Source organism: Chaetodon auriga, chromosome 19 (assembly GCF_051107435.1).
Source record: "Chaetodon auriga isolate fChaAug3 chromosome 19, fChaAug3.hap1, whole genome shotgun sequence".
Classification (NCBI taxonomy): domain Eukaryota; kingdom Metazoa; phylum Chordata; class Actinopteri; order Chaetodontiformes; family Chaetodontidae; genus Chaetodon; species Chaetodon auriga.
The window spans coordinates 12,608,888-12,660,354 of NC_135092.1; the positions used below are offsets into that span (position 1 = coordinate 12,608,888).

The 51,467-nt window shown below is 41.6% G+C and overlaps 3 protein-coding genes across 5 annotated transcripts; 1 reads left to right on the forward strand and 2 right to left on the reverse strand.

Moving 5' to 3' along the window:
• Window positions 1–1,191: 1,191 nt before the first annotated feature.
• On the reverse strand, window positions 1,192–17,728 carry cabp1b (calcium binding protein 1b). 3 transcript variants are annotated; one of them, XM_076758074.1, is made up of 8 exons: window positions 15,978–17,728; window positions 5,489–5,656; window positions 4,473–4,503; window positions 4,226–4,369; window positions 3,876–3,985; window positions 3,634–3,708; window positions 3,421–3,493; window positions 1,192–2,769 (listed from the first exon to the last, which is right to left on the reverse strand). In XM_076758074.1, the coding sequence occupies exons 1-8, from the start codon at window positions 16,644–16,646 to the stop codon at window positions 2,744–2,746; spliced, it is 1,296 nt and encodes a 431-aa protein (XP_076614189.1). In that variant the 5' UTR covers window positions 16,647–17,728; the 3' UTR covers window positions 1,192–2,743. The 3 variants fall into 3 exon arrangements, with proteins under 3 accessions (XP_076614189.1, XP_076614191.1, XP_076614190.1); XM_076758076.1 differs by lacking the exon at window positions 15,978–17,728 and adding an exon at window positions 8,751–9,233; XM_076758075.1 differs by lacking the exon at window positions 5,489–5,656.
• Window positions 17,729–30,214: 12,486 nt separating this feature from the next.
• Window positions 30,215–37,509, forward strand: ggt5b (gamma-glutamyltransferase 5b). The gene is made up of 12 exons (XM_076758784.1): window positions 30,215–30,568; window positions 32,506–32,633; window positions 32,735–32,830; window positions 33,148–33,343; window positions 33,598–33,758; window positions 33,913–34,059; window positions 34,200–34,330; window positions 35,135–35,319; window positions 35,436–35,527; window positions 35,633–35,742; window positions 35,819–35,929; window positions 36,126–37,509. Exons 1-12 carry the CDS (start codon window positions 30,396–30,398, stop codon window positions 36,270–36,272), a joined length of 1,677 nt encoding a protein of 558 aa, XP_076614899.1. The 5' UTR covers window positions 30,215–30,395; the 3' UTR covers window positions 36,273–37,509.
• A 3,098-nt stretch (window positions 37,510–40,607) lies between these two features.
• Window positions 40,608–47,061, reverse strand: ggt1b (gamma-glutamyltransferase 1b). The gene is made up of 12 exons (XM_076758785.1): window positions 46,913–47,061; window positions 46,527–46,657; window positions 46,352–46,441; window positions 45,911–46,103; window positions 45,653–45,813; window positions 45,034–45,183; window positions 43,416–43,552; window positions 42,462–42,649; window positions 42,249–42,376; window positions 41,716–41,828; window positions 41,473–41,586; window positions 40,608–40,754 (listed from the first exon to the last, which is right to left on the reverse strand). The coding sequence occupies exons 1-12, from the start codon at window positions 47,059–47,061 to the stop codon at window positions 40,608–40,610; spliced, it is 1,701 nt and encodes a 566-aa protein (XP_076614900.1).
• Window positions 47,062–51,467: the final 4,406 nt, after the last annotated feature.

Genomic DNA, 51,467 nt, shown 5'->3' on the forward strand with positions numbered 1-51,467 from the left:
TGACTAAGGTTATTGTTTTTTCCATTTAACTATATATCTGCTATAATCCATTGGTATATCTTTTATATCAAAAAATAACCTTACTAGGGATACCTAACTTGACCTGAAATTTAATACAAAGAAAGGACGACAACTCATCAATAGCACTTACACTAAACAATGAATTAATATAGAGAGAATGCAGAAAAACTTAATTCAAAAGTAAAAACGTCAAAAAGATTGGAGATTGTCCACAAAGACAATATTGATCACTTCCTAAAGTGACGACCAGGGACCAAGACTTTAAAGTTTCTACATAAACCTGGACTTGCACAGCTGGACTCTGATTCTTACTCGTTTTGACAAGTCTTGAAGCTTTTATGTTATCTATGTTGTCCTCTATAATGAACTCTTTATTCACCCTTTAAAATGCATTTTGATTTGCCGACAGGCTTTGCTGGATTTGAGGAGCTTAATTTTCTCCATCAGTCCAAATATTGTCGTAGCAGGTTCCAGTTTATTTTGATCTTCTTAAGCAGAGGTTTCTAAGTTTTTCTCGACTGTCCCGTATGCCTGCTGTGTTAAACCTAAGTAGTCTAAATTTTCATAGACTTCTCTTTTATTTATAGTCTTATTTCCAAATGATTTAATTTGGTTGCCTTGCTCAGGGTTTGATGGGTTTCTGGCTATACAGCATTAATTGTACTGTCTTCTTAGCTGGCTGGCTTGTCACTGGTAAGCCTACATTTAAGATTCACCTGTTGGAGTTGGAGGGTGTGTGAGCCCCACTGCTTCACTGTGATGATAAGACTTGTGGAGAGCAGCGTGGAGTCACCAGGTATGAGCAAACTATTGATGGTCAGTAATACCATCAAACCATAAGATCACTGGTTATTTTCTTTCGCTACATGTGTTGAATACAGAAGCCAGCAACCTTTGACAGAGCTGGGATGAGTAATGGAAAATACTGTAAAGAGTATTTTAATTAATTACTTTTTCTGTTGAGTGCAAGTAATTGATCACATTTTCAGTAACTTCAAAACCAATCTTCACCCCAAAATTTAAAGGATTTAGTTTCTGTTGTGAGGACCAGTTTTTCGTCCCCAAGTCCCCCCTACAGATTCATACATGGACACACACACACACACACACACACACACACACACACACACACACACACACACACAAAAGCTACACACATTGTTTCTGTGCTCAAGTTCCAAATAAAAACCTTTATTTTTATAGATTGTGCTACAAATGTCTGTTGTCTCTTGCATGCATAGTTTCACACAGTTAAGACAAGTAAGATCACAAAGTAAGATTTCCCTTTAGAAGAATATCTTAACTTTATAGCATGCATATACCCCCAAGTCCATCTATCAACAGTCAAACAATAATTTAGCTGCCCAGGGAACCAACCAGCATTTCAAGAAACCCTTATGAAAGTATAATCCAGTGGACTATATTTCTTAATCACACTGCATACATTTAGTACACTTAATAAGACTCAAATAATATTTTTGTAAACTTTCTTTGGCTTTTTGCATAAAGAAGCAAATGCTGCTTCTTTACAAATATAGATAAAGAAGGTACGAGGGTAAAGAAATTGGTATTAAGATTATGCTATAGGGGCAGTTTGTGGATGAGGTTGATTGTTCAATTCATTTTGAGGTATTAAAGTTCAAAGTGTAAATGTTGCACCAAAGTGAAAATCACTTCAGGTCTGTTCTGTAGACTCAGTAGACTCACAAAACCCCAATAAACAAGTACATTTATCAAAGCTCTCTGATAGAAATTAAAGCATTAACATGTATAGTTTTAACACTCTGATGATCATCTACCAGTGCGAGTTATGGTAGAGATGATCCGTCAAACTCTGCGTGTATTCATGCAGAGTAATATTCAGAATTAGTAAAACATACATGTAATTAAAAAGGCCTATCACAGTAGTCAAGATTAGCAACTCACTGTACCTAGAGAGGATTTCCTTCAAGTTTTTTTGCAGTTGAAGGAGCCTTATGCACACTGAAAATTACATATATATCACAGTAAGAGAGGCATAATGTTATTAAAGTCAGAAGAACTGCATCAGTGCTACATTACACATAATTACAAAACAAATACTGGCTTGCCTTCACCAGGGTTTGACAATAGTCTTAAGGGACATAATAAATCTACAGTATAAGGTGGAGAGAAACAACCGTATGCACGAAACACAAACACATAGCTTTGACAGGATCACATCAAATATTTCCATATTGCCATATTGTATTTGTGCTTAAGATGCCTTCAGCATTATAGAAATAATGTGCTGTATTGATTTGGGTGTTTGCTGGCATACTGCTGTCATCGAAAACATGTCTTCTTAATTGCTACAGTTATTATCGTATTATAGTCTGAGAAAAATAACTCTCATTACTTTCTACCCATTCAGTGAACAGCCACATCAGCATTAGAAATGTTATAGTTCCTAAAGGAAAATATGCTTTTCAAAATGTACTTTGTAAAAGTCAGAAATGCAGCTGTTGGTTTTGTTTATGCTCTCAGAAACAGCAGCTGCATGGAATCAACAGTGTTGCTCCTGGCTGTGGTCGTCAGCCTTTGTGCTTCAGCATGGCAGTTTCAGGGCAGGGCTGATATGTTTTTGTTTTTTGTTCACTGACAGTTCAGAAGTTCAAAATCCATCAGTAGTCTGTGCTGGTCTCTCTCCTCTTCCTCCCCAGGCCAACAGAGAATCCACGTCATGTTTTAACATGGCAGGAACTCATCGAGACATCATCCGCACAAATTCTGTGAATTAAGGAAAAGGAGAGATTCGTTTTACGAAGCTTTAGTTTACAAAAAAAGTGTTCAACAAATGATATATATGATGGCGCACAAATGAGGCTGTTCTGCTGTTCTTGCTGAGCAGCGACATGATGTCGTGAAAGTGGTAGCCTATTAGGCTGCCGAGTGCTAAATACAGATTCCCATCCTTTCCTTAAGGATGTTTAAGATCACCCTGGTGGGGTGTTTAGTCGCCAAAGAGCCAGATATTTCCCTCAAGAGACCAAACACAGAGGTATAATGGGAGTAGACACAAAAAATAAAATGTGTAAATTATGGTATGGTAAATGGTAAATGTGAAATTATGTGAGGGTAAGAATAGTTGTGCTCCTGAGAACAGCAGCACTTTCTGATATTTTCATCCTTGACACCACGTCTGCATCTTTTTCCTCTGTGGATAATCTATGAGGTGCCGTAATCCGTTCATATGGAGATAATCTGGCAGACAGACCTACTGCCTTCATCCCGTCACCTCACCATCAGCATGGTATTGGGATATCAGCCACAGACTCATGTTGGGATTTTTGCTTATTTGAAACGTCCGTGTAAGCGTTTGATTTGCAGTGAAAATGTGTTACGCTGTCTGTTCTGAAAAGTATGCATAAGATTCTCTACCTTCAAAGTCTACGTGCCCATCTCCGTTGAGGTCAATGTCTCGAAGGATGTCCTCCAGATCTCTGTGTCCAACCTGAAAGAGTGAGGTTGTGGGGAAGGTCTGAATGTTCGTGGCAAGACACACAAGTGGAGCAAACAGACAAGATTCAAACAGACACCGTGATTGATGGAAAGCCACAGAGGGAGGGACAGACTCTCCCAGCAGCTCTGTACCTGCTGTCCTAAAAGTTTTTTCATTGCCTCTCTAAGTTCTGCTGTGCTGATCTGGCCGTCACCGTTCGTGTCAAACTGAGAATGAGAGAAAAAGAGACAGGTTGATGTAACAGTGCTTTTCCCCTTTTCTTACATATATCTCTAAGTTTGTACCAACTGCTGTGAGCATCACCTAATTATCCAAATAATCTCTACACATATTAACTCATCAATTTTAGTGTGATGTTTCAACTCAACCTCACCTCCTTGAAGGCATCCCTCAGCTCTTTCACCCCGATCATGTCTGCAGTTTCAGCCAGAAGTTTGGGCCCCATGAGCTCAACAAAGTCCTCAAAGTCAACATGTCCTCCCACTGTCGGGCAGATTGAAAAGAGGAAGCTGCGTTAACCTTCAGGGGATTCTCAGAGACAAAAAGTCTTATTGCTTTATTTGTATTCCATCTGATGAGTAGTGATGCTAAAGCCTGAGCCCTGTTTTTAAAGTGGCTGTATAAGTACTGAAATCATGAATTCAGTCTGAATGTTTGCCAGAAGAATGAAAAGAAATGAGGAAAATAATTCATAGACATGTAAACAGAGACAGGTTTACATACAATTCATGTTGATCTGCTGGCTCAGTTCTATCAGCTCCATCTCTGTCGGCATGTAGCCCATTGTTCTCATGCAGTTCCCCAAGTCTTTACAGCCAATAAACCCATCTTTGTCTTTGTCAAACTCCTTGAACGCCTCACGGAGCTCTGAGAGTGACAGAGAGAGGGTACAAATGTAAGACAGATGGGACATTGAGATATATTGTGAAAATTACAGTTTTAACTTCCCATTTCCTAAAATGCAACTTACCATCCATTTCTTCGGGCCTCAGCTCTCGGTCCTGTGAAGGATCACAGTGCACGGTTAGGATCCAAACACTGCAGATATTTTTAAAATCATGCCAATACGCAGCATCCCTCACACAATATGATGCTGTAAAAAAATAAAAAAATAAAAAAAAATAGGCAACTGCAGATATGCACCACAGAGTGCCAAGAGTCTGCAGGATTCTTTCCATCCAGACAGGAAGAGCTCATCGGTGAGATCATCTGCTGAAGAAAACATGCGCACTATTGGCACTCTGTGGGAAATAACACAGTGGGTATTGGGATTAAAGTAAAATGGAAGAAACAAGATAAGAGAGGAAGCCGAACCATTTACTGTGTCTGTAGCGTAGGAGTGTGTGTGTGGAATTAAATTCTGCTTATCTAGGTAAGAATCTGAGAGTTTGGAGACAGAAAGACAATGGAAAGTATACACCAGTCCCCTTATGTGCCAGTCCATTGAATTAAAACGACTTGTTTTCAACACCTGCATCCATTACAAACACCCCTGTGAGAGCCTGTTATCAGAACAGTCAGTAAAACAGCAGTCGTTGACTCTGAGGATTTCAGCGTCACTCTTTTCTTTAATAACAAGACCTCGACTCACGCTGCCGCTGCTGGAAGTGACGAAGAGGAATAATCGCCATGTAAAGAGATTTCTGTCATCACCACAACCCTGTTTTATTAATCTTCCAACCGTCTACAAATGTCCACCATGTTTATGAGTGATGCAGCCTCATGCATAAATGTACACACAGACTCACACACCCTTGCGTTCAGCATTCTTGCTATCAACAAGACTTCACACTAAACAAGATTTCACATTCTGAAAATACCATCTCCTCCGTTCCACCACGCTTATTTACATGCTGTCAGTGCTGACGTTACAGTGAGAGGTGATTACTGCACACATTCATCACACGTTTCTGTTATTGTGCGTGTACTGTATTGCGTGCTAATCTCTTGGCATGCATGCACATGATATTTTCTGGACTTACGTACAGCCTGCCGGCTCTCAGCGAAGCCCTTGCGTAGAAAGATGCATGCAGGCCCCAGCACGTTGTGCATGTTGGCTCCGTTCTGGGCCAGGGCCACTAGCGGCTCAAGATAGGCCCCCCCAGAGCCCCCCTCCTCACAGGACTGCACTGCTTTGTAGTTCTTCTTCTGGTCCTGGGGCAGCATCCGGGGCAGGGGGGCCAGACATGGGAGCAGGGGCAAAGACAGGGGTAGAGACCGTGACTCAGATTTGTGGCGGCATGGAGTCAACAAGGAGGTGGGATGGGGGGGGGGGGGGGGGGTTTAAAAGCAGGATCAGAGGTGACAGACATATGCCTGCCAGTCATAAAGAGGTGTGGAGTCAGGTCAGTCACGATGGAGGAAAGCACTTTAGTCTGAGTTAAGAGCTTGTAATTTATTATGACAAGAGCAACTGATGCCATCCATGAATCAGTCCTGTCAGTCACAATCCTGCACAACAGAACGCAACCAAACCTCCATTTCATGTGCTATAGATAATGTTAATGCTGGATTTTGCTGCATAGCAATAATGCTAAATGGTCTTTATTCATTTTCTTCAGCTTCGTATTCTCTTGCCTTTAAAGGTAATTGCAGTTTATTGCAAAATTTGGTCTTAGATTTTTTGTTTTTAGCATCGTTTCCAACAACGGCTGTGATCTAACAGCAACGTCAGATGGAGCAAAGAGACACAAACAGTCAGATGACAATTTTAAAGAAGCCATGAAGACAATGACTAATCATTAACCAAACTGTATGTTGTAAACACTGATCACGGACCAATTTCCTGGTTAAATTTAACATAGCTACCATATTTGTGCCCACACAGTTTTCCCGCGCAGTGAGGGGTTATTACCAACATTTCGGTGTTATCTCAAAATGAAGTGGTTTAGATTATTTGACTAAATGATTGACCTGTTCACAACATGTCTACATGTCTGATCATCTGACTGCTTGTGTTTCTTGCCCCATCAGACTTTGTTGTAGCGATGATGCCGTGCTCCCATATCAGGATAAGAATACGTATACTGTATAGTACATATACAGATACAAGGAATTTGACTCTGGTTTTTCATTGCTCTCAATGTCCGAACACGGGAATCAACATAAAGCTGAGAACAAGGACAACAAATACTGAACAAATAAATTTAAAGGATGGATAATCTACACTATTACACACAGTGTAATAATATACTGATCATAACCGATGGCCTGAACTACAAAAATAAGACCAAAGTTGAAACAGAGTAGAATAATCCCCTAATACCGAATTTGTTGTTGGTAAGAAACAACAGAATCCACAGGAGTAAACTTTTGACTGACAGCTTTATGATTGTAAATAATGATCCAGTCTGCATGTGTTATCTGTAGTGGTAGTCATGGCGCACACAGAATATTTACAATCAACAGGACTCATGCTGGGATAGTTACTTAAATTTCTGTGACAAGCGACAAGCTTTTTTGTGCGCATTGCAAAATAATTGTGTTGTCCAGAAGATGAGGCTAAAGATCAGCCAGCCATTTAATTATAATCACCAATTAGCCAATCAACCAGGGGGCAAAAGTTGTTCTCACAGCAGTGATCCCAATTACAGGGAGAGCCGCAGGTTAATTAAAAATCACTGCCTGCCAGTGGGGAAAAAAAGCTTCCTCTAAATAAAGTCAAATGGGGTCCAACCATTGCTCTGACTAATATCTGAATTAGACAGAGAAGCAGACTAATCTGAGGCTAAACACAGAACACAAGACTCAGTTTTCATGCTCTGTGACTATCTTCTGCACATTTCAGTCAAGCGGAGATTCAAGCAGTAACATCTCTGCTTGCTTATAAAACATGATAATGTTGGTCAAGTCGTCAATTACCGCAGTGTAACATCCAACTCAGTGGAGGAAAAATCCAGCCAGAAGCAAGTGGAGTGGACTCACTGTCACAGCGAATTACCAAGGGATCGTTTTTGCTGCTGCTTTAAATCTGTCAGACATGAGCTAGCTCCTGTCTTCAGACACTTTGTACAGTAAAAATAAGACATCTGCATGCATACATTATGAAAAATGAATATGCAGACTTAGACTACATTAAAATATCCAGTATTATACCCTCTACAAATGACCTTCACACTCCATCTGTTGCCATGCCAGTCCTAATGCCAGTTCATGCATTCCTACAGTCCCCTCCACAGGAACGGATGCCCACTGGGTAATCTGACTTAGTGATGCATGGAGCAGGGCTGTCTGTGGGTATATCGTGCCAGAAAAAGTACTATGAAGCCACGCACTCGCAGTTATATAACCAAAAGAAAAAAGAAAAAAAAAATCCTCAAAACAGTGTCAGAGAAAAGCTGAAGTGAAGCAAGAACTTCTCCGGCACTCCAACCCATTATGCACAGATGGCATCAACAGTTGCTTGTCATATTGTGCTTCCTCAAGGATGTGCAGCTGCTATGGCTTGTATGAAGAAAAATCTATTTGTGGGAATGTCTGTCTGCTACACTGAGAGTCTATCCAAGCATGCAATGTGATGAGGACAGCAGATGCAAGAGATGTATTGTACGAACGAAGGTCGTCTTCTTGAGCCTTTACAAAAACCGTTCTTTGTGCTCATGTTGTCATCTGCTTCGTCTAACAGAATCTGACTTGGTTGAGAAAGCACACCTGTTTGCACATTTCCACTCACTGGTCACGTCCCGCAGATGCAGGTTCAACAGGGTAGCATCTTCCACAGGCTTGTGAATTGTCATTGCTGCACAACTTGACTGACTAAAGTTTGGTGACATGATACAAATCAAACACCAGCAGCACCAAAAAAACTCTTCTGACCACTACCTAAGAGGTTTCTAGGGAATGCAACCACGCACTAAAGAGCACTGGGAGAACTTGTATCTAAAAAGGATAAGATGTAGATGTCACATTTGCGCTGTGCTAAGCTCAGTACAATACAGAATGACTTTTAGAGGAGGTCACGAAAGTGCCAATCAATAATCAAGACTATGAGCTCCCGTGTTGGCGAACATTGACTGAAACTACAGCATGAGACACGAGCTTGATCTTCAAATGACTCCAGCAACACAAACCACAGGGAAACAGTTCAAGACAGCCTGTTAATGAACACCCAGTCAGACAGCTCGCAGGGCTCAGTCAGTACAGGTCCAGTCAGATAGCCTTCAGTCAGGTTGGGGACATAAACATGCACCAACAGTCAGGGGGTTCAAGGAGACCACAGCAGAGTGAAAAACCTGAGAGCGGACCTTACCTTCTTGGTGAAAATTTTAAGCGACTTTACAGAGTTGCCCATTGCAAGAAAAAGAAAATCCTTCTTGTTTTATGTTTTCTCTCTAACTCTGTCTGTGTTGCTGTGGCCGTTTGTAGGTGTACATGTATGCATGTGTGTTTGCATATGTTTCCAGGCATGCATGGGAATAGGAGTGATTAGAAAGGGAAAGAGGGTTCAGTGGGTCATTGACTAATATAAGAGGACGTTGGGGAAAAGGCAGGGAGAGGAGCAGCGATATCATAGGAGGTAGAGGAGATAGGAAGGAGAGGACGCAGGAGTGTACAGGGAAGACCTAGAGGCAAGGACACTGGGAGGTACGAGGGGAGGGACACTGAGACAAAGGAGAAAATATGTAAACAAGCACAAAGGACAGATTGGAAAGACACAAAGATAAGCAAGGGAGAGGAAGCATGCATGTGATCAGAGCGAGATGCAAGCGCCAGGAGTAGAAAAAGCAAGATTGCTTATTCATTCCATCCTCTCTCCTACAGTGTCTCTACTCCCTCCCTCCCCTCTACCCTCTCTCTCTCTCTCTCTCTCTCCCTCTCTCTCCCTCTCTCTCTCTCTGTCCGTCTGTCTGTCTCTTGCTCTTTTTCCCTCACTCTCTCTACCACTCTCGCTCACACCACAGTTTTAAACCATCTATGCGAATGTGACAGACGAAGCTCGTTCGGACAAGCATATTACCTTCCCCTGAGCGAGACGCTGGAAACACTAATCCAAACATGCACACGCACACAAACGCACAGACACACACACACACTTGATTGAACACACATGGATGTGGGGCTATGGAGCTAAAAATATAACGCACGCTCTCTCTTTTCACCCCCTCTCACAGCTCTCCCCACTCTTCCCCCAGCACCCATCCACCTCCCCACTCTCTCTCTCTCTCTCTCATACACACACACACACACACACACACACACACACACACACACACACACACACAACACAACACACATGTAGATGCATCACAAAGTCATGTTAAGCTTGAAGGGTGTGAATTCAGATCAAAGGCAAAATGTGAAAGAAATGACACAGATTCTGAACTGCAGAGGATGCACAACAGCACGTGAAAACACACACACACACACACACACACACACACACACACACAGAGTCAGGCAAATAAATGCTTTTTCTCAGCCTCTCTCATCAACATGCTCACACATGTTGTTTTTCCATCATTTCAGAGGACATTACATAGATTTCCAGTCATTTCTTGGAGACTTATCTGAACCATATCCATATCTACTTGCCCTAACCTAACCTTGACCTTAACCCAAGTGTTCATTGTAAAATTCAATGATTCTCATTAAAGGACTTGCGTTTCACACACACATTTATTGTAAAGTACTATAAATGAAAAAGTGAGTATTTCTAAAACAGTGGTGAGAAATAACAATCTACAGGTATTTGTGTATAATATGAAGGCAAATACTTAAGTATTTCCATTTTATGCAACTTTATACTTCTACATCTGAGAAAGAAATATTGTACTTTATTTACAGCTATATTTACCTTGTAGATATAGGTTTTACATGCAAACATCTGATCTTGATATAAAAAAAAATGCTATATCTTAATGTACCAGATGGAATATAAAAGTGGTGATGTTAATACATTAGTATTAATAATCCAATAGAAACAATGATATAAACTAAAAGAGGCTTTTGTGCATAATGAGTACTTTTACATTGCAGTATTGCTGCTTTTACATAACCTAAAGATCCCTTCCAGACATGTTCAAAGACATATACAAAATCCAACTACCTTGTTAAACATTCTTAAAATTACATCCACTCCTTCTCCCACATAAAAACAAGCCAGAATCCACGCAAATATTGTTCATTTAAGTCTAATCCTGGACACAAGAGGTCTCCTCTGAAAGTCCACTCTTAGTGAATGAATGGATGCTTCAAGTTTCCGCATCACACCTGTCAGCTGCATGTTTAACCACAGCTTGTTTCCAAACTATACTTGTACGCACACGGTTTGAGGTTTAAGGTGAGCACAGAGGAACTTTCTCCGCTCAGCAGATTTTCAAACTCTGTGCATGCATCATTCTGCACAGTGAAGGTCAAATGAAATCCAAATGAAGCAACAACACGCAAAACCCCTCTTCCACCGCAACGCGCTCATTTCAGCTTTTAGCAGCAGCACTCACTCCTGAGGTAACTCTAGTGGCTGCGGCTATTGCAACACTAATGAATATCCTTATTTCCCTCTCCTGTTCGACCTTGTCTGTTCTCTGCTATTTTAATAAACACATTCACGCCGAAGTCGTCTCACGTCTCGCTCCCATTCAACATCTCTGCAGCTCGTCTGTGTTGTTGTGCGGATGATTCATGCAGCCTCTCACCGGAGGCTCATTGTGAACTTCAGAACACATCAGACGTCAGACACAAGAGCCGTCAGCTCTCATAATGTCAGCTCATAGTGCGCACGGGCACGAGACCCATCCCCAGCACCCCCCTCTCTGTATCCTCATTCACACACACACACACACACACACACACACACACACACACACACACACACACACACACACACTTTACACGTTTACACAGCATATTAGGAGAACATTTATCTGAATACCCCGGGATAACTGGGGTACCATTTTGCAGTGGAGTAACGCAAAGATTCATGAGATTGAGACATAATCTGTCAATACAATGTCCAAAATGTTAATTGTGCACACAGTGCAAATGGATCTATATGCAGCCACTACACAGGAAGCTCATTCCAAGAGGAAAATAATAATTGCATTTGCTTTTTAATGAAGAGTTTGAGGTCAAACATAATCCTGTTTCATCCACTGTCATCAGGAGAGATGTAGGTGGGAGAAGGAAGGGACTGATGTAATAGCAAGTCCGCATGCATCATCAACCTTGTCTTTACCAAAACGAGAATTTTTTTTCTTTTCTTTTTTTTTCTTTTTGGTCTTTATTTGCAAAGTGGGATTAAACATAATCATGTCATGGAAACGTGGTTATTTCTCTAAAGCTTCTGAGTTTTATTAGCATCATTCAAAGCGGTTAATACTGTACAGAGATTTTGTTTTTTTGTTTTTTTGACGACATTTTTGTCGTCATCATGGACGTCCAGGCAGGGAAAGAAAAAATGAAATAAATAAAATGCGCACTTTGCGTCATCATCTTGAGCTTCGACTGAGACGTCACACTTTTATTAACTCGGTCAAATGAGAATAGCTAACAGAGATTACTCTGGTACTGCAGTGTTATTTCGGTTGTTTGTCTAGTCTAACGCGCAGTGCGTCAACAGGCCGGGGACAAACTATTGACATGTCTCATCTCAGTCAGCTAAACCTCTGCTGTTTTTCCTCTGACTCATTTATCCCCTGTCTTCTGTCTCTCACTGATTTTCAGCCGCAGGTCTCCATGAATATTTAGCATCAGCGCGCACACGCGTGTACTTGCGGCGCGCAGCTGTGCGCACAGGCTCTTACATTTCACCGCCTAATCCTCATCTCAAAAAAGGGATTTAACCGAAGAGTGAATTTTCTACCTCCTTCTTCGCCAGCACAGTTACAAAAATATCCATCTGTGTCTAAAAATAGCCCGTTATACTCTAGACATACTGGAGGCATATGCTGTGATGAATATGATGCTGCTGCTCCCTTTCCTCTCATTCCCATCCAAACCTGTTTCCTTACTTTACGCGTTTTGGCTCCTTTTCCCCCCATTCTTTGTTATTATTATCATATTATTATTATTATTATTATTATTATTATTATTATTATTATTATTATTGTAAAGCATGCCTCCTCTCTATGCCCACCCCTCTCAGACGTCACCAAGGTCAGTGTGACCCCGACAGAGGAGGAAGGGAGATTGTGCAGGAGCAAAGAAAAAGGCAGGAAACGTCGGCGATTAGCAGAGAAACCAGGCGAGGAAGTGAGGGTCTAATCTGTGTGTTAAGACCTTTCCTCACATTGTCTTCTGAGCTGTCAGGTGGGAGCAGGGAGGTGAGAGTTGGTGAGTGTTTGTCTTATATAACAATCATCGGGTCAGCCTCACTCTCTTCTCATTTTATCCTTTGTCCTCTTCCCGATTTATCCGATTGCTTCGCCTCCGTCACTTTCTTTCCCTGCCCTTTCACTTCTCCTGTCTCACTGATGTGACACACACTGGACTGTTAATCTCTCCCCCATTATCACACACACACACACACACACACACACACACACACACACACACACACACACACACACACTCACTTTGAGTTCAGATCCATTAGTGCAAACGGTGCTTGCTCCCTCTGCTGGTTAACACACACACACATCCTTTCATCTACATTTGATTTGAAAAGAAAATAGTTATGTCCTCAATAACAGTTTCCCAGCAGCAGATAACAGACATCTTTCGATAGCAAACCCACCAGATCTCTGTCCGTGGTTCGTCGAACGAGGTCACTGAAGGTCACAAACACTCTGGGATGTGGTGATTGTTCAGAATCTCTCAAAATAGACTCTAAATTTCTACGGGGACAAACAAAAGCACTCATGCTCTGTCCTGGAACAAGGTGTCCGGTGTAACCTGCACAGTTTAAAGGCCTGAATGTGCAGAAATGATGGGAGTTTTGCTTACTCCACCTGCTTTAAATACGTGAAATTTTACAAAGTGCTTTATCTAATGAATCATTGTTGTCACAACCTTTCTGTAACCATTGAGCTGCAAAACACATTCAAACAGCTAAACGCATTTCACGTCCTTATTCTAACCCCCACACCAGCCTTTTTGGTAATCATGAATCATCTTATGAATATGAAAGTGCCATGAATATGAAATATGAAATATGAAATTAAATTTTGCTCTGTCTGATAACATGTTTGCCAAAGACTGAAAAAAAAAGAGCCTACACTGCCCTCTTCCAGTCTCTCATAATCAGGTCTTGATGGGCTGGGATATTTTTAGCTTCTTCCACTGGCAGCCAATGAGTCCTGTTGGGGTTGTATGCAAATCTTGATGTTACATAAGAAAATATGACAAGAAAGACTGTGTGGTGTGTAATTTCTCACCCTGCATTCTGCGCTGGCTGCAACATCTATTCGAGGAGCATTAAAGGCGTACACAATGTAGTTAATACAACTGCGCGGTCACTAGAATGAAACAGCTTGGGTAAGATGCTGAGCAGGTGCAAAAACATGCATGCACAAACTGCATCGGTCCCATTCGCTCAGTGCTTTGTCGCTCCTTCTCTCACACAGACCCTGATGTGCTCTGCTGTCCACCCACAAAACTACTTTGACTATTGACAGCTGCGTCTGATGGGACTAAACTCCCCAGTGACAACATCACAGAAAACAGACAAACTTTCAAGTAGCTGAACTTTTGATGGGATGTCTTTAATGTGAGTTGATAACTGAGAAATCCTGTTACTTGTTTCATCTGGAGTTCACATTCCTCTTACCAAAAAAGAAAACAAAAAACAAAAAAACACCCCGACAGCATATGCTTTGCACAATGGAAAATGTCAGAATTCATCATCTGCTATAGATTTAACGCCAATGCCAAAATATCTGATATTTCCACCCACGTCAGCAGCAGCTCTAGAGACTTTATATAGCACACCGCTGCATGGATTTTTGCCTCGCTGGAACCCCTAAGACTGATTGAAGCTCTGGCCTGGATTGAGAGGAGTTATTTCTGGAGCACATTAGCGTTCGGGGAGGTAATTGTCTCCTCTTGAGCTTTTTATCACAGACAGAAGGATTTCAGTGGAACAGAAAAAAAAAGATGGGAGGGAAAAGACAACTGACTGTACGGTACAAGTACACGGAGTGTCTCAGGAGGAGAGCAGTACACCTGGCAGAAAAGTGATTATTTGTATTAGTAGGTGAACAGGTGATGCAGGGAAGAAGCGATACACCCTTGATTTGACGGTGACCCTCACTCAGTATCAGTAAAAGTGTTTGAGGCAAATGATATCTGAATTTTATCACCTCATAGTGTATTGGTATATAAATGGTTTACTTACCTGCGTGTGTATGTGTGTGTGTGAGTGAGTGAGTGAGTGAGTGAGTGAGTGAGTGAGTGAGTGACAAGCTCTCATCATTGAGAAGTTTCCACTCAGCAGGAAAGTCGATCCCTCTGCTCTTGCTCAGGTGACAGACACAATGAATGCTGCTGTATTCATATTAGGATGCATCACACACACACACACACACACACACACACACACACACACACACACACACCATCATGAAACTGATGGATACCAGATACATACAGGAGCCAGATTCAGAGTGAATACATGCATCCATTTTTAATCTGCTCAACATGGGGTCACACACACCGGCTCTGATAGGTCCCAGCTTCACCTGCATCTCACCTGTGAACCTCCACCTGCTGTCGACTAATCAGCTCTGCAGCTGCGATACAGGATCCACGCTACAGTGAATTTGGCACTAAAGGAATATGAATCTTTCCCTGTATTCAAAAGAGGGACATAATGTCGAGTAAAGTGGCACCTGCTCCCTCTTATACTGCGTTAAGACTGAATATTGGATTCATTATTATAGTCCTATCATATTGATATTGGATTTACTCTGATTGATTGACTTGGGGAAAAGCAATTTTAGTTGCTTTTCCCCATGTGCACAGAGGGGGACCCCTCTTTGAACCAGGCCTTTCAAAATTTTCAAAGTTCATTATGACAGTGCATGATATAAATGTGACTTAACTGAAAAATATGGTTAAGTGCTTTTGGATTGAAGCAAAATCATTGGCATCACTGTGCCTGGAGCAGTTTTGTTTCCACATATGTTTAACTTTTTTCAATTCAGTGTCTTTTTCCTCGAACAAGAAGACAATCTAAGACTACTTAAATTAACCTATACTCAAATCTGACATTTTATGCCTGTTCCCAGCTAATGCGCTGAGCCTGGAGTCTTGATTCAGGCTGCTGCTGATGATGATTTATTTACTTTACAGCTTGAAATTTGCCCTTTGCATTGTGTTACACGACAAAACACCCACACATCTAACAGTGCATTAGAGAGCTTTTAGCAAAAGGACACTGTTATATTGACTTTTTTGTTGCATTTAAATCCAAAGGTACAGAGAATCAAATGCTGTAATTTGGTGAACTATAAGATTAAAAAGTATTCTGTGCACGTTCGATTGTGTTTTGAATCTACTTTTTTTCTGAAGTTTTATTTCCCTCTTCATGTTGACTTACCTGCCCAAACACTGACTTCACTATGGGATGAAGGCTAGAGTCATTTTCAGACGCAGTTGCGCTCAGTCTTTTGGATGTGCGGCTGGCTGCGGGCTGGACCGGTGCGCTGGCCGCAGGTGGATCAGAGCTAAGACTGGAGGAAGACCCGGTGATGACTCTTTCCCTGGTCTCGAAGAAGAAAGCAGCGTCGTCCGGCTGTTTTGGATAAGATGGGGTCGGAGAGGTCCTCCTGTCCAGCCGGGAGCCGCCCTTGTGCTGCGCTGCAGGAGGCGGCTCACCTCGGGAGGAGTCGGTCTGATGATGAGAGTGTTTGGACCTGGTGGACTTGCTGCGCTCTTTCTGATGCCGACTCGTTCTGTGCCTCACATCCTCCTGAGCGTAACCGTCATCCAGGAGGCTCGCCTGCCGGTGAGAGTGGCTTTTCTGCACCCTGTGATCACCTACATTTCGAGAGTCGGCATGTCTTGGTTGGCAGAGCGGTCTCCGCGCGCTCGTCTCGCGGTCCTCAGTCCAGGCTGCATCATCGCCGCCTCCAGCTCCGGTGGGATGATGGTGAGCGCGGTGGCTCCGGTGATCTCGTGGAGCGTTAGCGTGCTGGGACCTGCGGTTGAGCCCCGAAGATCTCAACAGAGAGGTGGTGGACTCGCTTTTGGGGAGAGAAGAACTCATCGTTCGCTTCCTCTCGCTTGACAGACGAAGTGATGGAGCTGCTGGAGGCTGGAGGTCGAGTCAAGGAAAAGAAGGCAGTCCTCCGCCACGTGCAGGTGTTGAACCTCAGCCAGTCGGACCCTCGCTCCCTAATCTGCATCCACACACTCGACCATCACTGTCACAGTCCACGGCGATGAAGCAGCAGCCACCTGACTGAGCACAGAAGTGCAGCCTGATCTGGCAGCCAGGCGGTCAGTCTGACGCTTCACGGGGGGCTCCGCTAAGTTTGGAATGGCAGCACCGTGTTGCGCTGCCGCGTGTCACACGCAGTCCACGCGCAAAGTTCATTAAGACCCACGTCACTGCAGATCATGTCTCGCATAATGAGCTTGCATGATCACTGTTCCCGTTTTCTTAATTACTGCAGAGCTCCTGTCTGAGCGTCTCAGCTAATTAACGTGCTTCAAACGCATCTTAAACACAAACAGCAATGGACACATGATGTTGGACCAACAGACAGATTCACTCAAAACTCAACAAGTGGCTGCTGTGACATTTATACCAGTGGAGAGAGTCTTTTTCAAGTGTGTCAGAGAGGAGCCTTACTGTGTGGACCAATCCAAGTGTCCCTGAAGGAAGCACAATTAATGAAAAAGTGAAATATAAAGCTAAAAAATGCAAAAGGATTACACAAACAGGACGACAAAGTGGATGCACTGTACACCCTTCAGTAGTTTATTGATCTTTTAAGCCATAGAAACACAACCTTTTTATGATTAACACCCAGACACCATTAATTCAACACTCAGCAGGTTGATTTGTGTGTGTGTGACAGTGAAATGAGCAATGGTGGATGGTAACTAAGTACTCAAGCACTGTACAAGTAAAGTGTCTCTCTGTTAACACTGGACTACATCCTGTTAAAAAGATTTAGTCCCCTGTTTAATTGTTAATGCCATTTGATTTATACATTGTTGATTATGGGAATATTGTTTTATATAATTTAGATAACAGGCCCTTCCCTCTCCCCCTGCACATTCATTTCTATTGTTCTTTTATTTGAATTGAACTTGTGTAAATAAATTAAAATTCACACTCAGCTTTCCAACTTCTTGCATGAGTCAAAAACATTTTTATCCAACCCGTACAAACAGCACAATTGCATAATCTTGGTATCACAATGGTGCCAAGGCATAAACATAACAGAATTTCTGACTCTGGGTTACTCAAAATAATAACAGCGTAGTTCAAAAGGAGAAAAACTAACACTGGAAATAAAAGCGTGACAATCTTTCAGTCTCATCCCATCTGCACACCCAGGGTCATAATTCTCACAGCAGATGTCCAGGGATGCAGGGCAAAAAGTACGCAATGATGTTAATATACGGAGCCAATTAGACACTCAAGCTCTCACGAACTGTTTCACAGCGCAAAGCTGAGAAATGAGCAGATTTTGCCCTCCTCTCTCTGGGGAATTTTTGTTCTCTGACATCTGTGTCTCTGCCTCTTCTGCTCCAGGGAGAGGCAAAGTATCTTCACTCCATCGCTCCCAAACCCCCCTCATTGCACCATAGGCCTGCCCTGCCTCCTCTGCTACCTTTTTCATCCTCCGTGCAGCTCATCAAGTGCAGGCAAGTGTCAACGATGCTGAGCCACTGTTACTCTGTGCTGTCATCATCAGGTGTAAGCCTGGCAGTCATTGGCCTCATTGTGTTACCAACATCTTCTCTTTTTTTAGGATCATCAGTAGAAATCCTGATGTTTGGAGCTGAACTTTGGAACATGTGATTCCTGTCAGATGTGTGAATCTTGTTTATGAAAAAAACAAAAAAAACACAGCACTTTCTTTATATGTAGCTCTTCATCTGCCCCTCCCTCTCCATTTCGCTCTCCCCTTCTGTAGACATTGGGCTGCAGCAGGGGACATACAAGCCTCAGGGTGCAATATGGCCCATTTAATGTCCACAGAGACAGAGAGAGTGAAAAAAAAAAAAACAGGAAATGTGGTGTGCAGTAATAAATAAACACACACTTACAAAACAACAACATAGAAATAACAACAGAGAAAAACATAGCAATAATTTAAAAAGATGAAAATGGAAATGCTGGGTTTTTTTTTCAACTCTTTTTGGCACCATGTCACTTTCTATTTTTGCATTTATCCCCCCAATCCCCACCATCCCTACACCACCCACCCCAACACTCAGCGGGGTCAGATGGCCAAACTAACTTTCATGACAAGTGCTGCAATGCAGCTGCTGCTCTGACTCACTCACAGCACAGTTACTGAGAATCTATGTCACATAATATGTCGGTATACGGTTCATGTCCTGGGTGAAAGATAATAAACCTTTCAAAAAAAAAAAAAAAAAAATCAATCCCAGCTCGAGAAGGTCCACTTTCTCACTTATTCTGGAGCTTTGAAGACCATCAACACTTGACTTTGATCAAGCAAACAATCAAGTATGACGACATGAGAAAATTGTGTAAATGCTTAAATATATTAAAGGAGAAAAGATACAAATGTATTAACTTTCCATTTTAAATGTGAGCAACATTAACATGAAATATGACAATAACATTAATCAGTAAACATGAGTTATGTGTCATTTCTGTGGAATTTTCATGCATCATTTTCACATTTCATGTCATTGAATCACTTTTAAAGCAGAGATGCAAAAAAAGAAAAGCTGACATATACATCCTGTACTGTGCTTGTCACAGTGATGTGGGACAGTCTGTTTTCTTCTGTTTTGTTAACCCTGAATGGTTCCTTCCCCCTGCCTCAGACTCTCTTGAATCCCTCTTAACCTCGTCCCCCGGCACAGTTTGGTATTACTGAAAGATTAATTGGTGGGTAAATAATTAACCACACAGCAGCTTGGGGCCTACAAGGTGAAGAAAGAGCTCCCTCATCTGAATCATCCAAACATTTTGCCCACTCATCTAATGAGCACTTTGTGTGGGACGTCATATCAACACTAAAATAAGGCGATCACATGGAACTAGCATGAACCTCGAACCTGATACTTTGACAAAACTCAAGTTTCCACTTCGCATGAAAGCTTTGCTGTCATCAATAGGCTGATATGATAATTAGCTGAATGCGCCAATGAACCACAACAACAACCTCAACTTATACCATCATGTGAGAGATGCTTAAACAATCCAAAGTAAGGGACCAGCACACTGTCTTCATGTATAATGGAAATATTCATAATTGTGCAGAAATAATGATGGTTTCAGCTCATCTTAGATTAAAACCTCTTCCACAATCTGTCCAGTGTAATTCTGTCAACATGAGCAGACAATAACTTTGTCAATAGGAGAACAGATGAAAGGAAGAGGACAAATAAATGACTAATAATTACTAAATAAATTCTCAAGAGTTACTCATTTTAATTTTTGTTGTCACCATCAATTATGAGCCGTTCACTTTGGTGTTATCGGCTCATTTTATCATTATGCTGTTTTAGCATTTGGTAACGTGGACGAAGGCAGCGGCAGCAAATGAAAAGCTGGTCCCTGCTTTCACAGCTCGTGTGTCAGAAAATGAAAATAACCAAGCTCAGATGATGCTGTCAGGGCTGTATCAAACTTAAAAGTCAATAAACGACATTTTGATAAACAGCACATATTACAATTATCATGGCATCGTGGAGCATTGTGTGACAAATTAAACTATGAACTTGCAGTAGATCATGAGGGATGAGTGTCTTGCATTTTAGAAATAACAAACTCTTTACACAAACTTAATGAAGGCAGAGATCAGAGTCAAATAGCAGTAACCTTGTAAACATGTGATGTTTCCCGTGATGTTTCTTTAAGTGTTTATTCGACTATCTCCATGACATGCCTCGTATGTGCTGCTCCTCTCTCTGGTTTCCTGTTAACGTGCTCTGCAGTGTTTCCTCTCTTTGTGATTTCTCTGGGAGGCGGAGGCCCTGCGGGAGGTGATGGAGGCTTTTGTTTCTGTGGACACTTACTCATTTCAAAGGAGTGTGGTGTTAATAAGTCACAAACTAGCCCAATGTGTCTGACGAGGAAGGAAATGACACTCCTCAATGCCCGCAATTGTTTTCATTTCAAGAGAAAAACCAAACTACTGTGGAAGTTTTCGTCACCAGGATAATCCCGTCATGCTTTGCATGGACTCCTGGGTACAAACACATAAAACAATCATAAGAACAACTAGAGCCGTCAAATTTTATTAATGGCATGGTTGACTCCTGAGAGACAAAACGGTCGCTGAACTCTCTTCAGTAGGTGTTTCCGGCCCACCGGGTGCCATGAATTACAGCTAATGAGCCTCTCAAACTTTCTGCTGACTCCTGAAAGAACAGAGCAGGCAGGGAGGGACGTCCCAGTGGAGTCAGGTCAAGTTTTATCTGCACACAAGAAGCTGTGTTTCTTAAGCACTCCTTTGATACTACTTTTATTCATTCATTCTAAAGTTTGTGTTCCTACCTGAGCTCATCCTGACAACAAAAAAAAAAAAATGGCACAAAACTCCCATAACCAATTATCCTCAGAAGCTATAAACATGCTCCAAAAGCAAATAAACTCCATATATTACATAAACACATCTGCAACAGTTACCCTGCTACTCTAAAGATATTTGGGAAACATTTATTTATGTTTGTTTGCTTCTGCAAATAAAAAAGTGTACTGTTATTGAATTTTTCAAGTGTTTAACTATGAATACAAGAAGATGTTTAACAAAGCGTCACTCTCTTATTTGCTGCGCATCTACAGATTCATAATCCAATGATTTCCATTACCTCATCGTAATTCTCCTAAAGTCCCTGCAGTTTTCATTTATTCCGTCTAACGTCATCAGTCACAGCCCACATTTGGCCAAGTCTGGTCCAAATACCTGAAAGTGTTCTTGTTCTTCCTGTTTTATGGAAGAAGCTTTGGAAGATGTGAATGTTTCACATAAATTGATCCATTGATGAAAGAACGACCAGAAATAATTTTTGCACTTCTCCTATAGTGTCACCACATCCAAGATTTCCTTAGGAGGGGAATTTAAAATTTAGTTTTCAAATATGTTGTTGATTTAGCAAATAACTGTATTAATTTGCTCCATTGTTTTCTGAGGTTTGATGCTGTTCATCTTGGCAGCAGGATGACTCCCGCCATGATGAGCAGGTGAACATCCATTGTCATCTTGGGGAGAACAGTCTGAGTCAATACATAATATTTGCTGCTGCTGCCAAACTGGTCTGAAGTTTGCATTAAAACAAGAGTGTGAACCTGTATGCACACCGGATGGATCTGCACATTCATGCATTCACACACGCGCAGCCAGTGGCGTTGCTTGGGTCTCTTTGAGCTCCAAGCAAGAAAATTTGGTTTTTGTACACATAAATGCACAATTTTTGGGACATTTGAGATGAATACTGAAAAAATAGATTAGTGGTTCTCAAAGCGAGGTCCAGGGACCAACAGAGGTCCCTGAATGCCCAGGCCTATCAATAATCGTTGTTGTAAATAAGTGGCCGGGGCCCCCCCAGTGGCCGGGGGCTCCAAGCAACTGCCTGGCTTGCCTGTCCGCAAGCCCCGCCCCTGCGCACAGCCTCAGAAACATTTGACCTCCATTGCAAATGTCAGCCTCATAGAAAGAAAGTTGAGGTTGCTTTAGGGTGGGCACAGCGTTGTGGACCAATGACCGCAGGAAGGAAATGACACTCCGCGATGCCAGCAATTGATTTCATTTCAAGTGAAAAACCAAACTACTGTGGAAGTTTTTGTCACCAGGATAATCCCCTCATGCTTTGCAGGGACTCCTGGGTACAAACACGTAACTGTAACTAATTGCTCATTTTAATTATAGGCCACTCTCACTGCCACACCACCTGTTTTCCAGTAGCTATGCTCCAACTCATGACCAACCCAAGTCTGTGAGTCCATTTAGAAATTATACGCCTTAGTGTGAGGGGCCACTCTCATAACTGCACCTCCTTTTAGCCAACTGGCACAAAAACACACACTTTCACACAGACACACACTTGACCTTCATGCCAAATTTCAGCCTTCCACGACAAAAACTATTGGCGCCAAAGGGTGGGGGAATTTTTGTGGATTGGCAAATCAACCAGCAGAGTGAGCTGCAGAGCTGCCAGTCGCAGATAATAAACACGAGCTGTGTGGGGCTTCATTAAAGTTTGTTTCATTGTAAATGCACATTAGAGCAAGGAAAACATTTGGTGGCAGTATCCGTTAACTGCATCGCACAGCTAAGGCAAAGCTGGTTTTTGTAGTTTTTTGTTTTTTAACGCAACAGGTGTTTGCTGGTTAATAGCTTATTCTGCACATTAGACTAATAAACTGTCAAAAAAATTCGTCCATTTTCTTGAAATGACTCTTTGAATGGGTGGAGAGAGGCACATGGTGATGTGTTCATGTGCTTATTTTTAATCATTCACAGCTGTATGAGGGAGGTGTTAATTCCCCTGAGCATAAACTACTTAATTTCCACCCACTACAATCATGGTTTTCATTCGTAAATGGAGGGCTGGTGTAGTTCAATCAGCGTTAGTGTTAGCAGGCACAGCAGGTGTGTTTCGTTCTGAACGTGGTGGATAAAAAGGAGTGAAATAAAGACTGCTGCAATTTACTGGTGATTTTTACTAATGGAGAACAAACGCTCTAAATGTAGCTCTAAAAAGGGGAAAACCAACTCAACTTTACATATTCTAATCATAACTAAAATCAGCAGTTTAAATCACTGGATTTCATTAATCGAAATAAATATTTTTAATAAATGTTCTGACCTACATTTCTTATTAAGTTTATGCTCTTCATACCTGCAATGTTGATGCTTCCTTACTTCTCTGGTAAAGAGGAAAAAATTGTGGAATACCACCAGTGAGTTTGTTGTCAATTATGATGTTTGTATGTTCGCATCTTAAGCTGTTTTTTAAGCATTAGTTGCGTAACTGCATTGCACTGACTTTGTCGTCGTGCATACTTTTGGGATGATTCACTACCTATGAAATCAGCATATAATCTGAATTATCTTGAATATACTCTTCTGTCTTTCCCCTTTCATCCTGTCTTTTTGCTCCTCAGGGGTGACTCAGCCAGATGGAAATTGTTTTGGAAGGATTCATGCCGCAGAGAAAAAAAACCCAATATTTTGGTCACTGATCTGTTTATCAGCTTCCGACCGCAATGCATGTGAACAAATATATGATCCGACCTATGCATTAACAAAGACAAGTGATCATGAGTCAGTCAAAGGTTACAGACTGCAGAAAGAAGAAAAAAAAAAGCCTGTGACTGAAAGATCCCATGCATTTAAGGTGCAGTGACACATACTGTAGGATAGTGGATCTGAGTGAATAGGGGCTGGCACGGGTGGGTGGGGGGTTTGGCTTGATGCAGGGAGGGCAGAGTAGTAACTGTGCACTATTTATAGAAACATGGCAGCCTACAGTATGGTATCCTTGCAAAATATGCTCCTGCACCATCTCTGCGTGGTTTTCAGCCATGAAGATACAAATTATGACACAGTGGCCTGTAATAATTGGCTTCATAATTGTAAATAAACTAAATAATTCAAGCCCTTGTGATTTCAGTGCAGTCTTGCAGGCATCACACATTATTATGATGAAAAGAATAGGTCTATGCCTGACACACTAAGCTAATACAACAATAATTAGCATTAATATGCATGTGTCTTCTGGCTAAGTTTTCTATTTCCAGGTTGTGTAAAGGTCATTAGTTACTCTTTAATATCCCTGCTGTGAGCAAATTCAGCTACAACAGATGCAGTGGTATACATTTGAGCCATGGAGATAGAGATGTGAGTACTTTTGCCTTAATGTTTTAATTTGTAATCTAATCTCATATTTTATAGGCGATTATTAGACTTTGCATTTTCTCTTCCAGTTATCAGTACCCAATAAAATGTGGTGTGTGTGCGCTTTCTTATTACGCCAGGGCAGATGACAGCGTCCTCTAAACCTTGACAGAACTTACTTTTAAGCTGCGTTAAACTCTAACTTTTGGCCAAGCAAAGAGTAGATTCGGTGGCGGTACGACTGGGTTATATATATATAATGTAACTGTTCAGGCTGATGTCAAGATGAAACAAAAATTCTTTTTTTAACCCTTTTAGATTACATCCATGGTCATTTTGTGCACCTATTTCATAATATATGCCAAAAAAAAATCACAAAATATGTGTATTGTGTATTATTGTGTATTATTTGTATTCTTATAAACCCAGTCATGTTTTCTTCCAGTAAAACAAACTTGTAGTGGCACAGAATTAAGATTCATTACTACTACTAGCTAGTTAGCTACAGCATGGTATGTCAGTGTGTCTTTGATCATTCGCCAAACCTTGCTCCTTTTCCCTAAAATAACATGCTTACAGTCCAGTTCACAAGAATTTATTCACCGTGAGCAAAGTGGTATCTGTGACAGCCCCAGATTATGTTTTTCACTGCCTGCTTTTGGCTCCGACCCCAGTTCAGTTAACAGGGTCAAATTGGTCTGCTAACAAAAGCAACTTCCACGGGAAAGACCTTCGATTTCCACTCATGTTCCTCTGTCTCTGCTGCCAGCTCTTTATATCCGTGTTTTTTACCTCTCATAGGTAATTTCCTTTGTATCCTCGCATGGTGCGGTCAGCTCCACAAAATCCACATTTTGACCACAACACAAGATCTGGTCTTAGTGGCAGTTATCTATGAAGGGGCTTTGAAGAGTTTTTACTCTCATTCTCTTGTCCCTCCATGTCTTCAGCTGCCCTACATCATTGTGTACATATTTGTTTACCCTCACATATAAACAAAATCCCATCTGGCTTCCGTTTTCGTCCAGTAAGTTTACTTCTCAGTGCTAACTCTCAGTGGGTCCTGATAGACACTTCAGCATGTCTTCAGTTACATCACCCTGATCGTATGCAGAAGTAAAGCGATACTTGGCTATTAAGCACATAATAGATCTTTTCCTGTCAATTTATTAAGATGTGGGGGACATGGACGCACATCACATCAACACACTTTCAGCTAAGTTTCCTCTTTTGCACACGTTCTGAACTCATCACCAGGCCCTGCTTTCCCTCAGAGGCTGCTCTTGCATATCTAGCAGCTTCCTCTTGCCTGTGATTCACCTCTACAGCCACTTCCCTCTGCTATTGCTTTGCTCCACGCAGGCTGTGCAACAACATCCCGAAGTGCTGCCCGAGCCTGTAAAACTGCCTCCCTTGGGTTCCACTTCCTCCCTGCTGCGACTGTTGGCTCTGTTCTCCATACTGCTTCATCCCTCTCTGACAGCATCGTCTCCAGCATCACTTTTGCACATTTAAAGTCCTCTGTCCATACAGGGCTACACTGCTGAGACAGCATGGGGCTCCCATTCACTTTCTAATCTAATCCTTCTTTCTAGCTTCTCCACCTTTTACCTGAAACACCTAAACTATTAACAAGTTTCTCTAACACTGTTTGAATTACTTCTTCTTCAGTGAAGACCATTGAGAGCAACCTCTCTTTTGCAAGGACACCCTTAAATACAAAACAAATAAAAATTGACTTCTTCTGAGTCTCTAAGTGTGTTCTCCTTGTCTCTCAGGATCGTCTCCTTGTGCATTAACCTGCCACATCTTCCCAGCACCAGTCCACCACCTGAAAACCTGCTGACTCACCTCAAGTACCTGCCTTCTCCCTCTTGGATCCCAATGATGGATATATTCTTGTGATAATAAATCCTTTTATTACTCAAATTTGCTCAGCCCTTAACACTTGGGACCTGGTGCAGTGTGACCCTGATCTGCAGATAAAGACATGATATGCAGGTAGTTAAATAGAATGCGGTGCTGTTCTCGCTGCCAGCCAACTTTCTCATATAATAAACAACAATGTGTTTTAAAACCATCTCCAGTTATGAACCCAAGAGTGGAGTTATAGACTGCATCGAGAGGAATAAGAGTGGAGGCAGAAGAATGTCATATAAACCATATCACCGTCGTCTATAATGGGTTAAAAGGTTGACTGGACAATTTGCTCTCTGTAGTTTTGGGTGACAAATGCCTCGTTTCTATTTTTAAAATGCCAGTTTTGCTTTAAAGGAGTTCATTAAAGTGTTTTTTTCTTTTTAAGTACAGCTCGTTATCAAGCCAGAAACCAAACACATAAGGGGGCGTAAATAGAAAACCCCTGATTTGAAAGCACACCCTTTAAAATTGAAATACTGATGCATCCTGTGGCTTAACCTGCATCCTCGCCCTCTTTAATGGACTATCAATTTCACCAAACTGCTTCTGCCTGAATGAGGTAGAAATCATAGGTACCAGCACTGGTGATGTTTCATAGGAGCCAAGAGGTTTACAACTGAAAATATACACATCATCTCCCCCTTGTGTTGAAGTTTTAACTGGCCATATACTATATTTACTGTAGGCACACTGTATATAATCATGTGTCTGGCCCGTCACTGTGCCCGTACTGCCCTGTGTAATCTGCACAAGGTCAAGTGGAGTCAGTTTTATTTGTTTAGTCAAAAATCACAAATTTTACCTCGAGGTGCGCTAGATTCATCATATATGACACCATCTAGCCCTGATGTAAGGTACTAACATTTAACAAGGAAAAAACAACAAATCCTGCGAAGGTCACAAGCAGGATCAGTGTTGTACTTAATTAAAACAAATGACTATAAACTAATATTCAAGATCATGTTCCAGGTTACTATAAATAGCAATGGCAGCTCACCATGATGGCCCTGGACTCACATGGTTTCCCTCAAGGTCAGCACCCTGGACAGAGACAGTCAATGCCACCTTTACCACAGCACATTCAGCACCTCAGTCAGTGACCGCCACACTGGGCCACCGGGGACAGTCGAGCAGAGCAGCATGCTGATGGCACTAAAATCCCCGCAGTGTGACGGCCCTGCGGCTCCGCCACAGCATGTAGGTTTACGTCTTCCGGTTGCCTGCTGCTGTTGTTTTGTCTGTCCCTTCAGGTGGACGTTATAATAGCGCAGCTGGGTGCATCTGGTCCGATCAGTTGTGGCCATTCTTGCTTCTTTCTCACACTCTTTTGTCTGGTGATGCTACACCTTCACACATCCACTCAGCAACACCACTGACAGACCATGTCATGCATTTAGTGAACACACTGTATTGTGATTTCTATGTATTAATTTGACTGTTGCTGTTGCTTCCTTTCTTTTATCATGCCAAAGAGCCGGGTCATGACAGTAGCTTCAGCCCATCAAGGCTTACCAAAAGGAGCAGGAAGAGCAAACAATGGGTTTGAGTCAAAGCCAAAAACAGATCCTTAATAAACTGATCTGGCAGCTGTGGTGTCTCTTGAACCTGACATTACACAGAGAGGCTTCCAGCACAAACATGAACACACCGAGGCAAACTGGTGGCCAAGATATAGAAGCACCTATACCAGAACATTTAAATATATCAGACTGCATTTGCTATTCCCCACACAGGCTAACCATGTGTGATCATGTGCAATTATCTGAGGGATTATCAGATTGGCTTTCCTCCATCCTGTCAGGCAGTACTGGTAATCTAGCAGCCCACATGCTCAGTCTTGTTGCCCACTGCTGCCGTCACCTGCATGGCTGAAACTCAAAGTGGTGAGTTCTGTGGTCCCTTTGCTCACGTCTCTGGGTCTCGACAGCTTGATCGATGTATTCAAATAAATCAAGTGGGAGACAGGTGTTGCAGCAGCATTGTTCTCATGAGAGCCATGTTTTTGGTCTGGGTTTGTCTTGTGCCACATCTTAAGGGTAATCCGGCCATCTGGAGAATCCATTGGATTCGGGCTCGTCAACATGAGCTACACCATCATAAACACAAAGAACAGAAATGCATCCCATTCTGTTTGGTGACGCTGCAGTGGTCTGGTCGACCAGCTCAGCATGGGTGTGCGAGACTTTACAAGTTCCTCACATCTGATGATCAGCTGCCTTTGACACATCAGTGATGTCAACATTTCTCATAGAGCAGTTTTGGAGAAGGGAGTATGACATGCACACCGTCAACAACTAACGGTCGTGGGAGCAATTCTTTTATTCTATTTTGAACTGAAACACAAGAGTTCAGGTCGTCAAGTGCTTTTGCTTCCGCCAAGTTTGAGTCTACTCTTCAACAGATGGGTGACCAGTTAGAGGATTTGTACTGTGATATCAGGTCAAATACTGCAAACAACTGTAGTATGTTCACTACAGTTATCAACAAACTGGCAGTAAAAAAAATTGTCTATTTTTGGAAATTTGGTCACTCAAACAAATGTTAAACTCTCTAATCCTATTTTCATCTAATAGCGTTTATTTGCTTGTTTATTTGCTTACTGAGAGGCACAAAAGGCACGGGTGCGTTCTGATTAACTGCTTGTGGCACTTTTGTCACACTTCACTGCTGCTGCTATCTTGTTAAAGAAGGAAAGAAAGAAAGAGAAAACTCTTATAATTCATGATTTTATCATACAAGATTATTTTGGGGACATTCTCTCCCTCAGCAGAGCTCTGGGGCTTTGACTTTAAGTCCAGATTGATGGATTTTTAATGGTTTTGTAATGTGAGGAAATAGAGAGGGAACTCATGAAGAGTTGGAAACAGTCAGAGCAACGCTGAGAAATGGCTCTGACAGGCCTTACACTTCAGATTTCAAGTTGCTGCTTCCATACAAAACATTGTTCATTCATTCATTGTTGAAATAATGTCTAAAATCAGACATCTGTATATGAATGCAGAATATGTGGACAAGGGACAAGATTTATACTGACATAAACTATTGACGAAGTTACTGTAAATCACCTGCAGTTAAAAAAAAAAAAAAAAAAAACAGCAAAAGGAGGAAAAAATATGCTGTTTGATTGACTTTGTTTGGAAGATGGCTGACAGATTGTTAAGCTTCCTGCAATATTTTGGGTGTCAGTATAAACTAACATACAGAAATTCATTTGAACTGTTTCTCGAGGTTTAATATTATCAACTGTAATCCCGATGGTTCAGTTTAGGAATGACACATAATATAGATAAACATACACACAATTTGAGAGCATATATTGATGAATAGAGAAGATTTTTGGAGTGAAGAGCTGCAGCTGGTATGACTGTGTGACATGGTCATTTCTATCAAAAGTGAACATTTAAATGTTTTGTGTCCAGTGTTTCCATATTGCTGTGTTTAACAACTGGAATGTGCCTGATGTGGTCCCTGTTTGGAGGATTTCAGCCTCTTGACCTGTCACACAGGTCACATCCAGTGTAGCGTCGCGACAGGGCGCAGTCTGTGTTTTCCCTACTGGGGGTCAGAATTGTAGGAAATGTTGGAGCTGCAGGAAAAGCGAAAGGGACAAAAGGCTTTATCAATGTTACGCAAGAACTGATAATTCGTGAAATCCGGTAAGGCACCTCTGCCAAGTTTCCTGGAACTGCTAAAATCTAAAAATCCCGATTCTCCATACAGCAATACACTCATCGATGTTCATTTAAATGATACAAAAAGGCCAATGACTGGGACAAGCCGTGACATCATGGTTATTTCCGCAGGCTTAACAAATGACTGTGAGATGTTAAAGACTGATTTACACCCCATGGTCATCGTAGTAACACAGCCCATGTGTCTCCGTCTTCAACTCCTCAAGTTCACTTCTGCAGAATTGATGGAGGGGAGGGGTAAACCCGCGTTTGGGATTAAAGCAGCGTTCATTGAGCGTGTGTGTGCGCACTGAGCGGCAGCAGCAACAGTTCCTTCAACACAAAGTTTCCCCCACAGAGACGTCCATGGCTAAATATAAGCCCTGGCTGGTGTGCTGCCTCGTCTTGGCTGGCTTGGTTTGCGCTGTCGCGCTGGTCTGTCTGTGCGTCGCCACGCTGGTGGGCAGTGGATGTCCCAGCGGCAGCTTCAGGCACGCGGCGGTGTCTGCAGACTCACAGCGCTGTTCCGAGGTGGGCAGGTAAGTCACCTACTGACACACACAGACAAACATGAAAGTTTCGTTTAATTAAATCCGTGCTGGATTTGGCTTCACGTACTGGATCTAAAACCTGCGAATAAAACCGGGGTATTTATTCATTTATTTATTTTCACATTTTATTGAATTTTATTTTTAAATTTGGAAGTTAATCTATGTGTTACAACATGCAGGAATTTCACCACGTTCACCTGTGTTATTCACAGCAATGACTTCTTTCAGAGGTCTATCAGTTACACCTCCCTGCTCCTGTGGGTGAGATAAAAAGCTGAGCAATGGGATAAGCAGTTTAAGAGATTTGATAAGCTCTGTTGGAAGAATAAATACCTGCAGAAGTGTGTGTGTGGTGGCCTTGATTCTATCTACCACTTGTTGATTTATTCCTGTTGAACGTGAGTGTCAGTAGAAAAGTGCCTTCCAGGTGCGGTAACTGATGCTAATCTTTCTAATATGAAGTGAATGGACTTGTCTGTTTCTCTGATGAACTCTTTGGTACTTGTTCAGCATTGGGCCACAGCGTGAACTCCATCAAGTAGTCTCCATAGTAAATCTAAATATAGACAGAAGCTGAGTTTTGTTTTTCCACTGGAATGTGCATTTAGATCTTCCGGCTTTTGTATTCAGAGGAGTATTCTGTCCTCTGCCAAGAGGTTCATTTCCCAGGTCACAGCAAAGACAATGAATTTGAACTCCATGAGTGATGCACCGAGGCGACATGGTCATCTGATGAGAGGAACTTTGATGGTCGTTCTAAACGTGCTGACTCCGTGGGTTCCCTCTGTTGAGGAGTGACTTGAGCAAAATCTTTCTATTTCATCCCCACTTAATTATCTACTCATTAGTCAAACAGGATAAAATCATCTATGTCACACAACAGCAACATTTAATCTCACTGAAAACACTGATTAAGCTCAATTGCGACGTTAAAAACAAATCCAATGACCTTGTACTGAACTCTCAGTAACTTTTCTTTTTCTTATGTACGGACAAAAGCTTCCTGATAGAATGAACACCGTTCTCGTTGTTGGCCCAGACTGCTGCATCCCTGGCACCAGCATTCATTTTCTCTTGATCATTTGCATAAACACTTTCCTAAATATCATGAGAGCACACATATGTACTACCTCAGGTATGCAGAAAACCAGACAAACACACTATACATATAAATATAATCACCAGATAAGCGTTGCAAAGCCTTTATGCACAAAATATACAACATATGCTTGACTTTGTGCCTCTGCAGACAACATCCCATTCAAGAATTCATCAGTTTATAACATGTACGGCATAAAGACAGAAACCAGTATCAACAACTGCATTGATTGTTCTGTCTATACTGTTCATGAGACTCCGATAATTACATTCTATTGATTAAATTTTGGTGCCATTCCACCTCCTCAGACTTCTTCTCTGTTTAAGTCGATGAGTCGGCTCGACTTCAACGGAGCCAAAACATTCCACACTCTACCCTCTCTTGTTGCTCAGTGAACACGTCTGACACCGTGCCAACATCTGTGTGAAAAGACTCATTCAGAGATGATTCAGAGTTAAGATTTCACGCTCTGTTGTGTAGCACAATTAGATTGGATAATGCTAATTATAGCAAACCAGATTTTTTTTTTTTTTTTTGAAGACAGTTTACCTCAAGAGTCATGTGAAAACTAAAAAGCACCACCGTGGCAGGTATGTTGCCTGAAGTCTCAAATATCAGCTCATGGTTTAGACTTGCTTCTTGGCAGCACTCTTTGACACCCTGAAACATTGAACCCCTGAGGTCTGCAGTGATACATGCAACTCTTAATGATTGTGTAAATGTGTGTGCATGGTTAAGCAAATATGTGGTGAGTAGTCAGACAGTTAGTGACTGATTGTGTGTTCACACACTTCCCATAAATCCAGTTGAAATGACTGTTTTCCAGGAACATCCTCCAGCAGGGGGGGTCAGCAGCAGATGGCGCCATTGCAGCTCTTCTGTGCACATCTGTGGTCAATCCTCAGAGCATGGGGATTGGAGGAGGGTCTATAGCCATCATAAGAAATAAAACAGGTGGGTCCTCTCATTCATCTCTGTGACTTGAATATTTTGTTTCTTGTCAAATGCTAATGGTTGAATTTAGTCCATCACTTTAATTGCTCGTCTCTTCCCAGGCCATGTTAAGGTCTACAACTTCAGAGAAACGGTGCCTCAGACTTCTAAAACTGACCTGTTACTTGACTGTCCCACCACAATGACAATGAGCACAGGTAGGCAGAGATGTCCACAGGTGTATAGTAGCTTATAAAAGATTTCCCACCCATGCTTCCTGTAGTAGTAGTCATTACAATGTCATCCCAGTAACAAGTAACTGTTTTTCTAATCTGTCATTTTGGCTAATTTCCAATATTATTTATTGCATTTGAAGTGTCTTTACTGTTTAATAGAAAAACACATGACCCTTGCAAGCAGATAGGATATTTTTTCTATCATTAAACATTTTTGCACACGCTTTTGCTGCAGGGCCCCTCTTTTCATTCCCTGCACAGTCCACCTGAAGCTGCTGTTTCTCATCTGCACATTGTAGGCGCACAGTGGATCGGGGTTCCCGGAGAGCTGCGAGGCTATGCGGCCATTCACAAACAGTATGGGAAGCTGCCTTGGGCCAAGCTGTTTGAGCCAACAATTAGACTGGCCAGGGAGGGCATCAATATGCCGCCGTTTCTGGCAAAACTCCTGAACGAGCCCTTTGTGAGGGGCTTCGTGGAAAAGTCGTCTCTGTGGTACAGCATCTTACTAACTGCTTACTGACTGAGTTTTTGATGCTCTTCAACAATAATTGTTAGCAAAACTGTAATTTCAAGAATTGCTGATTTGTCGAGATTTCATATTGCATAAGTGCATGTCAAGCTCTGTTAAAGTAGCTCCAAGAGGTCATAAATCACCCAAATGATAATGTGCAGTACGAGTGTCTCTCAGTGTGCTCTGTTTATACTTTGTGATATAATAATTTCTTTTGCTTGGATTCTTTTTACAGTCAAATTTTGTGCCACAAGAACAAAACCGTCCTGGGCCAAAATGACATCCTGAAGTTTCCTAAACTTGCAGAAACCATGGAAATAATAGCAAAGCAAGGGGCAGAGGCCTTCTACACTGGCAAGATAGGACATGACTTAATCGAAGACATTAAAGCTGCAGGTTGGTGCAATATCGGGATGGATTAGAAAGCTGGGGGTGTGTACGCGCACTGGCAGAAAAAGAAAACATACTTGTATGTGAAAGTGACAAAGAAAAAGTAGAAAATCAAATACAATTTAATTTAAGTTAGCTATTTCCTACATGCTTCTCTTAGGTGGGACGTTGACACTGGAGGATCTGAGGTCCTTCAAGGTGCGGGTGGAGGATGCATGGACAGTTCCTCTGGGAGATACTCAGATGCACATTGCTCCACCACCTGCCGGGGGCGCCATGCTTGCCTTCATTCTCAGACTGATGCAAGGTTTCTGTACCTTGAACTGACCTACTGTAGCAGTCGAATTCAATTTTAGCATCTTTGATCTTTACTCTGAATTATGAAGAAGTAAAAACACAAAAGATTATAGAGTTTTAAAACTGGTTGTTGTTCTCCTTTTGCCTCAGGGTTCTCCTTGACTCCAAGCTCCCTGGATGGTGATCGGAAGATTCAGACGTACCATCTTTATATTGAGGCAGCTAAATTTGCTAATGGACAAAAGAGGAGCATTTGTGATCCTGTATTTAATAGCAAACAGGTTGGGATCTTTTCATTATTATCAGGATGAAAGATATTCCAAGAAAACAAGTTCATTTGTTCAAAAATTAGGAAAGATTGTGTTTTGGATTCAAATACCCAGTTTTATTGCCACAAAATGGCCAGAAAATGTCCTGACGCCTGCTAAACCCGCAGTGCACCCCAGCACCAACTGGTTCTAAACAGACAAATTTAGCAACTAGCTAGTAATTCCATATGCAGTCCCAAGACAGGTAGACACAAACGCCAATAATACTGATGAAATCAAATAGTCACACGTTCACTGCATCTATTTTCATCCGGTGACCTGTTGGTTGAAGGAAAAGTTTGATATTGTGGGAAATATGCTAATTAGTTTTCTTGCCAAGAGTAACATGATGAGTGATACTGCTCTCAAGTCTTTCAAGTTAAATGTGACACTATCGCTAGCAGTCATCTAGCTTAGCTTACCTCAAAGACTGGAAATGCTAAAAAAGCTAGCCTGGCTCTGTCCAAATGTAAGAAAATCCGTCTACCAGCACATTGAAAGCTCACTTTCATGCTCTATATCTCAATTCTTAATATTTAAAGTGTAAAAAGGACATTTTAAGGGGGGTTAGGTATCAGACAATAACAGTGAGTGTGGGAGAGCAGCTTAAATACTAGACTGATTGGGATTGAATCTCAGGTGTGTGATCAGGTGAGTGGGCAGGTGAGCGTGGCTGGCAGGGGGGTGAGAGTGGAAAAGTACCGACTGAGCGTGTGAACAGATGACTCAATATACCGTGACACTCTTTCTAATTTCATTATGATCTTCTTCTTTCAGAGTGCGGATCATTTGGTTAATCCCTCCTTTATCAATCGCATCAGGGAGAGGATTTTTTCAAATACCACCCATGACAGCTCCTACTACAATGTCAAGCCCTCGTCTGATCACGTGGGGACGACTCATGTGTCTGTCCTGGATGAAGATGGACTGGCTGTCTCTGCCACCAGCACCATAAACCAATTGTGAGCAGGAAGCCTCTTCAAGCAGAGGAGTTCTGCGTCTACTTTATATGACATCAAATCTGCACTGACGTGATACTTTATCCACTCAGTCTACTGTGTTGTCTTTTGTTTTGTAGGTTTGGAGGAACCATTTACTCTCCACGAACAGGGATCATCCTCAACAATGAGCTGTCTGACTTCTGCAGGAGAGCAGACAGCGTGACAGCAGGTGAAGTATAAACATGGCCTTTCAAGCTAAAGCAGTTGAAGACATTACTTAATGCGGTCGTTTAGTCTCCTTTCAGTCTGATATGGAGTGTAATTGTTGTCATAGGTGAACAGCCTCCTTCCTCAATGACTCCAGTGATACTGGAGTCAAAGTCTGGAGGCCTCCTTGCGATTGGTGGATCGGGAGGAAGCATGATTACCTCAGCAGTGGCCATGGTAACTCTACTGTTCACGTTATTGATTGTCTGCTTCTTTCCTTGTTTTCTTACATGATTCTCTTTTATTCCTGCAGTCTCTAATGAATCGTCTGTGGCTGGGGATGAATCTGAAAGACGCCATCGCTGCACCTATAGTGTTTGTCGATTCCAAGAACAATGTGAATTTTGAGCCCGGTTTTAATGAGGTGAGGTGTTCTCGTCACTCGACTGTGACCATCCATCTAATGAATAACACTTCTGTTTATGCTCATGGATTTTGAGCGAGATTACCAGGACATAATCCTACAAAAGTCACATTTAATTCACCTGTAACCAGTTGTGAAATCTGAAGTGGGAAGGGTAAGTGGAACTAATTTCTGTGTGTGTTTTGTCTGCCCTCAGTCTGTGAAAGATGGCCTCAAAGCTCTTGGACACAAATTTGGGGAATGGAAATATTTCTTCAATGTTGTCAATGCAGTGGAAAAAGAGAATGGATGCATTGCGGCCGTATCGGACAGCAGGAAGAGAGGGGTATCAGCTGGATACTGACCGTACAGATCATGAGGAAGCACCACCTTCCCACTAAAATCTGCCCTAAGGACTGACTGACTGAACCTTTGGCCTTAAGATCAAGGAATGTACCGAAAATGTGACGACAGAATGTGAGCATTTTAGTGCTTTTTCCTAATGGAACAGGAAGTTAATAAGCTTAAAGGATAATTCCAGTTTATTATACTTGTTTTTGTAGTTTGGGCCATCACTTCTATTAATTAGACAACATTGTACTCACTATAGTAATTGTAGAGATCTTGGAAATTGGCTCAAAAGATGTGAGATGGGGCAAGAAAACACAAGTGGTCAGAGGATCAGATTATCAAAATCAGCTTATTTGCATTATGTTTTTATCCACAAATTGAAAATGCACATGAAAACAGATGGATGGAAAACCCTCACAGTAATAATCCCACGTTGGCTGTCCACTTACCGACTGTTTCTGCAGCTTTCACCTGCAGCTCACAGTCCGTTCAAACCCATGGTTAGCCCAATAAATCTGAGTAACTACGGGGACTGTTTAAAAACTGTTTAATAACTTCTTCCCCCATCAGTCTTCTTGTTAGCAATGTTACCAGATTTCAGCAGATAACTAGGTTTGTCAATAAACCTCTGTGCGGATGCGACCACTTGTTATGTAACAATTTTCAGTCCAGCCAGACATCACACACATGTCACATAAATGACTAATGCACAGTAAGCGCACCACGAGGCTGCTACCCTTATTGCTGATATCTGCTTTTATGACCACAAACTCCTGACCAAAGTGAAATGTGTTTGCAGCACGAGCCATAAATCTACTGTAAACTTCAACAAACAACACTAAACGCTCTGTCATGCTGAGTCTGTCGATAGTAATGAATGTTTTCATTTCTGACTGAATGACATAGTTCTATATGGGAAGTGTATTCTGTAAGTGAGCCATGTAACCGTTTCAAAGCGACTGACATGTGAGTTTAAGGCTGTTGTAGGATGTCAGCTGCCCGAAGCGGGAACTTTTACTGTGACCTTAAAGATTTTACTGTATGTGAAACAAGCATTTTCAGGTCCCCCTGAGCATGTTGTGGCATTTGTTTAAAGATTAAGGAAATACTGTTACATTTCATTAACACATTCACAATGAGCAAAGTGTATTTTCACACCACATATAATTTTGTATTTTCTGTGTTTTGCTATGTCAAACATTTTTACAACTATTAACTGTGTCTTGTCACAATAAAACATATTAAAGCCTAAACAAAGACAAGTAATCACTGAGTCTGACCTCAACCACGAGCCCTGAACATTGCTTGAGCTCATGCTTCGTTCAGACACCTTCTGCACACTTTTCACCGTAAACTGCAGTTCTTTAAACATTTATCCTTTGTTGTTAGTATAGCATGATCAGCAATAATCTGCTTCATGTTTTCCTGTTTGCCTTGTTTCAGAGCAGCACTTTTGCACTGAGACAAAGGAAGCAGTAATGAGATACATTTCAGCAGAGAGACTTATGAATTAGTAATGATTTCTTAAGTGGATTCTGCTCCGTTTTCCTTTGAGGCACTAGATGTGAGTTATGAGAACATGCAAATTTTGGTCTGTGTGAAGCACCGCTGTCTTTGTTGTATGACAAATGAGTTAATCTGGATAAATTGTGACTTCATAGCTTTAGTGTCATGATATGAACCGCCATTTGAAGTAAGCGTCATTTTACACCATGCAGAAAATGTCTCGCCGCTAATAGTCTTTCAATCAAAGCAGAAGCGGTTAAATCCTGTGATGACTCTCTGACTTGCAGTGTTGGCACACTTTCAGTCACAAAGTCCCTTGATGAGGCACATTATCTCACCACTATAGATATTTGATGTTATTATGCTGGCATTCTGTTGGTGTGTGACTGTCATAATGCCATGCAAGGCAGTAGGTCAAATTAAAAGCACATACGCATTGATGTACACAGAGACGTGAGATTTTTTTCGTGCCTAAAGGAGGAGTAAATTGGCCTATCTGAGTTGCATAACTTAAAGTTCATCGTAACTATGTAAAACTGAGATCGTGCTTAATTGGGCCTTAAAGGAAAACTCCATTGTGACTTGCTCTTTTTTGCATTTGCCATATCCTTGAAAATAATTATACCCACACCAGATAAAGCAACTGAATATTTTAATATATTGATGTTACTGTTGTGGGGCAGCACTAACACGTATACCACGTAACATTAACGTACTCGTTCAGATCTGGCCGGGGATATTTGATGTATACCATCCCCCCTCTCTCCCCACATTTCCTGTCGTGAAGGTAATACATCACTATAAATGAAGTCAGCAAACCAAATTCTGCCGAAGAACTAATCTCCACCTAATAAACACAAAAATTTAGCAGAACAGCGTAATTTGCATGAGTGTATCAGCAGAGCAATATTGACACATGTCAGGTTAGTGGCTGCTCTGTACGCCTGAATATGATTGGATGTTACAAGTCAGCTGGTAGCTTGACAGTTGGTGAATGAGCCAGTGATTATGGTGCATGTTTCCTTTTAATGTGCTCCATTAGAAACAAAATAACGTAAAGGCAAAAAGTAAAGGTTTTCTCTTTTTATTGTATTTTACACAGGAAAAATTCAAATAACATTTTAGCCATGCTAGCAGTATGGCTGTGCGGGTGGCAGTGCAGGTCTGCCATGAAATTTTGGGCTGACATTCATTGTCTGCACAGGCTTTGATGACTTCAGTAATCCCCTGACTTTTTTATCTAGCGCCACCGACTCTCTTTCTCATCATCCTTGTTCTTGTTATCGACTCTAGTTCAACTTACAAATGGAACTGCAAACGCTGACTTCAGAGGCCTCCATGTTTACTTCAGTACAACAGTTTACTCCGTGTGATGTTGTATGACGCCTTATTGCTCTTTGTGCATGCGGGTCAGTTCAGGGCCGTGTCCAGTTCACATTGAAATCTGATAACTGGTCACATTTTAAAAAAAAATAATGACAACAGCCAAACCAAAAAATCGAATCTGAGCAATAAAATCTGAATGGAGCATTAAGGCCTGCAGTGTGAACATATTCTGCTCTTGTTACCATTAGCTTAGGCCAAAAGTGGCAGTAATAAAGACACTTCTACCAGTGAGCCAGACTAAAAGACTTTTATACAGCTGGTGTGTTTTTAATAATTACTTCATTTAAAGTGTTTATTTTGAACAAATAGATATCTGTAATAGCTAGCCAATGTGATAACAGCATTTAAAACAATTACTGCTGGAAAATGAGCCAAAAAAAAAAGATCCATTCACACTCAGATTGTCCATCATTTATGTTTAAATAAATATATGTGATATACAATAACAGGTGGTGTGAATGTTAAATCATTTTTATTATAACGCTGTTTCCTATCACGTATGAATCAGTCGTCTGGAGCGAAAAGGCATTATTGTTTTACACATTTGTACATTTCAGTAATTATGTAACACATTTACATTCCATCTGAGAAAAAAAAAAAAAAAAAAAGAGCCCTGAATCCCAGCGGTGACAGTGAGCAGCAACAGCTGTAATGTTGTTATGGGGTCATTATAGGCCATTGCACTCTGGGTTGTGGGAAATTACTGTAAGTTATTAAGTAGGACTGTTTGTCCCTGAGGTGTTATAGTCCTTTGTTTTAACAGCAGCTTGTTCATACTTTCTCTCTCTGTTTGCTGTCACCTCATATGACCAGTCCTGGAGAAATATGTTTATATTAAGTTTTAAATGACTGAAAGCTGATATATTAATGTCTCTTGCTGCTAGTTTTGCTTGATTGTTTCCTGTGGGTATTTCCTTAATTAAGAGTTCAGTTGGTAGTCACATATATCTTTACTGGACAACAACAACAACATGAAACAGCTCTACACTGCTAATGATTTACAAAAGCGCTTCATTGATGACGTTGATGACACATGACAGTAAGTAAAGAAAAGATTTAAATATTTATGTGTAGCTCTGTTTTCCTGTTTCAATTTCAACTTTCAAACAAACCTGAATGATGGTAAACTCTATCCTTCAAACAGCATCCAGGGTCTTATACATTTCTTAATTCCATGAAATGAAATGCAGATGAATGCCCTGGACATAAGAGATTACTTAATTTCAGTCTGAGGCACTTTGTTTTCAAGGCTGTAACGAACAATAAGTCAACATTCTGGTATCTGAGTTACCTGTTATGAAGTAAATGAATGTTAATCTAACTTAATGAGAGAACAGTGAGTGGCCAAGACAGTGCCTGGCTCTTTATCAAGTCTCTAATCTCTCAGTTGGTACCACTGGTGTCAAGGTTCACACAGCTACAGTCTCTGTGCATAGTCAGAGGTGTGTTTATGGCTTCAGTACCCTGTGGCGTACGACCACTTCCGAGGATCTGATTGAGCGTGGAGTCCGTCATCTTGGCGAAGCACCGCTTGCACCACAGCCCCCCCTGATTTGAGGAACTCTATCTCGTGGTTCTTTAATGCCAAGCCATCCAGGACGTTCTGTCAACAGGAGCATAAATAAAGACATGCAGACTCCATGCAAACCAAAGAACAGGTGTGGCATGCTGTTAATGTCAAATCCTTTTAGCACACAGCATGGATCAACAATGCTGTGCGTTCCTTGGAAAAACCTGTTCATCAGTCTGTAAACAAACAAGGGGAATGATACCCATTTTAAGAATTTACGTCAAGTCTGTGAAAACAATTCTCTCAATAAGCAAGAAATCAGAGAAAAGACTGAGCTTGTGATGTGCTGCCCAACACTCGGTCAATGGGATGCTAAAATCATTAGGAATTGATTGCTAACATCAAAAAGAGATTAATATCATAACATTTCTAACAGGTACAAATAAGAATTTAAACACATGTTACCTTTGGAGCAGCAAATGATTTTACATCCCAGTGAAATGATCAAATAAAGCTTTAGTTCTCCAGTTTGTAAGTTTAGGAAAGAGTGTATGTCTGTATATATATCCACAAGACGATGCACCTCTTTTTAGCCAGACCACAATTTAGTGTATTACCATGCCAGAGCTGAAATATTTTTCTCCTTGCTGCACATCCGTGAAGGTAAATATAACGAACAGTGCCCCTGGTGCTGGTTATGACTGAGGTATGGGCTCAATGGACTTTTGGTTGAAGGATTGCCTCCTTCCACACCACACCACCCTGCTATTAGTCACATATATCAGTACTGTTTGCCGTTTGTGACACTCACTTTGTCAAAGTCAGACTCTGCTACAGTGGGGTTGGGACTCAGCTGGTTGTGGAGTCTTGGATCTATCACAGCCTTTCCCACATCGTAGTTGAAGAACAGCGCATTCAGAATCACCTACAAAAACACAAACACTTCAGCCAGTAATAACAGCCAAGAAGCACATCACACGTCACTGTACTTAACATTAGTACATTTGATGCTTAAAACAGCTGTATTAACTTTTGACTGTGGCTTGTGTCTTACCTGAGCGACAGAAGTTGTGATCTTTGTTCCTCCTGAGCCGCCGACCACCATCTTTACTTGCTTGTTTTTGTCAAAGATGATGGTTGGACACATAGAAGACATTGGCCTTTTTCCTTTTAACAGAAATTCACAGCAGTTTACGTTAACAAGGTCAGACGAAACACACACATCCTTAAAGTATTCACCCCCGTTTTCAGAGTATTCTAGCCTCAAGTCTTCATTGGACTCTTTCAGGTATTTGTGTAAATGTAATTTATCCCTTTGTAGAATTCACATTGAATCTCCTTTGATTCAGTCTTGTAAAACAATAAAAGATGAGGCATCGTAGTATTGATGCACAAAAAAAAAAAAAAAACATCATTCAAAAGCTCAAAACATAATGCACCATGTCAAGAAGCACAGGTTGACTTCTGCCTGACCTTCAATCAAGCTAACATTGAACAGCCAATCTATATTACAATTTTACTGGTTTAAGAACCCTCAAGTGTGTTTCTGTGCGTGTGGGTTTGTGTGTGTGCTGGTCTTAATATAACCTGGCCTGATGAAGTTGTTCGGTGAAGGAGGCACTCCAAAGCCGTTTGTGATGAGCGGGGAGCTGAAGTCGTCCATCTCATTGTTGAGAAGAATCCCCGTTGATGCTGACATGACTTTGGAGCCCAGACTGCAGGAAAACAACAACTGTTAGGGTATCAGGGGAGTTACAGGCACGAAAGCGATTAACCAACCAGTCAGTTAGGAGGCCATACTATTGGTTGATGGTGCTGGTGGCGGCCACAGCGCTTCCATCTTCTGCTACTACGGAGAGGTGTGAGGTCCCGTAGTTTTCAGGCATGTAGAACTCTGGCTCGTAGTAGTTCATGTGATGCGTGGTGTTGTCTGTGATCTTTTCACGGAGGCCGTCGGCATAGGAACTCGAAGTCATGTTGTTGATGAGCTTTAGAAAAGAAAGTAAGAAAATGATTAATATTACAAATATTTAGCGAAAAAGCATTGTTTAGGCTTATTTATAATTTATAATTTCCTCTCAGAGCAACTGAAGCGTGATTGATTTTTATTTATGGTCGTATTCAGAATATTGGCTGTATGTAAAGATCGACGACATGACAGCTGCTCAAAAGTGCGTCACCAGTGCAAGATGGCAGCATTCACATCTGGGATGTTTTGGCTTCATTTTTGCTCGATGGGACAAAGCGGCGGCGCGTCGTCCATCTTTAGATACAGTCTGTGATTTAGACAGTCAAAGCACTTGGCTGAGGTTAAGGATAGATTGTGGTTTTACATTAAAACGTCAGCAGTGGCTTGACGCACAAGACAGGCCATGTTCACTTTTTTAATATTTAACTGAAACTATCTTTCCCTAACCTTAGAGGGTGTCTTACAACATCTTACCTTGCTGCAGTGATGCACAGGTGACATCACTGCTGGCTGTGATTACAGGAGCACATTTACGACAACACCGCTCAGTTAAGCTGAATGTGGTCAAAGGTGAAACAGTCTTTTAACCAACAGCAAAACGGCACTCGTGTTCTTGTTACTTTTTAACTACAGTGCTTTGTGCATGTGAAAACATTTTAAGCTACCATGTGAGATATGAGAACGTTTGGTACCTCCCAGTGGTAGTACTCTGCCACCTTCAAACATATTAAAGGAAAGCTAAAATCTACAGAGTATTAAGGGTAAAGCAGAGACCGTGACCTTACATCTGTGATGTTGAGAAACTTGGGATCTCCAAGGAAGGTCCTCTTTGCATAAGCAAAACGAAAAGCCTCCACGATACGATGGTAGGTGAGGATCTTTTTCTCCGTGGTTGACACGCTATCTGGGGTGAGGCCGTACCCTGTAGGAAATGCAACAATCATCAGTAGCTCAATGCAAACACCGCCTTGCTCATCTTTCTTCATTCAAATGGCTGCTCAAGTAGGCGACAGCTAAAACGGGCTTGACCCAGCCGGTTCCTGTGTTTTTTATTTAGTCTGAAAGCTGCTGTGACCAGACCGTGGGTATTAGCCTGAGCTGACAGCCACAGAGGGAAACAGGAGGAAAGCTGAGGGAACCGGAGAGTTTTGGTTTGATGGGTTTCAGCTGTCGGACAGAGGCAGGAGTCACAGTAAATCAGCAGGATGAAAGTTTTGGGCAGCCACTGAAATGTGTGGGTGAAGCCTCCACCACTCGACTGTGTCCAATTAGAGGTAAATTGGTTAGATTAGTGTTAGTGTGTGAGGTAGGGGGGTGCAGTGAGTGGGTGGCCAGGCAGAGGAAAGGAAAGGTTCAGAGAGATTAATTACTTCAGAAGGAAGTTTCTCATCTGCTCCTGAGAGGCAGACACTGTCACTGTACTGAAAAGTAGCAGAGCGATGGTGGACAGTTTGGATTTTCTGCAATGGCCAGCCCACATAGAGAAGGTCAAAAAAGGCTGCGGTGTACACAGAAATGATACACGATTATATGATGGACCAGCACGTGCTCATGAACTTTGCTGCTCAGACTCGAACAAAGCATGCAGGCAGCAATTATCTTTGGATCTCAAATGCGTCATTCAAACAAAAGCTCCTCAGGATCAGAGTTACAGGGTTGTTCATTCACTGGTTTTGTCTTCAATCGCTGAACTGGAGGGAGTTAAATGTAAACTTGATATTGCTTTAGTAGTTTGTTGCTTTATAGCTTTATGAGGCATCATTTGTTAGAGTTGCAGTTTCAACCCAAGTCTTCATAACTAAAGAACTAAACATGTCCGTCAGTGAAGACCCACGTGACTGTTACATTTATCTCTGATTCATCACTCTATGGTAAGAGGAACATTTTGGGAAATATATGCATTCACTTTCCTGCAAAAAAAATTGCGAAAAATTATTATTTGCAGTTTTATAGTTGGTTGTTTGATGGATTTTTAAACTAACTAACTAATTAGTGAGCTTTAGGGGTATATATTTTGTGTGTGTGTTTGTAGGATGGTCCAACAATGTCAACATTATCTCATTATTGTTTTTAAAAATCTGGTTTTTCAATTTTCAAAGCAGTTATATATCACGCTGTGTGATATACAGTATATGCTGTTATAGTAGTGCATGTTACTACTTTGTATAAGACAGATCCACATTCCAAATGTGGATCTGTGTTGTAGAAAGTAGTCCAAGACAGTCTTAGGTAACTTAAAGTCAGCAAAGCTTTTTATTTTAAGAGCAGATTTACTGTAGTGTAGATCAACATGCTGCTCACAGTGGAGTCCTTTCTGAGAGTGACTGGCAAAGTGAAAGCAGCTCACATTAAAGCACATTCTCTCCCACTCAGGGTGTTTTTGGACAAAGCATCAAGGCTTACCTTTCAAGATGTTTAATATCAGCGAGAGCACAGGGCCGCTAGCGGGGGCAGTGGGCATAACCATGGTGTACTCCCCCACATTCACCTTTAAAGGGTTCTCATCCAAGACAGGCACATAATCCCTCAGATCCTCCATTGTGATGATGCCGCCTAAACAGGGATTGACACACACTGTGAATGCACACTTGGACAGAATTGGAAATATAAATCCTCCTTAGCATGGAAATTAGATGTGCAGAGAGAGGTGCATGTTTATTATATGTCCTGAGGACTTTTTAGCAAATGGCTTTTAGTGATAAAGATAGTGGCAATAATGATAGTAATGATAATGTGCTTCATTAATGAAGCGTTAATGTGGTCTGTGGGTACAGAAACATGTTCTAATCTGCAAGTTCTCTACTATAAATGACAAAAGTGGGAACTTTCTGTTGCTGCTATTTATAGTAGGCTTATTCATCATGTTGCTGAGTCTATTCATTTAAACAGAGTAATTGCAGTTTTCCTGATGAGAAATGGGAGCAGATTTTCTATAAGCAATGTGATGTGTGACTTCAGACTGGTTAAACGGTCCCTGCTCATCGACTTTCACAGTTCAAAATAAAACAAGAAAAAACACTACCTGCTGCCTGAATATCTGCCACAAGGTTCTCAGCCAGTTCTCCCTGGTAGAAAGCATCAGCACCCTCTTCGGCTATTTTCTTATAAGTTTCTGCAAGCTTGGGAAACTTAATGGTGTCGTTTTCTTTTAGGATGTCGCGGTTTTTCCCACAAAACACATCACTGAAATAGAAGGACAATACCATTTAAGATGGTCATCAACATGATGAAGTGACTTTCAGATAATCAGCTCTTTACTCGTTAGGTTGAGGCCTCTCACCATAGGGCTGTGTCACTGATGATGATTGACCTGCGTAAGGACAGAGCATTGGCAAGTGCCCTTCCCACAGGAAAACCATTCATAGCAAGATCAATGCTCGGCTGGAACAAGTCTTTCCAAGGCAGTTTGCCATGTCGTTGGTATGCCATCTGGTAACCTCGGATCTCTCCTGGTACAGCAATAGACAGCCCTCCTACCAACCATGCAAACCAAGCAAACAAAGACTTATGTCACTGCCTGATAAGTTATTCAGGCATTACTTAAGGGTATTGGTACTACTAACTTTCATTGTGTTTTTATTCCTGATCTTAGAGTCCATCACAGCTCTCAGAGAAAACACAATCTAATCTCACTGTCACAAGGTCATCCTCTTTCATAATATTGTTAACTACAGTTTCTCTCCACTCATTTACATGTCTGATAGCACTGGTGAAACATTACCTTTCTGGGATAAATCTGTATTGTTGCCAAACATGTTCTCTGTTGCATTGCGTGGTGCCGTCTCCCTGGCATTAATGGTCTCAATCACCCCTGTGTATGAGTCACAAATCAGGAAATGCATTTAGGATCCAGATCAGGAAGATGGGGGCGGGGGTATGTTAGAGTAAAGGTGTACCAGTTGTTGCATTGTAGATGGTGAAGAAAAGTCCTCCTCCAATGCCCATACTGTGGGCATTCATAAGTCCAACACACAGTAAAGCAGCTATAGAGGCATCGACTGCAGACCCCCCTTTCATCAGTATGTCTCTGTGGCAAAATTAATTAAAACACACCAAGGGAGGGAAGAGGTGGAGGATTAGTTCTTACACTTAAGATTTTAAGACCCTGTGTTGGCAAACACATAAATAAATTAAATAAAGCTGATTCACAGGATTTGTATGTGTGCTTAAGTCGTGTGTGCATGTGCAGGAGCATGGCTGTACGCGTGCATGCATGCAGGAGTCTGTTTACAGCAGAGCAACGCGCCTGTCCTGAAAGATGTTTCTGTGTGCAAGCTCTCACCTGCCAACCACCGAACAGTGCCCAGCATCTGCTGCCACAGCTGCCTTCCAATACTTCCTTCTCTCCACACCGAAGAAGACACCCAGAAAAGTGGCTGCAGCTGCCAACAGCAGTAGCAGCATTGCTATGATTATCGTCTTCTTTGCCATATTTATAGCTCAGGAACAATAAATACTTTAATGCCTGTCAAGAGAAAAACATTATTTGTATTATAAAATGTGTGAAAATGCACCTGCAAAGAGCCGTACTTTGTTATATCAGAAACAAGGAAAGCCAAGCTGTAAACCGAAATGCAGGATTACACATAGATCAAAAGGATTAATAATTTAGAAATTACACACACTATGTCATAACACTAATATTGCATTATCAGAAGAAACAATAAATATCCGGAAATTTGAAGCAGTATAATACCTCACATGAAAGTTCAAAGGTTTTGTGAAAGGTTTACACATTGAAGTATCAGTTACATAAAAAGGTTACACATACTCCTCCTCCTCAGCTTTCATCAGAGTGTTTTCAAAGCTGTTTGCTGAAAAGTTGGTGTCTTAATAGTCACAAAAATGAGTACCGGTTTTACTTAATGTAATGTTATTTTTGTTGCTTTGTCCAATCTTTTTTTCTGATTTCTAACAGGGCTGAAGCTTAACAGTTCCAGCGATGTTCAGTTACAGCTTGTGCCAACAGGTGAATAATTTCAAATGTCAGTAAGTAAGTAACTACAAAATGTCAGCAGAACAAGGCAAAAGGTAGTTCATAGACTCATCGGCTCACATGGGCTCACTGCTCACTGCTTGTCCGAAAACTCCTGGAGTCACTTTTGTCAGTGGTGAAAAGTTGTTAGTAAAACAGGGAAGCAACATTATACCAAAACATATCAAATGGCTTAAAAGAGTACTACTATAACACTAATTGACACAAAACCAACACAGCCTAATTAGAGATATGTATTGTTTTTTATTCCACACATTGCTCTTCATTGTAAAAACCTGATGCTTACATTACCCACAATGCAACTTCACAGCGCGCAATGCAACAGAGACTTGGGCGTGTTGTGCTGGTTGTGGGTAATGTAGCCTCAAGCTGCTAACCTCAAGCAGAGAGGGTGAGCAGGCTACAGAAGTCTGCAGAACTAACCTCTCTCTTCACTCCACAACAACAGATTTTTTTAAATCTTCAAAGTTGTATTTTTCAGCCCCAGCTGGTGCTGACTCAAGTGACATCACTTGAGGCAATTTATCAGACTTTGTGCATCTCCCTGTGAGGCCGCCAAAGGCTTTATACAACTCTTTTCACATACGCAGTTGTAATCCTGAAGACCTGTGAACAGACTTTGATGTGTAACATTGGTGGAGTTGCCTTTTAAACAATGTACAGACTTGAACATCTGAGAAAACAAAGCAACCGTTTCACAGGCACATGGCACAACACAGGAGAGCCAACGCCTCGGGTCAAGACTCTACAGTCCACCTACATCTCAAGGACAAGGGACATTCTTTTGAGGACAATAATGTACATATTTTGGCCAGGGAAGACTGATGGTTTGAAAGAGGAGTGAAGGAAGCCATCCAAACTGGAAAGACCATCACTAAACAGAGGAGGTGGTCTAAGACACCACTTATCAGCCACCTGAGATCTCTCTCCTGGCAACTTAACGGCCATTCACACCAGGACGCACGTGACCCTACTGAGTCACATGATGGGCAGGTGAGTCAACGACTCACCCATGAACACCTATTGAGCTATCAACACCATGACTCATGTGACCCTGAGCTACGAATCCTGCGAGAGGACATTGGCTGGGGCTCCCCACCAGTCAGTGAGAACTGAGGAAGCCTATTGGATGAGAGACGAACGGTTTTCTAGAACCACAAGCAAGTCCAGTTGCTTCTGGAAGCACTTAGAAGTGCCATGAGCTAGATGAATGAGAATCTTCACAGACTGTTAAACAATTACACAAATCCACGTAGCTGTAATAAATAAGACTAAAAGTAAAGCTGGTGGCTGGTGGGAATTCAGTCATTAGGTTTTGTATTCTAAGCCAAATCAAGCCTGATCTGTTGGAAACAGGTCAAAGTTAAAATGGAGGTTCCGTGGGCAGCAATAAAACCCTAACCTCTGACGACATCCTTAAAGCCTCCCTGCAAAACAGGATGAAGAGGAAATACAACTACAAGACACAACACAAAAGGCTTCAGGCTATTTCATATCAAACATTGCACTGAGTTTACTTTCTAAATGTCCCTGCTCCAATAAAATACTGTATTACTCTATCACGCGCAAGTTACAAAGTGAAATGTACACTTAAAATAAAATAGCCAACACAGAGAGGGATTTTGAAGTGTTTGTTGAGGACTCTGCTTGACAACAAAACTGTTGTCCTCCTGACTGTGCTTTCAGCAGCCAAAAAGAACAATGAGAAGAAAAAAACGTATTTAGAGAATTTCAGCTTAATAATACCCGCCATTTGCTCCAAACCCTAAAGCCTACTGTCATGCAGATTCTGTGGTGTGTCAAAGGAATGAGACCTAACTGCATAACAGGCAAGTTTATTGATATATTTACACAAGCCCAAGAGCTGCTGTTGAATGACACAGCACATAAACCATTTATACAAAATCATCGCCAGACTTCACATCTCCGAATGCGAAGTTACCGAAACAATTTGAAGCAAAATTGAAATTTTGTGAGGTGAAAGCGACACGTGGAGAAATTTAAATCCAAATCCTCAATTTTAGCTTTGGATTCAACACTGTATCCCGGATGATTGAGCTGAACCTTCAGACATGTAAAACAATTTTCTGTCTTACCTTGATTCTTCTCGGGAGGCCTCAGGAACAGGTCGCTGTGTGCGTTTGCCACGATCTGCAGCAGTTGGTGGGTAATAGGCTTACTGTGGGTTCTCAATATGTAACTGTGACAGTCATTAAACTTTAACCCACCCCATCATAAAACACCTATGTTGTTTTACCAGGGGGAGAAAAAAAAGCGCAGAGACGGACGGGAGAAACGACTCGAGACGACATTCAAATTATCACTCAAATAATTAGTCATCTGTGCTCAATCTTCACATAACTTTCTAAAATACCACAGAGCAATTGCTCGACCCTGGAACTGAGAGGAAACAATTCACCAGATGAATAGCTCTTTATCTGCAGTGGCACTCACAGTTATCTGTAACAGATATTAACTAACAGTAGCCTTACTTTGCTGATGGTTCATTTCAAATAGATGACATATGATTCTAGGCTGTTAACACTTTTACAAAATCATAAAGTAGGGACCATAAATATTGTTTTTGGCATGATGGCTCAAAAAAAAAAAAAAACCTCTTTGATTTTTAAAGTTTTAAATAAAGTGCCTCCTCACCAGGAAAATGAAGGCTTTCAGGGCTGCAAGGGAGAAGATCACATCTGCCATGAGGGGAGGAAAGAACACTGAGAACAAACTGCAGGGGGACAGTGTGAAGGGGTGCAGCGCTGGATGAGAAGGGTCAGTCAAATAAGCAGCAGACCAGTAGGTGGAGGGCAACAGGGACAGGACAGATCCTCACCTTTAACACAGAGGCCATGGTCCAGCTATCCCAGGTAATAGCCATAATCCTAGGTAACCACCTATATAATTGTTCACACTGAGAAAATGGGGGGAAAAAAGCAAAGTGCTCTAAAATCTACTTTGTTTAAGCTCCAGATGGCCTGCCGGTGCTCAAGGAGGAGCGGTGTGTGTGCAATTAGGCAAAAAGCCCTGACAGGTGGCCTTGAATCTGATTCCTGATTGAAAGGTTTTGTTTTGGTTGCAGGTTATTCAGGTTAACAAAAACAATGTTGCTGCAACATGATATCACAGCAAAATGTTTCCGCTTCTTAAATTATAGCTTTCAATATACAAAAAATACTTGTTACACTTGTAATTGGAGGTGATAGCGCCGTCCAAGCAGCCTATTTTGTCATTTGGTCCGTGCATTGGACATTTAGTTACAGCTGTGATAACATCACCATGTTAACGTTTGTGTTTTCACAGCTGTGGCCCATCAGCTGTACTGAATATCCATAGTTGGTGACATGGCTCCATTTCAAATAGAAACCGGCAGGAAAATATTGCACTCATCTGAGCAGCTAAGACCCGACAAAACACGATTAACCTCCATCATACTGTTTTATTTAAATGACACATCATTGACTCATTTTTTGACAATTACCATCTTTTTTTTCACAAGACTGAGACTTATGCATATGAGCAGGCCAGCGCAGCCTCACATACTGCCCACAAACATTAATGAGAAAAGTTTGGTTATTTACATTGATGAAAATCTACAGAATGTGCTCTCTGCATATGCGGATAATATGTGAAGCACACAGCGTTTAATAATTTAAAGCTCAAACAGAACATTTAGTCATGTGTAGTGGACTCTATCTGCTCATCCAGCAGCTGCACGATGCTGTATTCTCCTCGAGTCTTCATTCAGTGAACACGGAACAAAACACTGTTCTTCTTCTTCAACATCATTTTATTCCCTTTCTTCTTCTTCTTTTGTAAACATGCCTACATTGAGCAT

Bases quoted from the DNA above. Each gene is read 5' to 3' on its own strand.
- cabp1b (XM_076758074.1), bottom strand. From the start codon at position 16,646: ATGAGTTCTTCTCTCCCCAAAAGCGAGTCCACCACCTCTCTGTTGAGA. The intron at 4,370-4,472 runs GTAAGTTGCATT...TGTCACTCTCAG, and splicing joins GAGGCCCGAAGAAATGGATG to AGCTCCGTGAGGCGTTCAAG. The intron at 3,709-3,875 runs GTGAGGTTGAGT...TCTCATTCTCAG, and splicing joins TGAGGGATGCCTTCAAGGAG to TTTGACACGAACGGTGACGG.
- ggt5b (XM_076758784.1), top strand. From the start codon at position 30,396: ATGGCTAAATATAAGCCCTGGCTGGTGTGCTGCCTCGTCTTGGCTGGC. The intron at 32,831-33,147 runs GTAGGCAGAGAT...TGCACATTGTAG, and splicing joins CACAATGACAATGAGCACAG to GCGCACAGTGGATCGGGGTT. The intron at 35,528-35,632 runs GTGAAGTATAAA...TTGTTGTCATAG, and splicing joins AGCAGACAGCGTGACAGCAG to GTGAACAGCCTCCTTCCTCA.
- ggt1b (XM_076758785.1), bottom strand. From the start codon at position 47,061: ATGGCAAAGAAGACGATAATCATAGCAATGCTGCTACTGCTGTTGGCA. The intron at 46,104-46,351 runs GTAATGTTTCAC...CATGGTTGGTAG, and splicing joins TACAGATTTATCCCAGAAAG to GAGGGCTGTCTATTGCTGTA. The intron at 41,587-41,715 runs GTAAGACACAAG...GTGTTTTTGTAG, and splicing joins TCACAACTTCTGTCGCTCAG to GTGATTCTGAATGCGCTGTT.